This window comes from Dipodomys spectabilis, unplaced genomic scaffold (assembly GCF_019054845.1).
Source record: "Dipodomys spectabilis isolate Male_0828 unplaced genomic scaffold, ASM1905484v1 ptg000490l, whole genome shotgun sequence".
Lineage (NCBI taxonomy): Eukaryota > Metazoa > Chordata > Mammalia > Rodentia > Heteromyidae > Dipodomys > Dipodomys spectabilis.
In genome coordinates this window covers 346,737-418,825 of record NW_024871167.1, presented here as the reverse complement: position 1 = coordinate 418,825, position 72,089 = coordinate 346,737, and the positions used below count along the sequence as shown (strand labels likewise).

Below are 72,089 nucleotides of genomic sequence, written 5' to 3'. Positions count from 1 at the left end.
ACAGGATATAGAAATTCCTGTTACCAATAGGGGAAACAAACTAAATTTTCACTCTCATTTCCTGTATGAATTAGATAGAACACAATGGAACTCACTTGAACAATGGGATTTGGGGAAACTTGTCTCTGTGCAGTCATGTTGGGCATCAATCTGACTTGACAGGTATGCAAATTAATGCAACAAGAAATTAGCTATAAGAGAGTTCAACTGATAGTTCACTAAAAACCATGAAACTCAGGTATAGGCCTTCAGCTAAATTCATGAGTGAATTTATAAATGTTTGAGCATGACGTGAGGGAATAAATATACACAGAGAGAACCTGGTGTGTAAGTAATTGATGCATGCTTAGTTATAGCAAGACTGATAGGAGAATACAACTTCAAGTACAAGTGGCTGGTATCCTGCTGTTGTTTGTAGTTGGGTATAATGGAGTATGGAAAATGACAGCCTATGAACTTAATTTCTTAGAAGAATGTTGTTTATTTCCCAAGGGCGATTTTCTAGCTATTTTTCAGTAACATATTTCTTGTTGCGATCCTTTTTACTCAGAGAATATCTTTTAAATGGTTTAGATTTTCCTAATTTAGTTATGGCTTACTTAGTTATGAGCTAATACAGTATCTGTCTTGGAGAATGGCCCACAGGCACTTAAAGAGTGTAATTTTATTTGCTAGGGAAGTTTAAGCGTTAATTGGACCTAGCTGTTTAGTGTTGTCCGGATCTTTGAAACATTCCTTATTTTGTACTTGTTCTATTGATTACTGAGAAAGAAATGCTTGATTTTCCGTCTACTATATGTTCACTTTGCCTTTCAATGTTTTTAGGTTTTGTCTGAAATGCATTTTTGATGTTATTTTATAAGACAATGATTATATTTTCTTGAAGAAGAGATCTTTTACCATAGCAAAGTAATTCTCTGGTTTTTATTTTTATTATTTTGTTTTGCTCTGAAGTTTACTTTTAAAAGACTAACATATCTATTCCTACTTTACCTTTGATTAGCATGAAGAATCTAAACTGTCAAAACACGTTTTAAGGAATTGAAGAGACTAGTCAGTAATGTATGAGAGTCACTTAAATGCTCATCAGTTTTGTTATTCTTCATTTCTTGCTGGTATTTTAAGTGTTCTTTGGCAAAATGTCCGTTTTCTCTGAAGAACTTTCAAAGCCATTCTGTTACTAATGAATTCTTTAAATTTTCTTTAGTTTAGTTGAAAATCTTCATTTTACTATCATTGCTATGAGATTTTTTTCCTAGTTATGGAATCCTGTTGACAGCTCTTTCTTTGGGGGAATTTATGAAGTGTGTTCTATTTCCTTCTGGTCTCTAAGTTTCTGATGAGAAATTTACAAGTAGTCACACCATTCTTCTTATGGAATAAATGTATTATTCTTCTTAGCTTTCCAAGATTATTTTCTTGGTTTTCCATGGCATTTTTTTCTTTTTTCTTTTTAGCATTGTTGATGTCGTTGTTGTTGATACTATTATCTGGACTATCCTTTTCACAATTTACCAGAAAGATAAGATTTCAACTTTTACTTGCTCTGCTATTTGATTTTTCGTTCCCATCATCACATCTGTCTAATTGAGCCACACCGTGGGAGGACCAAAAGAGACAAAATCATCAGGTGCTCACCTTCTCCAGTGCCACGGTTACTCTTAGCGGAGAGCTGGGTTCTTCCTCAGAGTTACTCAGGACTTAGCTGTGAGTAAATGGAGAAATTATTTGCAAACAGGAAAACTTATTTCACCCCCCTCACTCTAAGCATCAGAAATTCCCTTTCCTCTTCATTATGTAATACCTAGGGAGGCTTTTGTAAACTCTCACTGTGCTAATTCACAATTTCAGAGTCCACATTCTGTCATGACACCAGGCCCGGAGATAGTAGAGAAAGCACAAACGGTAGATTCACTGCTACTCCAGTTTGTCATCAAAATCTGGCATTCTTCTTAAATTGTCAGCTAATATTTGCTCTTCAGAACCCACAAGCAGCGGCTTTGGGCAGTTTACTTAGTTGTTGCTGTGGAGTATAGTGGGAGATGTGTTCTTCGTTAGCATTGGAATTCAAATTGGTTTGAAAACTATGAGAGATTTAATCATTCCCCACTTAGTGCAAAACAAAACAAAATTACATTTTTCCTTGGAATTTTATCTTGTGCTTGTAATTCCTATGGGTTGCAACTGACATCCTAACTAACCTCTGATTTTCTCTGGAATCACCTATTTCTCACACCATTCCAGATGGGAATAAAAGGGGTCAGGGAGCACTCTTTCTTTTGGGAATATTTCTAGAGGGAATTCCTTAAAAATTTCCTAGATGGGATTTGTGAGAAATATACTCTTCTTTTTTCCTCGTTTTATTGTACCATGCTAAACAAAATGAGGGGAACAATCTCAATCTTTCATGACATTTTCCTCTGTAAAATAGTGATTATCTGATTTATTTTGATTAGACTTTAGTTGTAAAGAGGACACCTGTAGCTCAGTGGGCATTATGACATAGCACATAAAACATTTCCTCAGTTAATTTGCTGAAACAATATTAGAGTTTTTATTAGTAGACCTTAACTTTTCACATGGGCTTTTCAAGGACGAATGCTTATTCCTGCTATAGTTCCACTGCCATGGTTTCTCATAGCACATGATAAAATGATTGCCTTCTAGTCAGAAAATTCAGTTTAATTGGATACACATTTGTAGTTGGGAAAAGTAAGAAAATTTAAACTGGTGGTTTCTCTTAAACACTACAAATGTCAACAATTATTTATCAGCTCAGTGCTGAACAGTTATGTGATGAGTCCATGAAGTTGCTTTACAAATTGTCATGGTGAAGACAGCCTGGATAATTGTGAAAGGAGCACTGTTTTGGGGTCAGGGTAGAAGCAGAGAGATAGGTTAAAAAGAAAGAGTGTTGTAGAGTTTCTTTTCCTTTTCTTTCCTTTTCTTGTTTTCTTTCTTTCCTTCCTGCCTGCCTGCCTGCCTGCCTTCCTGCCTTCCTTCCTTCCTTCCTTTCACTCTCTCTCTCTCTCTCTCTCTCTCTCTCTCTCTCTCTCTCTCTCTCTCTCTCTCTCTCTTTCTTGCTTTTGCCAGTTCTGGGGCTTGAACTCAGGGCTTGGGCTCTGTCCCTGAGCTACTTCTCTCTGCTCAAGGCCAGTGCTCTACCACTTGTTCCACAGTGCCAATTCCAGCCTCTTCTGATTAGTTTATTGAACATGAGAGTCTCATGGACTTTCCTGCCTAGGCTGTCTTTGAACCGTGATCCTCAGGTCTCAGTCCCCTGAGTAGCTAGGATTGCAGGCATGAGCCACTGGCACCCAATGCTGTTGTAGACTTCTTATTGAAACAATAAATATGAGTATAGTATGGAAGAGAATGGTCATCCAGTCTTCCTAATTCAAACAGTTTTTAGCAGATTTCTAACTCAACGACATTATTTGGATATCACCATTTTACTTGAGTCTACCAATTTGTACTTTTCTTTTTTAATGAAGTCCCGGGCCTTGAACTTGGGGCGTGGGTGTTGTCCCTGAGCTTTTGGCTAAAGGCTAGCCCTCTATCATGTGAGCTATAGCTGGACTTCTAGCCTTTTTTGGTGGTTAATTGTAGATGAGAGCCTCACTCATTTTCTTACCTGGGCTGCTTTTGAACCACAATCCTGAGGTCTCAATCTCCTGAGTATTAGGATTACAGATGTGACCCACTGTTGCCTGGACAAAGTGTACTTTTACAAAGACCAATCACAATGTTCATATTGGGTTTAATGACAGCCTCCTATTGCACCTACCACACACTTTGTGCTGACAGCAGGAGAAGCGAGGTGTTCCCACCTCACCTGAGGGATAAAAGCATCAAGGTGAGTAAGACTCATCAAGAGCTTTTCAACACGTATCCACAGTGAAGTCTTCAAAGTGGAGCAATTTATCTGCAGTGATTGTGATTGTTGCAAGGACCCTGAAGCTGAAGTTCTGGCCAGCAGCCAAAGCTTCAGTGATGCTTGCCGCTAAAGCATATCTTCACCAATGCATCCTTGAAAGTGTTCAATGTACTCAGGGTTTTGCAATTAGTCTGATGAGTCACCCTAGATTTGGCTACTCCTTGAATAGCTCCCAGTTTAATGCAACAGGGAGTAAGGAATGTTCTGACAAAGGCAAATCTGCTGAGGCCCACATGACATTGACATGGAAAGTTATATTAAATAGGGCTTACAAACTTAGCTGTAAACATTATATATAATAAGCATATAATACACTATATATTATATACATATACAAACATGTATGTGTGTGTGTGTGTGTGTGTGTGTGTGTGTGTGTGTGTGTGTGTGTGTGTGTGTATGTGTGTGTGTAAAATATTTGCTGGTCTTCTGACATTAATTCAGGGTTTTGGTGCTGTGCCTGAGTTTTTGTACTCAAAGCTAGTGTTCTAGCACTTGGGCCACGGATCCATTTCTGGCCTTTTGTGCTTAATTAGAGAGAAGTGTCTCATGGACTTCCCTGCCCAGGAATCTCCCTGAACTCCGCTTCTGAGATCTCAACCCTCTGCGTAGCTAAGATTATAGGTGTGAGCCTTGGACACCTGGCAACTATGACATTGTTAACATTAAAAATCCTCGCTTAGCAAACTCCCCAAAAATTCCCTCAGAGAGGGTGGACCCTCTCTGGTCCTTTACCTCTCTCAAGAGGAATAAGGAGCAGGAGATGAGGGGAAAGGCTCAGTGGTAACTCAAGCCTACACATGTGCTCAGTCAGTACAGGTTCCATTTGAACTTTTTTTTTTTTTTTTTTGTCGGTCGTGGGGCTTGAACTCTGGGCCTGGGCGCTGTCCTTCAGCTCTTCAGCTCAAGGCGAGCGCTCTACCACTTGAGCTACAGCGCCACTTCCGGTTTTCTGGTGGTTTATTGGAGATAGGAGTCTCACGGTCTCTCCTGCCCGGGCTGGCTTTGAACCACGATCCTCAGATCTCAGCCTCCTGAGTAGCTAGGATTACAGGCGTGAGCCACCAGCGCCCGGCTTCCATTTGAACTTCAATAGAAGATGTGACCGTAGAGGCTCACCAGGGCTACATAAATCAGCATGTTTTGAATGTTCCCCAGTTGCATCAAGGAGGAGTGAATGGGACACTTGCCATGAGGACATGGGAGAAGGGTTCTACAAGCGGGCCCCAGCATGGAGTAGTGGGGTTTTTCTCCAAACTAAATAGGTTTCCTGGACCTTTCACTTAAGCATTCAAAGTGTTCTGGAAACCCAATCTCACACTTCTTCTGTTCCCCTGACCCTCTGAAGAACAGTTCAACCTATGCTTTCAATAAAACAAAACAACAAAAAACAAATAAAACATGTATCAGGTAGTTAGCTTTATCACTAGCCCTGTTTAGGTACTTTGGGAGATAATGGATTAGAAGGTTGAGCGGTTCTCAGAGCCCTCACCACAAGGCTCCCTGTATTCCGTTTCTTATGCTGGAGCTGTTAGGGGCTCTGGGTTGTCTGGACCTCAGTAGTTCTTGAGGAGTTAAGGACACTGTGTCTTAAGCCAGCTAGTCTACACAGAGGTGTGGATTCAGGTATATTCTTTGGAGAGTGGTGTGAGGGTAGTTCCTTCACCTCTCCCCATGTCTGAAGTTAACTTGGGAAATTCTCACATCCGCTTTGTCAGTCAGGGTAAAGCAGGAAGTGGAATGGGGGAATATTGGACTAAGCTACTGTTTTAGCACCCACAATAGAAACACAAAACCGACAGACAGAGGGATGGACAGACAGATAGACAGACAGACCGACCGACGGACTTCTGGCAGAAACCACTGGCAGCCACGCCCTCTACTCTATGACCACAGACAGACAGACCGACCTCTGGCAGAAACCTCTGGCAGCCACGCCCTCTACTCTGACCACACCTCACAGGACCTAGTGTCTCATAAATGAGTGGCTCATGTGCCCCCAGAAGATGCAGCCCACTTCCTACAGTACAGCTAAACCTTGTGAGGACTTTGGACTTCAGAACTTCCAGGCCCGATGTAGCGCCGGCCCCAGACCCCAGAAAAGAAGTGGCAGTTAGGAGCTGGGGAGGTGCACACCTTGGAAGGCATCACGATATGGACCTTCCCCAGGGAAGCAGCTACCAGAGCCAGGAAGCTTATGGGCTCCAGGAAGAGGTTCAGGGTAAGTGAACAGACGATTTGGGGTGAATTCCCAGAAACTAACCTGAGGACGGTTGAGCGGAGGGGTCGCTCCACTGTCGCCATTTCCATGTGTGGCCCTCACTTCGAAGTCCCTAATGTCGAGGTAGGCGATGGCCTCCACCACCACGTGATGGCTCATCTGGCTCTTGCTCCTCACCTCTAGATCTCCCCCATCTTCTGATCTCTGGGAACTTCTCTCTCCTTCCTCCTTTTCAGATGTGAAATCCACAGTGGCTTTGGTAACTGGAGGTGAAGGAGACGAGGCCGGAGACAAAATATGGTGTCAAGATGAGCAGGGAGTGGAGGGAGACGGGAGCTGCCTGGTCTTAGGAGCTCAGGACACCATGGAAGACTATGACGACCAGAATGGCAGCAAAGGCAGTGGTGTGGGGAAACCCATGCAGTGGGAATGGGAAGAGCCAGCCTGGGAGGAGCCTAAAGGGGAGGAATTTGCCCAGGAGAGTGCCATGGCATATCAGCCTCTGGATATGGATCGCAGAGGCTACTTCCCCTTCCAATATTTAGAACTGGAAGAGCTGGAGAACATTTTCTTACGCATTAACCACCCTGAATTGTTCGCTGGGTAAGTAGCTTCCTCTGTTTATTTGTGCTTTTCCCCCTCAACTTGCTCTGTTTTGTTCCTGATTGTGTTTGCCTTGTTCCCAGTCTCCTTCCCTTCCCTCCTCTCGTTAGGGGGCCTAAGGCCACTGACTGTGTGCATCAGGGTGGACAGGTGGACATCAAGGTAAATACATGCGGTATAGAAATAACACAAGTCAGGAAACTTTGTCCTCCTACTATTATTAATAACATTTCATTGGAGTCAGGATCGACGTTCGGGTGAAAATGAGGGACAGATCTTTTATATATTTAAAACTCAAGCTGGGGGTTTGGCTCTACAGAGAGAGCTTGTCCAGAATGAGCAAGGCCCTGGTTTTCATCTTCAGCACCACATGGAAACACAAGCAATCCCAGAACAATGGTAAAATAAAACTTTGATGATTTGACCATCACAGTCATCTTCACTAGTGTAGAATTTTACATGCTATATTGAAACATCATTCATTAGTCTCAGATGGTTTTTCAGTATCTCCTTAGTTTATCAACTCAAGAAAAACTGTCCATGAAGGAAACCTGGAAGTAGGTAGAATGAGCTGTGGTTTGGATGGACAGACTTTTTTTGTAATGAGCATAAAAACGTGTGTTCTTACATTTAATTTCATTTCATTGGCAACTCCAGATATAGACCATTTGCTGTTTTCTCCCTTCAGAGAGGAGCTTGCTATAGACTTGAGTGCTACTGAGACCCAGTTCAGGGCAGTGAACCTGAAAACACATGATCTGCCTGGGCAGACATCCTAAAGCCTGCTTCAAGAGTTCAACCCGCCTCCTACATATGTTCAGGTGTGTGTGTGGCTTTCGTACTTCTTCTATGCTTGTGGGACAAAGTTTGAATGATTTTCTAATCAGAAATTAGATAAATAAACCAGAGTATTTAAAGAAATGTCTGTTACTGGTATAAAGGACAAATGACTCTTGCACTAAAATAGATAAAATAAAGTTGAATTCACTTGAACAATGGAATTTTGGGAAACTCATCTGCGTGTAGACATGTTGGGCATCAATCTGACTTGGGAAGTATGCAAATTAATGCAACAAGCAACTAGCTTAGGAGCGGTTTCAACTGACACTTCAGTAAAAACTATGAAGCCTAGGTGTAGACCTTTAACCAAATTCATGAGTGAATTTGCAAGTGTTTCGACATCAGGGTAAGGGAATAAATATACACACAGAGATCCCGGTACATGCGTAATTGCTGTGTGCTTAATTATGGCAGGACTGATGGGAGGATACAACTTTGAAGTACAAGTGGCTAGTTATCCAGCTGTTGTTTTTAGTCAGGAGTAAGGAGAATAGAAAATGGCAGCCGAAGGATCATTGTGTCACCCTGAAAAGGTTGCTAAAATATTTGAATTATCATACTTCATGTTGAAAAATACCTAAAAACTGTATTTTTAAAAGATTGGTACAAACAAGAACAATCTAGAACAACACTTCGACAAAGATATAAATTCCCTACACTTTAATAGGTACCTTGAGAATATGCCACAAAGTGGGCTTAATGAATGCATATTTGCTTGAGAAACTTCTAACATCTCAGAATTTTTCATGTATTACTGTACTATTTTTAGATAGTAAGTTTTGTGAAATCTGTTCATGGAGGAGCGTGTGGACGCTCTCAGTTCACACTAGGTTCTTACCTATATGAATTTGATACTTTTTTGGTTTGGCTGAAGCACTGAAAATCAATCCCTAGGTCATGGAATCAAACGTTACTATTTAAGACCATGGAGAGGTGTCAGGTGTATCAAGGGACTTTCTGTTCAAAACCAAAAATAAGGTATGCAGCTGGTATGGTAACTGCTTCATAGCTTATGAGTACCAGGAAAGGACCTGCAGGCCTAGATCTGGGAAGTGTTGATGAGTTTGGACCATTTAGGGTGACACTCTCATATTCCACAGACGGAAATATGAATATGAATCCAGGTGGTCAGTAAGTGCCCTGTTAAATCTGGACACACTAGTCTCTGGTTCAGCCATGACTGACCTTTCCTTTTGAGAATACATTTTAGACTAAAGAACTTTCAGAGGAGAAAGGCTCCTTAGTCAATCTTAATAACTGCTGTTTTTAAATCCTGCCTGCAAGCCAGGCACCAGAGTCTTATGCCTGTAATCCTACTACTCAGGAGGCTGATATAGAAGATTATGGTTTGAAGCTAGCCAAGTCAGAAAAGTCAGAGATTCTATTTCTCACTTAACTGTCAAAAAGCCATGTTGTTGCTATGGCTCAAGTGGTATACCACAAGTTGAGTTAGGCAGGCAAGGAAATGGGGGTGCTCTGAGCTCAAACACTAGCAGCTTCCCCCCAAATTCTGCCGGAAGTACCTACCTATACCTAAAAATAGAGTGTACATGACTGTAAAAGAGGGACTGTTTGTAGAGAGAAACAATAGGAATCAGAGTTGCCAAACAGTTAAAGAGGGAGCTAAGTATGTTCAAAATGCCTCCTATGCATGTATGGGAGTATCTCAATGATGCACTAATGTGCAGTTAGTATATGCTAAGTTTTAAAAGTTGAAAAAAGCATAGATCAAACATGATCTCAACTCATAGATGTCACATATTTTTATAGGAAGACTGGCCATGTAAACATTCTACGAAAAGGTAGGGAAATACAGTAAGAAGAAATTGATTGAATTTGCCATTCTGTTTTACAGATTAAAAAATAAACCAAAAACATCTGAGGTGTTCTAAGAAGGTGACTCAGTGGTAGAGTGCTTGCCTTGCGTGCATGAGGCCCTGGGTTTGATTCCTCAGCATCACGTAAGCAAAATAAGCCAGAAATGGCATTGTGGCTTAAGTGGTAGAGTGTTACTCTTGAGCTGAAGATCTGAGGAACAGCACCCAGGCCCAGAGTTCAGGCACCACGACTGGCAAAAACACAAAAAACAAACAACAAAACCCTGTGATGTTTCCAACTCTTTCAAGATCACACAATCAAAGTGGTGATTGAACCAATACCAGAAGTGGGACTGTAGTGCTTTGTAAATTTATATCAAGTTCCGTTAACTTAAATCTCAGCATTTCTAGGAAAGACTAGACAAATGATTGAAGTTTCTCTTAGGGATATTTCATGAGGATACTCTTTTGAAGCTCCCACAGTTCAGATAGAGTTTAGGTGGTTTTATTCATTTTTGTTTTGGTTGGTCATGGGGCTTGAAATCTGGGCTTGGGTGCTGTCCCTGCACTCTTCAGCTCAAGGCGAGTGCTCTACCGCTTGAACCACAGTCCCACTTCCTCAGATAGAGTTTAGAAGGAAGATAATTTACTATAGGACTTAGATATGTATTCTAAACAGTTTGTTTCCGTGTTTGATTTGAATCATGTAAAACTGGTCATCAGCATGTATTTCTGCTGATTGATGAGAGGCTCTAAGAAAGTGACAAAGGGCAAACGAAGCAGGGATGAGGATAGTCAAGATGAGTCCCAGGAAAGATAAATGGCCTGGTGAGAATATACATGGAATAATCCTTTTCCTTGATAACTTTCTCAACTCTCCACATTCTCAGTCTCACTCTCCATATTAATTATTCAGATATTTAATTTCCTTCATGTTTTTCTCACTACATTAAGACACATGCAGATAAATCTACCGATGATAATGATTCATTTTTTTTTTGTGGCAAACCGGTATTGTTAAATACTACCTAGTGAAATTTCAAAAACATTTAAAATACTAACCATCCGAGGTCCGGGCTCATAGCTCAAATATGTACAGCTGTTGACTGGGCTCAATTTCCAGTTCTGCAAAAAACTAAAATGAAATCCACATTTTTTTATGCCAGTGTGTTATAGGGAATAATTAGTTTTATGAAAATTGGAGAAATAGGGCTGGGAAGGTGGCTCAGTAATAGAGCGCTTACCTTGCATGCTTGAGGCCCTGGGTTCAATTCCTCAGCACCACATAAGCAAAAAGAAAAAAGCCGGAAGTGGCACTGTGGCTCAAGTGGTAGAGCGCTAGCCTTGAGCTGAAGAGCTGAGGGACAGTGCCCAGGCCCAGAGTTCAGGCCCCATGATCGGATTCTCTGCCCCCCAAAATTGAGAAAAAAATTGTTTATGTAAATTTAATTTTAATTGACTGTTTGAGAGCAGTAATAGGAGATGGAGCCACAGGGGAGGTTAAAAGAGCCCTCTATCAGTCTGCCATAAGTGACTTGAGTATGGAGGGCCTTTGGCCCAAGAATGTAGTTGTCTGAATACTGCTCCACTAACTTGTAATTGATGGTGCATGCGATGAGGATTATATAGTAGTAACAGTGTACATAGATAATTCCTAGGAGGTATGGTAAGGACTAACTGCGTTGACATTTTGAAGACTTTACAAGTAACTTCAGCATGTAGCCTCACCTTTCTTCACTTTTATTCACAAGGGCCCAAGAGAGGAGAAAGATAAGGCTTCTCTATAGTAGCACATGAGTAACATGAAGTATTTTCCTTTGAGGACATCACAGACCATGTGGTTTTAGACCAAAGTGGCTCCAGTGATTAAGCCTCTTCTGGCTACTGCTGTGTGAGATCTAGATATATGGCAGAAAGTGTGCCAGGAAATGTGGATTCTCCTCAGTGTCCTATTGTGTCTCTTTGCATTGTGTATACTTTTCTAACTTGGCGTTAAAAAAAAAAGATCATGTCCTCCTGGGGTGTCCAAGAATTCCATGAAGAGTCTGTACTCAACACAAGGAAGAAGACTTGTAACATGGTAAATAGTTATATGGCAGGGCTTACCTCAGGTCTCCATCTTCTAGGGTATATATAATGAGGTGGAAGCAGGAAGATAGGAGGCTCCTGCAGTCTCTATTTTGAGACTACTGGTGTGTTGTTGGAAAGTGAAAGGATTAGAAGGATCAGAGATGCCCTTTTCAGTTCCAGGATTGGCTGAGGAATTTGGAATGGGCATTTGAAAATAAAGGCCCCATTAATCCTTTCATGAAATCCCTAGAATATGCATCCTATTATGCACCTGATCTTTTTAATGTAGTTTTATTTTATTGTAAGGGTGATGTACAGATGGGTTACAGTTACATAAGTAGGGTAAGCAGTATATTTCTTGTCGAGCATTGTTACCCCTCTCTCTTGTTTTCTCTCGCTTCCCCTCCACCCCCCCCCCCAATTTGTAAAGTTCATTTCCAACAAAGTGTCTTGTGAGACTCGCTATTGCATTGATTCACCTTTTGTCCTTTGTCTCACTGTCTTGTTATTCCACTTCCCTTCTCCAAATCAGCTAAACGTATATATAATATTCAGGGTCCCAAAATCAAATACAGTGACAACGGGGGTTAAACCAAAGGGGGAAAAAAGAAAGAAAAAACAATAACTTCCTGTAGGGCTATCTAAAAAAAATACAAAACACATCCGTCTTGCATCATGCACTGACCGCCACTGAGAGTTGGCACCACTGAACTCATGTGCTGTAGCCCCCATGACCGCATGGGGACCCCCACTGAGAGCCCACCGCCACTGCCACCAGACATAGAGACCCATCAATAAGTCTCTGCTTTCCAGCTCAACACCAGCTCCAGAACCTGTGAGTAACCCATTCCCTTGGGGAACCAGCTCTCCCTGGTGACCCAAACTTCTCTGAACCCAAGTCCAGCCTGAAAGAGAGGGATCTTATCTGAAGAGAGCAAAGACCTAAACTTTTTTCCTCAACCTTCCATGGCTACGTGGGAAAGACTCCTGGGACACAGCTCTGCTCCACTCCTGCACCAACAAACCACAAATCCCAACTCTATGCAAAGCTCCCACAACCAGATCGGAGAATTGCATTCTAGATAGGATCCATATTCCCATGTCAAGTGCATGTCTGAATCCAACGATGCCACAAGGAAAGCTGACCACTGCAAGGCAATTAAATCTCCATCAAGAGACAGAATAGAGGACATCAAGGAGATTCAAGATCCCCAAACAAACTGGAAACCTCTCGTTTATTATTTTTGCTATTTTTTAGTGTTTTTAATTTTGTAATTTTCAAAAAACTTTTGGTACCCTGCTCTTGTATGTACATTTATTTGAATTAGATAAGAGAAGGGGAACAGCAGAATGGTGAGACAAAGGACAAGGGGAGAACCAATGGAACAGTGGCATACACAAGAAGATATGTTGGAAATTATCTGTACAGCTTAGGGGTGGCTTTGGGGGAGGGAATGTAGGGGGAAAATGAGGGAAGGGGTAACAAGTTTTACAAGAAATGTACTTATTAACTTACTTATGTAACTGTAAGCCTCTCTACGTCACCTTGACAATAAAAACGAGAAAAAAATTAACTCCATAAGCATTTATTCTAATTCAGATTAATAAAAACAATTTTCCCTCATTCTTCCTCAGTGATATTCTGTTTGGTTTTACATATAGAGTAAGGTGATTACTAGGCTTTTGTTCCTGTTTACATGCACAATTAATACAGGCTATATTTGTGATTATTCAAATTTCTATTTTTCTATCAGTCTTAGTATGTATGTACATATTGTATAAGTATGCATGTATTTAATGTATGGATGTATGCATGTATTTTTGCCAGTCTTGGGGCTTGAACTCAGCACCTGTTTGCTCAAGGATAGTGCCATACCACTTGAGCCACTTCAGGATTTTTCTGTTTATGCGGTACTGAGGAATTGAACCCAGGGCTTCATGCATGCTAGGAAAGAACTCTACCACTAAGCCACATTCCCTGCCCGGTAGTTTTAATTTTGCATTACTTGTACAAATAATTTGTTTTTTAAAATTTTATCCTCATTTTTACTCTTTAAATTTATTTTATTTTTATTTTTCCTCTTTTCCTCTGAAATTAGGTCTGAGTTCCCTTCCTTCTGTTTCTTTCCTTCTATATATTCCTCTACTCTTATCTGTACCTCCCTCTATTTTTCATTATATCCCTCAATTTTTCTCTTCACTTCCCGTTTAATCCAATTCCCTTCATTCCTAGCCCTTCTCTCCTCCATCATTTTCTTTAGTCTGTTGATCCCGAATTGTTTGTATCTGTGTTAGACAGCCTTTGGTTCCATTTTGACTGAGCCTAAGCGGCTCATCTTGTTATTCTTTCTGTTCAGACTATTTTTATCACTCATCAGATCTGTTCACTGGGTACAACTGTATGTAATCCCCACTGCTGAACCACAACATGCCTCCACATACAAAGAAAAGGAGAGGTAAATAGGGATAGGGGAATACCTATGTATGCTTTTGAACCGCTAACGTCTATACAACTACAGGGTACCAGGTTGGTTCCTGTCCTAAAATCGTGTTCTCTTGTCGTATTGGAGTGGGTTTTGTTTCCAAATGGGCAGAAAAAACCATAGAAAGACAAGAAACATGGCAAGTCAATGAACCTCAACTCCCACTCAGAAGATACAGGCAATAGGGCAGTCACTGAAAGACCTGGAAGATAGTTCTCAAAATGCTTTGAGAACACTGCTGGTAAATATGCTGAATGAAAAGATCGAAATCTTGCCCACTGCTCTGCATGAAAGTGATAAGATTGAGCAAAGATTAATAGAAGCAGTCATGGAATCCACAAAAAGAAATAAGAATGGATTCCAACCGAAGGAAAGGGAGTCCAGTGAAATATGGCCCCTCAACTAAAGGATTTGAGAGAGAAACTGAAAACCAATTAAAGGAAATAAAAAGTCTATACAAGATCTAAAATGAAAGCTTCAATAAAGAGATTGAAGCCATCAATAATGACCAACTAGAAGGAAGGGAGATAAAAAACAAAGTAGAAAGTCTTGACAGCAGATTAGGTGATGCCGTAGGTAGATTGTCTGGCATTGAAGTTAGTCTAGACTTTCTAGAGAAAGGACAAGTATTCAAAAACAAATCTAAGAAACCAGATAGAACCCTATAGGAGATACCAGACATAATCAGAAGGCCTAAACTGAAGCCTGATAGGATTTGAGGAAGGCCTAGAGAAAGAAAGAAGGTAATGGAATAGGAACTATATTTAACAGAATCCTAGCAGAGATAGGCCCATCCAGATACAAGCAGCTTTTAGAACCCCAAACAGCCCAGACCAGAACAGGGCACCCTGCCACCGTATTATAATCCCCACAAGATCAATAGAGACCAAGGAAAGGGTCCTTAAAGCTGAGAAGGAAACGAGAGCAATCACCTATAAAGGAAAACCAACCGAATAAATACAGTTTTCACAGCAGAGACCACAAAATCAAGGAGAGCCTGGAATGAGGAATGCCACACCCTTAGGGCAAACAGCTATCAAGCAGGAATAGTATACCCAGCTGAGCTCTCATTCGTAACTGAGAGACAAATAAAAACCTTCCACAGCAAGGAAAAATTGAACCAATAAATATATGGCCACCAAACCAACATTACAGAAAATACTCAAACACATTCTACACACAGAAAACCAACAAGAACATGATACTGGCAGAGAAATGGCCCCTAAACAGAGAACCAGGTAATTATAGTAAGAATTTTGACAAGGCACAGCCCATAGAAAGGTGGAGAATATGGCCAGAACTAACAAACACTTCTCAATCCTGTCAATATGAATGGACTTAACTCTCCAATTAAATGACATACACTGACTAGTTGGATCAGAAAGCAAGATCCATCTTTCTGATGTCTTCAAGAGACACGTTCTGCCCCCAAAGAACAATCATACTCGAAAGGGGAAAGTTAGAATAAAATCTATCAAGCAAATGGCACCCATAAACAGGCTGGGGTTGCAATCCTAGTACCAGAAAAAATCGACTTCAAATTAAAATTTGTGAGAAGAGACAAAGAAGATCAGTACATACTAATAAAGGAATCTCTCCTACGAGAGGATATAACAATCATAAATATCTGTACACCAAGTGCCAGAGCACCCAACTACATACACTACTTAGACTAAAAACAATCATAGATGCAAACAAATTAATCATTGGTGACTTTAGCACACCACTGACACCTCTAGGTAGATCAACATGGCAGAAGCTGGACAGAGAATTTTCAGAACTAAACAACTGCATACACCAACTAGACTTAAGAGACATTCACAGGATATTCCACCCAGCAACACCAGTAAACACATTCTTCTTGGCAGCACAAGGATCATTCTCCAAAAGAGATGACATTTTAGGGCACAAAGCAAATTCAGAAATATTGAAATTAGTCCCAGCATTCTCTCCAGCCACAATGGAATACAATTAGAGCTCAACACCAAAAGCCACCACAGAAAATCCTGTCATGCATGGAGACTGAACAACACACTTTTTTTAAAAATATATCTTTTTTTATTATTTTGTGTGTGTGTGTGTGTGAACACACTGTACAGAGGGGTTACAATTACACGGGCAGGATAATGCGTACATTTCTTATCAAGCATTGCAGCCTCCTCCTTTGTTTACCCTTCACATCCCTTCCCAGCCTCCCCCCCACCCCTTCCATGCTCCCCCCCTCCCCCCTCCTCCCCCACCAACGTTGTAAAGCTTGTTTTCGACATGACAACTTGTACTTCTCATTGTTGCAACAGGTCCACCTGTATCCTTAAACGACTTGTTTTTTCCCATGTCCTCTACAAGTTATACTGACATCAAATATAGTGAAAGCAGGGGTTATACTGTGGGGGAGGGACATACAAAGCAACAAAGAGATAATCTTATAAATGCGTTAGAAACAAATGCATGAAAGAAAAAAACATTAAAATACATATCTAAGGGTTCATTTTCCTAACATCACATTATCTGACCTTTTCCGCTTGACTCATACATATACTAGATATTGCAAATAAGGGAAACCATGGGACCTATGTTTCTTTGGGCCTGGCTTACTTCACTTAATATAACTTTTTCCAAGTTTTTCCATTTCCTAACAAATGGGGCAATGACATTGCCCCAACAACACACTTTGGAATCAACAGTGCGTCATTGAAGAGATCAGAATGGAAATTCAAATGTTTATGTTATGTACAAAATAGCACACAAAACACCAGTTCCTCTGAGACACAGAAAAGGCAGTAAGTACTCAGAGGAAAATTTGTAGCTCTGAGTTATTACATCTCAAGCCAACAGTTCTTTTTCTCCTTCTGAATTCCACCTTGCCAAGGGTTAGATTCTGTGGATCGGAAGCTCTGCAACGTTATACAAGCTACCAAGAGGTGTATGGAGTCAAGCATCAGTGGCTTATGGGTACAAAACTAGCTACTCAAGAGTCTGGAATCTGGGCATGGAAATGTTGGGACAAAAGATGAACCAATTCAGCAGTGAAACGCACTAAACAGTATTTTCAAAATGAACTACAGGATTTGGGGAGGACAGAAGTTGGGAGGGAAAACACTGGGAAAGAAAGAGGGAGGTGGTCCCACTCTTCGAAGGAAATGTACTCATTACCTGACTTGTGTAACTTTTACCCCTGTTAAAATAAGAGTTTGGACGGGCTGGGAAGATGGCTCAGTGGTAGAGCGCTTGCCTTGTCCTGGGTTCGATTCCTCAGCACCACATAAGAAAAAAGCTGGAAGTGGCACTGTGGCTCAAGTGGTAGAGCGCTAGCCTTGAGCTGAAGAGTTCAGGCCCCATGACCGGACCAAAACAAACAACAAAAAAAAGAGTCTGGAATCCAAGAGTTGCAGTTCACATCCAACTGGGCAGGAATGTTGGTGAGAGACTTATGTATTGTGACAAACACATTCAGAAAAAGTGAAAATTATATAACTGTAATAAAATCCCACTAAAGATTCCTGGGTTACCCATTCCAAGAGTGAGCCTCCATATCATGCTACCTGACAGATTATTTAGAGGGCTTCCCTTTTCCTTCTGCTTTTTTTTTTTTTTTAATTACTGAGGCTTGAACTCTGGGGTCAAGGAAGACATTGAGTTTACTTCGTAATGGGCATCTCTGGCTAGAATACCATGTAGAGCCCAAAACATATAGGACAATGCCCGGAAGTGGAGGTGTGACTCAAGTGATCCAGCATCAGACTTGGGCCAAAAAAACTAAGAACCAGTGTAAGGTCCTGAGTTCAAGCCTCAGTACTGGCACAAAAAAAGAAATTTTAAGAATAAAGAAGACAATACCCATTATGTTTTTAGTGTGCTTTCCAAAGTCTGGAGCAAGCGATCACCCAGCTGATCATGTCAACCTAATTCCCTGCCCAGGTTCTGTTCAGGCTGAAAACGATGTCCAAGTTCTCAGTTTATTCCCGCAAGAGCTCTTGACTTTCTCATGTCGGCCACCAGGACACCATGTTTTCTCTCAAAAGACCAGCATAGTTCCTTCCTTAGTCGCCTCACTGGGCTCCAGGTGTAACAGTAGTAGTCAGCTCACAGCCAAGTTATGTACCATTTTGTGATCATCCCCTAGATGGGACATCCTATTCCACCTGTGCTTAGTAGTCCCTCCCTGATTTGGCACCTTTATTTCCTCTCAGACCGTCTTCCAAGTTACGTTTGTGTGTAAGGAATTCCTCCTCCCCCACTGCCAAAGTTGATTTAGAAAGGCCCTAGTGTTCACCAGAAGGATAGCCTGTATATGCGGGACTTATAAAACACAGGAGTGCTACCACGCCCCCTGTGCCTGAGTGACATAGGAGAGGCATTGTGCCCCCTGTGCTTCCTGTAACACAAGGAAGGTACCTCAGCACCTGTGCCCTGCGCGGCCCCGGAGAGATAGTGCGCCCCCTGCGACGCAGGGGAGTTGTCGCGCCCCTTGCGCCTTGCGCACGGCTGGAGAGCTACGGGGTTTCCTGGCCAATCCTGGTGTGGCTTTAGTGCACTTGTGGACGGACTCCAGACAGGTTCGTCAGACTCCCCGAGGAGTCAACAGAAAGAACATGATGGCTGAGCCCTACCCATGGGGAGCAGAGGGCCGCCACTTTCGAGAAGAAGCTCTGAGCTTCAATGACTACATGAAGCTCATAGCTGCCCTGGATGATGAAGGTGACGTGAACCATGTAGGTGTGGTGAACAAGGACGGCGGCACTGGCGGCTCCGTCACCTGTGAGGGCCCTTGCGGGCACCAGGCGCCTCCACAGCCGCAAGCCCAGCAGGCTCTGCAGCCGGTGCAGACGGGTGCCACCGTGACTCCGCAGCGCCAGCGCAGGGAAATTCGCAAGTTCTTGCCTTGGCAGCTGGAGGAAATGGAAAAACTTTTCCAAGAGAGTCACTATCCTGATGCCTCCACAAGGTCAGTGGTTGCTCAGGGTGGTACTGGACCTCCATTGCTCTCGGCCATTGCCCATCTCTTTTCCCCGATTTTCCCGCGTTTATCCCAACCCACTAGCGGTTTTGCCTTCCTTGGTCCTGGGCCTGGGAGGAATGCCTTGGGTGCTAAATTAGTATGGACATACGGTATAGACTGGTAACACGCCTAGGAGATGACTAGCAGGCATTGCTTTGGGTTTCTTTTGCTTGTGAGAGCTGGTAAATCCAACTGTGCGTGGGGTTTGGGGGGGCACTGTTGGGTTAGTGATTTGGGAACCCCTTATCTGTTGTAGGACTAGCAGTTTATATACTTACCTGTTACTTATTCTTTTAGGTTGTATGTATGTATTTTGCTGGGACTTGTCAGATCTCACTAAGATTTTTTTTTTTCTCTTGTGCCTAATGCTCTGCCACTTCAATCACACTTCCAGACTAGCATTTTGCTGGTTAATTAGAGATGTTCTCAGTGCTGTTTTGCCCAGGACTTTTCCATCCAGGTTAGCTTTAAACTGAATCCTTCAGGTCTCAGCCTCTTGTGTGTCTACAACTACAACCATGACCCCCTAGTATCTAGCTGATTTGAAAAGAATATCACTAATTGTATGCTTCCCTTAATATCTTTGGTAGAAGTTTTCACTTTTGATGCATTCTAATTTTTGTTTCACTTTTATTGCCTCTGTGTGTAAGATCCAGTCACATAGCTACAGTCTTGAGCATTCCTGTAGAGTTTAAATTTCATTCAATTTGTTCACCTTAGCTTTTTGCCCTTTTTACTGTGGAGTTGTGCTGGTGATGGGGGCACATGCCCCTATCTGAGACGATGGTGTAACACATTCTAGGCCATCTTGGTCTATGGCTCATGGTTTTTGTTTTGTTGTGTTTTGTTTGAAAGTGATGGGGCTTGAACTCTAGGCCTGGGCACTGTCCCTCAGCTCTTCAGCTCAAGGCTGGCACTCTACCACTTGAGCTACAGCGCCACTTTCGGCTTTTTCTGCTTATGTGGTGCTGAGGAATCGAACGCAGGGCCTCATGCATGCAAGGCAAGCACTCTACTACTGAGCCTCCTTCCCAGCCCTATGGCTCATGTTTGGGGATAGCCTGGGACAACTCAGAAACAAAATGCAAAAATAAGTAGAAAACAAGGAAATAAATAGAAAGGTAATATTTTAGCAATTCCAATCCTGACTCTCCAGGTTTAAAGCTACCAGCAGTTTTGTGACGAATTGAAATCATTTCTCAAGAAGTATGAGTTCTCAGAATTACAGCAAACTACACTTGGGACTTGCCAAGATGTGCCATGCCTATAAACAATGCATAGGATGGACAGTTTAGATGTCATTTCATCAATAACAGGGGCCATGAACATTTTTGGTTTTGTCTCCACAGGAACCAGCTTGCAAAATACATCAACGAGTCTGATGAGAGAGTGAAGGTCAGTACATGTGAAGCGAACATTTTAAAGTCAGTCAACAGAAATCTGGTTCAGAACCGAAGCAGCTTTTTCCTAGGCAGTTTCAAGTTGATATAGTTTAACAGTTCTTTCTTTTCTTTTCTCTTTATGGGAGGGAGCCAGAATGTAAAATTCCTGAGAGTCTGGCTGGGTGTGGCAGCACATGTCTGTGTTCCAGCTATTTCAGAAGCAGAGGCAGAAAATTACATGAGCCACATCTCCAGCCTTGCTTTTTCTGGATATTTTGGAGATGAAGTCTCACACCTTTTTCTGTGTAGTCTAGCTTTTTCTGTTGTTGGGATTTCAGCCTCCTAACAGTCTTTGCTTGCTTGCTTGCTCACTTGCCTGATTTCTGAGACCTTTCACTTGCATTTATTTGTATAGATTTTCTTTTTTAATTTTGCCGGTCCTGTGTTTTCAACTCAGGGCCTGGGCACTGTCCCTGAGCCTTTGTTGTTGTTGTTATTGATGATGATGATGATGATGATGATGATGGCAAGCAATGTACCATTTGAGCCACAGCAGCACTTCCCTAACAGTATTTTCTTCTGGCAAAAAGTTACTGGATTTTAGAATGCTTTGATGGACAGAGGACTCTGCAAACTCCAGCCTCTCATTCTTTTCTAAGTGGAGCACATGTGATTACCCAATGAAAAGGCCAAATGACAAAGGACAAATCCCCAAAGTTAGAGTGGAAGAGGACGATGGCAGCAGGGGCAGGTGGGATACTGCCAAAAAAGGAGTGCGTCATAGTGTGATGTCCCCCCAAAAGGGAGCTGGTTTGCCCTGTCTGTGGGAGTTAGTTCGGGCTGCTAGCTGCTGCTCCTCAGCCTCTCACCCTCTGGCTCATCGTGGTCCTGGGAAAAAGGCATGGCAGTGGAGAGTTCCACATGTGAAACTGGTTTTGACCATATTGCTGCCACACCACCTCCACTAGAACCTAGCACTGCTTGGTTTCTTCCTGCCGCTGAAGCCAAGAGCTGGAACCACTGTCATCACTGGTATTTGTGGGAGTTTTAGACTTTTCTCAAATGAAATGATGGAATAAAATCGCATGCATAAATAACAAACAGTAAATGCGCCATATATTCCTATATAAAAGTAAATAAAAATTATTTAACTTGACATGTTCTTTTTTGTGACAGAGCAGCACCAGTACTGTTATTTTAAACATGAGTGAGTTTTTGACAGTTTAGTTTTTTTCCATCACTGCCATTACCTGCACAGAAATAATTCTTGCTATTTGATGGACAGTGCTCAGAAACTCTCCTTAAGAAACATACAGAAGTTAGGAATACTTTGCGTGGATTCATTCAAATAAGTCTCAAAATCTGAAAGCTGGCAGTGAAACTGCATCTGGAAAGCACTGACTTTCAAATTGTAAACCTATGAAGAGAGTGGGTGAACTCTGGATTTCAAAACATAAGTTACCATTTTTTAAATATACTTTAAATATAAATGAGTAAATTTTGGTCCAGTGACAATTTGTACTTCATAGATGATTCTACAGCTGTGCTTTGAAATCTCAATATATTTCAAAATGTTATGTCAGACTACAGCTTATGTAAATTTATCAGCGAATTTATTCACTTCCCTCACCCAACGTAAGCATGTTCCCACACATGGCACAAAGTGGGTGCTCACTTTGTATGACCTGAAGAAGGGGGTGTGTTGATCTTTACAGAGTTTTTGCTGTTGTTTATGGTGTTGGGGATTTACCCTTTGGCTCTACATATACTAGCCATGTGTCCCAGCACTGAGCTACCCTTGTTCCCCAGCGAGAGATTAAAGCATTGACAGAAGAGTTACCTTGAGCAAGTTCAACTCTCAGGGCCTGATAAAGTTGCATGATAGGCTTTCTCCTTTATTATATTCACTGCTCATTATAGTAAACCTATGATTCTTCACTCTACTTGCAGATTTGGTTTCGAAATAGGAGAGTCAAACATAGAAAAACTGTGACAAGAATGACCAGAAGCCGTGAGAAGAGTAGTGACAGTGACAACTGAGGCATTATCTTCCCCATGTGGCTGGAAGAGCCCTAGAGTGCCATCTTCTCCAGGAATCAGAGGCAGATGGGTTCTTCTAGTGCCTTCTACACTTGGCCTACATGCTGACACTACAACCGTTTTATCCTCTCTACTCATAATAGCAATAAAGAGGCATATCCACAATGTGTGTGTGTGTGTGTGTGTGTGTGTGTGTGTGTGTGTCTTCTTATGTTAGGAGAATATGGGTGTAAATTGTTATGGGAATACCATTCAAATTCATATGCCCTAGAGTCTTTAGACTCTCTGTGGCTGCATAGCAAGCTTTCCCAGCACAGGAGCCTCCAGAATGCTTATGTGCTTTCTATTGGGCTTCTTCCAGCAGAACAAGTTTACTACTCTGTGAAGCAGTGACTGGGATGTTGGTCCCCAGTTGAAAACCCATGCCATTGGCCTATGTAGCGTTGAGCTGTGTACTCACCATTTCTGCATTTGGTGCTGATCTCAAGGCTGATGTTCCCAAAGCCTGTCAGAGGCACACAATGTGCTATGAGCTCCCAGAAGCTGTGTTGATAGAGCTAGAGTCATGGGCTTTTGGGAGACACTTGGTTTTAATCAGTGAAACGAGGCTAGAAACTGCCTTGAGTATCTCTAGGTACCATTGTGATATTTTTCTTCTCTTTTTTCTTTCCTCTTCTTTCTCTTGTTCTTCTTTTCTTTGCATTTTTATCCTGGTCCTGGGGCTTGAACTCAAGGCCTGCATTGTGTTTTACCTCAAGGTTAGTGCTCTACCACCTGAGCCACAGCTTCTCTTCTAGAACGTTTGTTAATTTAGTCAAGGTAAGAGTCTCAAAGGCTTTTGTTCCTGGTGTGGCTTTGAACCACAATTCTCAGATTTCAGCCTCCTGAGTAGCTAGGATTACAGGTGTGCTTTACCAGACACAGGCTTACTTTGATTTTTTGACCTCAGGGCTCAGTTTTGCTGTCCCTTAGCTTATTTTGCTGAAACCTCGCTGTCTACCACTTGAGCCACAGGGGCACTTCTGGATTTACTAGTTAATTAGAGATAGGACTATCATGGACTTTCTTGACCAGTATGGCTTTGAACCATAACCCTCTGATCTCAGCCTCCTGAGTAGCTAGGATTATAGACATAATCCACTAGCACCTACCTGGCTTCACAGGGGCTTTCTTACATTTGGACCTGCAAAACAGGCACTCTGTGTTAAGTGCCTGCCTCAGACTCACCAAAAAATACTTAATTTTGGATTTAGGGTTGTATCTCAGTTGTAAAGTTCTTGCTTGTCATACAGAAGGGTTCGTGTTTGATCCTTAATAAGCTCAAAGGAATTAACTAGATTTCAATCCTTATTCTCTTTTATGATTGTTGTTAGCTGGTATAAACTGCCTTATGTATTGAAAACTTTGGTATTGCAGGCTGGAAAGCAATTACTAACCCCAAAGGGCAAAAGGATGTGAATGCCATATTGAAGAATGCTAATACACAATTTTCATGAAGAACCTAATATAGGTTCTTGGTAACTATCATCTCTTTTCTTACAATGATTGAAGGTAGAGGCACTTTGTTTGCTGTTGGTCCTGGGGCTTGAACATAGGGCCTGGATGCCTGGTGCTTGAGCTTTAATTATCAAGCCTGGCAATCTACCACTAAAGCAACAGCTTTACTTTTGCCGCTTTGGTGATTAACTCTAGTCACCATTCTAACAGCCTTTGTTGCCCTGGCCGGCTTTATTCTGTGAACCTCAGATCTCAGCCTCCTGAGTAGGTAAGAACCACAGGCACCCTGCTTCCAGCATTTTTATTACCGTCATTTTCATTACACCAGTGAGATAAGCTGAGGCTCAAGGAAATTAAAACTTTCTCCTGGGACCTCAATCTAATTACAGGGAAGTGAGAATACTATGTCACAAGGATGCTAGGAAATGTGGCAAGGATGGTGAGTTTGTAAGGCAGTGCCCTGTCCTTGCCTTGCTTCAATAGACGGATCCTGGTCTGTTTCGAGAGGATAAGTATGTCTCTCCAGCTTTACAGTAGAACCCGGGTGCCCAAGGCCCTGCCTCCTGATGCCTTACCGTCCCTTGGGTTGCCCGACCCCTTCCCCGTGCTCCCATTTCCCCACCCCGCCGTGCCCCCACCCATCGACATCATGTTCGCCCCCTCTTCCTGCTGCCCTTCCCAATCCCCAGGGTGCCCCGCCCCTTCCACATGCTGCCCTTCCCCTTCCCCATAGTGCCCTACCCCTTTCCTGTGCTACTCTGCCCCTTTCCGGGTGCTGTCTTTCCCCATGGCGCCTCACCCCCTCCTTCTGCTGCCCTTTCCACCCCGTGCTTTCCCTTTGTCATGGTGCTTCACTCACTCCATGTGCTGCCCTTCCTCCACTCCATGTTTCTCGGTGCAGCTGATGCCTGCCCCTTCCTTGTGCTGCCCTTCCCACCTCCCCATGGTGCTGCTCCCACTGCCATGCGGCCTGACCCTGCAAGCGTTGCCCGCCCCGTGCACCAAATGCCGGCCTCTCTCGGTGCTGACCTTCCCCCTCCCCTTGGTCTCCACCCCCTGTACGTTATGGATGCCCGCCCCCTGGTCGTGGTGCCTTTCCCAGTCCCCACAGTGCATCGCCTCCTCACTGTGGTGCCCACCCCCTGTAGGTGCTGCCCGCCCCCTTCCCATGGTACCCCACGGGTCCACACCACACCACTCCCCCCACGTTAGTCTCGTTATAAAATCTCGCCCTGCACAGATTGTCCTTCCTGGCGGGGACTTGGCTGGCTGCAGTGGCGTCTCTTCCTTAGCACTCCTCCTGAGATCCGGTGTGGAATGTAGGCCTCATGGGTGCAAGGGGAAGGGGTCTTGGTCGGGTGGGAGCGCAACCCACCTTCCCACCCGCCACAAGTCTTCAGGCTACCTAGCTAGCTACCACCGGCTGGCGGGGGCGGGGAGGGGCTTGGTGGTGGGGACTTTGCCGCCCGCACCCCCACCGGTGGCAGAGACACCACTGGTGGCCTTCATGCTAGCAGAGGGTGGGGGGTACCGGGTTTGGTGATGCGGACTTTGCTGCCCACCCTCCCATGCACTGGAGGTCTTCAGGGTAGCAGAAGGATGATGGGGGTTGGGGTAGGCTTTGGTGGAAGGGAGTGGCGCCAACCTTCCCTCACACTTTTTCCGGGGTTCAGCCTACGGGATGGGGGAGGTGCGCTTGGTAGGGGAAGGGAGCAGAGCGGCGCCCACCTTCCCACCCACTGGAGGTCTTCAGACTAGGGTAGAAGGGATGTGGAATGGGTCGGGGAGGGGAGCGGTGCCCACCTTCCCATCCATGGCAGGACTTCAGGCTAAGGGAGAGGAGGTGGACTCGATGGGGGTGGGGAGTTCCGCTCTCCTTCCCGCCACCGCGTGTGTGCATGCTAGTGGAGGGGGCATGTGCATGGAGTGGGGGAAGGGAGCAGCACGCGCCTTTTCCCCACTGCAGGTGTTCAGGCTAGGGTTGGGGGCACATGTACCTAGAGGGGGAGGGGGGCGGTATCCACCTGCCCCCCCCTACACTGTGGGTCTTTAAGCTAGCGGCGCTGAAAGGTGCGGCGCTGAAAGGTGCACCTGGTGGGGGAGTGGAGTTGCACCCTCATTCTAAATATGGTTCTCTCCTTTTCACAAGAAAATAGTTTTTGCTGGGCTCTGGAGGCTCACCCCTGTAACCCTAGCTACTCAGGAGGCTGAGAAGCTGAGATGGGAGGATCACAGTTCAAAGCCAGCCCGGGCTGGAAAGTCGGTGACACTCTTACTGCCAACAAACCACCAGAAAACCGGAAGTGGGGCTGAGGCTCAAGTGGTAGAGTGCTGACCTCAAGAGCTCAGAGCCAGAGCCCAGGGCCAGAGTTCAAGGCCCACGACCCCAAAAATTGTATTTTTTTCGTTGAACAATATTTTAAAGTAGGCGATTATACTCTATGATTACTGGTGTTTCTGCTTGTATCAGAATACCACTACAAACTCTAGTTGTGAACTTTTAAGCATTGTTTTCTGTTTTCTCCACTTCCTTAAATATATGACTAAAGGCAACATGTTCTATGCCCATGCACTTTTGAGTAAGCGGGCGCCATTGGCCAAAGTATGGCTGGCAGCTCACTGGGAGAAGAAGCTCACCAAGGATCAAGTATTCAAATGTAATATACAGAAAGCCATTGGAAAAATTATTTCACAGAAGGTATGTAACTGATGTAACTTATGAGAAATGTTAGTATATGTTCATTCAGCCTGAGTACTCAAAGAGGCAAGCCATTACAATTCGTTTGTATCAGGAAGTATATTTCTGAGACAGTTTTACTTTTCAAATGATTGCTTTTATTTCCTTACCATCTTTTGTGTGAACATGAACAAATGATAATTAACTTTAGTGCACAATTGTTTTATATACTTAGCAAGAATAAACTTGACTCTGAGGAACAAAGACTATGCTCTATGTTTTGTATTGCTTTATATACTTCCCTAATAAAATAAGTTGTGCATAGCCAGTACCTGATAATGATTTCTTATGAAAAATGGTTGTGTAGAATAGAAAAGCATCTATTAGGAGCAAAATGACGTGAAGCTATTGTATAAAAAGTAAAATACTTTTTTCATTAAAATCATTTTTTTTCAAATTCTGTATTGTGTTTAAGCGATGGCATAATTTCCCATATTTCACTGTATTGTGGGATAGTGATGCTTAGTTAAAGTCACAAACACATTCTAGCTTTAATGGGTCAAATTTTCTGTCATGGTCTATAACTTTGATGATTTCTATGAGCTTTGACAATACAGTTATTTCTTCTACATTGGGTGATATGTACATTTCTTTTGTTTTGCCTTGTGTTAGCTGTTCCTTCTTTTACTCTTGTTCTTTTTACTTTTTCATCATTAAAAATTTAAAAGTATCTAATAGAATTCCCTTTAAGCATACTAACATCTTCCAAGTTAACTATATGACATACATTTTCAATTAGAGTTGAGAGGCTATTTGTTGGTCACAGTGCTAGACTTTATATTGGTTAGTTTTGTGTGTGTGTGTGTGCGTGTGTGTGTGTGTGTGTGTGTGTGTGTGTGTGTGTGTCTTTGTGTATGTGTGTATGTTTAATCTGCACAGTAAGCCTTAAGCTAAACTCAGTTAAGTTTGGTGATTAACAAGATGAACATATGTGTTGTTCAAATTGATATTTAGCTTATACATTATTTCTAAGATGTATGAGCCTAGGTTTCTCTCCTGTGAATAGACGTTATTACAATTACATTAATGTATGGAAAGCTGTTGGGTCATTATCCGGCACAATGTAAATATATAATACTTGTAGCCATTTTTGTTGAACTGAATTTGAATAAGGCGTAGTGACTCACCTTTTGCAATTTACCCAGGTTTCTTATTGCAGAGTTGATGTTCTTTCCTTAATATTAATAATAGCATACTTCCCTTAGATGCAATGTCTTACTAAGTTTGTTGACTAAAATAAAGAATGTTCACGTTGTTATTTTTACAACTTTAGGTAAAAGCTAAGCTAAGTGGTTTTAGATTTTTTTCAAAAACCCGCAAGGTGCTTTTTAGAGTAGGATTTATGAACCTAATTTTTATTCTTCTAATATGTTGTATATTATCAAAAGGTGAAGTTTGCACTTCGAACTTCGGGACATCTTCTTTTGGGAGTTGTTCGAATCTATAAGAGGAAAGTGAAGTATCTTTTGGAAGATTGCAGTGAAGCAATTGTTAAAATGAATAAGACATTTTCCCCAGGTAAACATGCTGTTTCAATTTGTCTCATTCTTCCTGGTTTCTTTTGCATTTTGCAGGTCTGTGCTCTTATAATTGACAGGGTGGTGTAGTTTCAGATGAGTTAAGTAGATGTGAGCTTCATTTTGATGGAGTTTCAGTATCGATGGTTAAGGACAAATTACATTCTCTCCCTTCTTCCTTTCCTGTATGTATGAGAAAGGTGATGCTGTCCAAAACTTGTTTTATCTGTGTGCATGTTGCAAGTATACTTAAGCACACTGCATGCTTGTAAGGATCAAATACTCTGCTTTTACTGATGCCTTTAACTTTTCATTTGTTCTTGCTTTTACGGGACCTGTTAGAAATAGTGTGATTGACAGTCTTTTCAGAATTGTCCCTTTTCTAAGTTTTCTGCTATTTTTGAAATGTTCTTATCAGAATTCCTAAGCCTTCCAAAGTACTATGTTCATGTGTTTCAACTATAGTGCTTTCAGATTTTAATATACATAGATATCATCTATTCCACTTTGTGGATATTTATCATTTTTCTTCCATTTATTGTGGTGATTTAGACATCAGTCTTTTCCTATCACCAGACTTCAAGTATCTTTGTAATACTCATTTGCTGAACCTCTGTTTTGTTGGCACCACTGCGGTTTGAACCCTTAGGCTTTGCTAGGCCGGTACTTGAGAACTCATCCATGCTATCAGCCCTTTGTCCAGCACTGCTCATGCTGGGATAGGATCTCATTCCCTGCCTCGGCATAGACGTGGACTACAATCTGTATGTTTTAGGATCCTCATTATAGCTGAAATGACATGTGTGCACTACCAAGACAAGTTTCCTTCCTTTGACAAATTCAGTTTACATATAACTGCTGGGAAATCCTTTCTGAGGGGAAGATACCATTTTAGCTCACTCAGCATCGCAGATGTAAAAATATCCAGGCACCAAAATAGTCCCTGAAATAACAGCATAAGAGGCCGATGTAACTTTGGAACAAAGTGCTTATATGACAAACTTGGCAGTCTGAGGGACCCAAATGGCCAGTAGACTTAGAATGGAACAAGGAGGAGAGGGTCTCCAATAGCTCGTGATAGGTTTGTGGGACTAAAGAGGCCCAGGTTGGAAATTTTGATTTAATTTACATGAGGGAAGTTGCTAAACCCAGGCCCAGGTTGGAAATTTTGATTTAATTTACATGGGGGAAGTTGCTAAACCCAGAGTTTGTCAGCTGTTTGCCCTGGAAAACTGATATGCTCATTGCTGTGTCATGGACTGCAGAAGGGCAGGAGTGGATACAGGGAAACCAGATAAAGAGAGAAATCAATTGTCTAGTGGGAGACAACAAGGATTTAATGGGATTGTCTTATTTTATACAATATATTTGCCTATTGATTGTTTTCTGTTATGCTTTTCAGGACTGATTGACCTCTCAAAGGGGGAATTAGAAGCATCTTACACTGCTATCACACTTGAAGAAGAATTTTATGATTTTGACACTGATAACATAAAGTAAATGATGTCCCTTCAGTTAGATTTTCATGACATGTTGCTGTTTTCATGTTCAGGTTGCATGTAGGCAAGTAGAACACAAGAACATATGTAGTTGTCAGAGATTAAAAATTACCATAAAATTACAATACGTGACCACAAAATTACATCATTGTATTTATTGCATGTAGCTTGCAACACTGATGATAGATTGATTCACTGATTTTAAGAGTTCCTTGTGTGCCTTTCCTATGCCAGGCACTGTTTCAAGCATTGAAGAGATAGCCATGAATAAAACTCAGCTCCTGGCCTTGTAGACTTTACATTTTAATTGCAGAAGACTGGAAAAACCAAACAAGTGCATGTACATTCCACCAGGGGGATGACCAGATACTTGATGTGAGGGGAAGTAAGATGCTATGATGGCCAAGGAAGGATTTTCTGCTAATGTAATTATAGAAGCCTGAAGGAGCTAAAGGGACACATGAGTCATGTGGAGCATAGGTGTTCCAGGTAGAACCAAGTAGAGAGGTCCTCAGGCAAGAACGCAAGTAAGATTATAGTGGAGAGAATAAGCAACTGAGTGGTAGAAAAATGAGATCATAGAGGTAGCAAGAGGTCCAGGTAATGTGTGGTCCATTACAGGTATGGTGGCACTTTTTTTTTTTTACTAAGTAAGGAAGCACAGGCAGGTTTTGAATAGAGAACAGAGGTGTGGCCAGATCTGACGAGTTCACCATGATAAAGAAGCAGAGAAACCGTGAGAACATTATTGTAAAAAGATATTATCAGCTAGGAGAATATAGACTTTCTGAGCAATTCTCAGCATTCATCTTAGGAAGGTTGTAGCAGTCAAACCATGGAAGTGTGTGAAAGGCAGAGCCATCAGTATTTGATCATGAATATGGCTATGAGGGTAAGAAGTAAAGGATCACTCTTATTAGGGGACATGAAGATTGAGTTACCTCCTCATAAAATTTTAAAAGGAGAGGCAAGGAAGAGTGGTCTTGGACCATGAATGGTTTTGACCTGAACATCTGTGTTCCCTCCAATTCAGATGTGGAAACCGAGTCTGTAAGGCAATAGTATTTTTTTAAAAAAATTGTGGATTTTGATAATGATTAGATGGTAATGGTTCTCATAAATGGGATCAATGCCCTCTGAAGAGAGGCTTGAGGTTGTTTTTGTACCTTTTCTGTAGCCTGAGTATATAACAAGAAGGTCCCTTCTATGAGGAACAGGCTCTTACAAGACAGTGAACCTGCGGGCACACTAATCTTGGGCTTCCTAAACTCCAGTCTCTATGCATAACAATTGTTCTATTGCTTATAAATTGCCCAGTAAAGTGTACTTGCTTTACAGCATCCCTAAAGCCTTGGTATACAAAACTAAATGCCCAGTGATTCAGTGTCTGGTGAACCTGTGTTTACCGGGTCATAGATGGCAGCGTTGTCTTTGTGTCCTCACAAGGAGAAAGTCATCCTAAGGGTACTAATGCCATTCATGACTGCAGAGCCCTTATGACCTTGTCATGTGGAAAAGGCCGAATACTATCTCCTTGGTGATGATGTTTAGCATACAGATTTGGAGGACGCATGCCTTCAGTCCATAGCCAGTGTGCGCATCTCCCCCGAATGGGGTTGGTGAACACAAGTGTGAGAACGACTGAAAACCAGCACTGGCTTTGGCAGTGTGGAAACTATTTGTGCATATCATATACTAAAATCATATGTTCACAAAAGATACTGTTGAGAAAGCAAAACTCTCCTGTATTTTTAAGCAATGAACCTGGTTTTGTTATACATGTTTTCAATATGTGGCAAAATAACTGTTCTTTTCCTATTGCTTGCTCAAACGTTCATTTCTTTATAGTACTATCGATGCATCTGAACACTTTACTCCAAACCAAAGTAGACCGGAGGAAATTACACTTAAAGAAGATTATGGTAAGGTTCTACCTTTGGAAGCACAGAATTTTGGTGATCATATATAAGAAATCAAAATTACCAGTCATAAGTCATTGTAGTTGTATTTTACGTGGTAAAACAATGCAATAGTAATACCTAACAAATCTAGAAGCAGGTGCCTCACGTCTAATCCTAGCCACTGAAAGGCTGAAAGGCTGAAGGTTCAAAGGCAGCCTAGGGAGGAAAGGCTTGAAGACTTTTAGCTCAAACTAACTAGAAGTTGAAATGCGGCTCAAGTGCTAGAGTGTCCTATATGAGTGAAAATGCCAAGCAAGTATGTAAGACCCTGAGTCCAAGTCTCAATACAGCCCAAACTATCAAATGAATGGACATTTTTCTGTATAAATATTATCACATATTAAACTTTGCTTTTGCATGAAAGTTCCAGATATTACCATCTGCTTCATTTCCCAGTGTACTTACCTTTCTTGAATGCCTACTCTATGCCAGGTGCTATCAAGGACGTGCATTACCAGTTGAAAGAGGTAGTTTGTGTCTTCCAGAAGCTTCAGGCTAGGTAGACACAAACAGATGCTATGTGAACATATATACCAGGGTTCGCATGTATCTGCATAAACTGAAGCTACAGCTGATATTTGTTGCCCAGGAATATCAGTATAATGTTTTTAGTAGGAGAAAAAAATGAGTTGAAATCCTGGATATGACATTTATTAAGGTGGTAACTGTATGAAATAAAAAACCCTTTCAGTGATGTGTGCCCTTATTTGCGTGATGAGGGATAGAACAGTACAGAATAGTACCTTCTGTTGCACAATCCCATATGCAAAGAAGTTATTATTGAATGAATGTTGTAAGCCCATTCTTTAAAATGTCACTTGAATTTTGTTTGTTTCCGTCTAAATATTTTATTTTGCTCTTATTATCATTTTTCTTTTAAAGTAATGTTTCATTTTCCATAGATCTATTGTTATATGTAATTATATGTATACATTACCAAAAACGTATAAATTTTCTTCTGAATTTATTAACAGTTGTCAGCTATTAATAGTTAAAGGTGTTCCAACTCTTAAAGTATAAAGGTTTCTACAACACACTTAGCCTTAATGATATGTATGTATATATTTATTTAGGGGAAGGATCTCAGATTCACAGAGGACAGAGCTTTGTGGAAGGGAATACATTGCTGAGCTGCAGTGTCCCTTTATCAGAACATAGTACTGGAAACCTCACTGGAGAAAAGTCTTTGATGTGTAACAATAGGGATGGATTTGGAGATGAAGGAGCTTCTGAAACAATGACAGGTAGGCTGTTTGGTTGTACAGAAATACAATAATTCAGTGTGAACACGATGATGAATTAGTGGGCTGAGTACATCAAAATAGAATTTGGAGGCAACTCTGTGTCTTGTACACCTTAATAAAGTACACAGTTTTCTATACATCCACTAAAGCTTCACACAACTCTCCAAAGAAGACAGTGATATGTTTGGGCCTAAAGAAAGTCATCCACTGAAACAAATTTTTCATAGAATTTGGGAACTACTGCCTAATAGTTTTTTTGTTTTTCATTTTATGTGTTTTGTTTTCTGTTTTTCATAAATTCATTATTGTTGGAGAGGAGTGAGTTCAGTGTATCCTATAAACATAAGCTTCTTTAACACAAATTGTGGAACACCTGTACAAGATTACCTGTCTAGCACTCTATATTTGCTCTTGTATTATATTACTATAGTATTATATAACTATAGAAATTGGTTAAACATAGCTGGGCGCTGGTGGCTCATTCCTGTACTCTTAGCTACACGGGAGGCTGAGATCTGAGGATTGCAATTCAAAGCCAGCCGGGCAGGAAAGTCTGTGAGGCTCTTAACTCCAATAAACCACACAGAAAACAGGAAGTGGCGCTATGGCTCAAGTGGTAGAGCACTAACCTTCATCTAAGAGCTGAGGGCCAGCACCCAGAACCAGAGTTCAAGCCCCAGATCCAACAAGAAAGAAAGATAGACAGACCGACAGACAGACCGGCAGACAGACCAACAGAAAGAAAGAAAGGAAGAAAGAAAGAAAGAAAGAAAGAAAGAAAGAAAGAAAGAAAGAAAGAAAGAAAGAAAGAAAGAAAGAAAGAAAATGAAAGAAAGAGAAGGAAAGGGTCAAACAAAATCTGAGAAATTTGTCTGTATTTGAAAGACAGTGGGTAAAATGTTTCCATTTAATATACTGTTAAAATTTTCCACTATTAAAATCTGGCTATCCCTTCACAGTGCCCTTTATAAAGTAATGTTAATGTTTTGTATACCAATGGAAAGTTCAAGTCTGTATGGCAAAAATTTCTGTTTTTCAAGACTTTCTATGGAAGGAAAATGAGAATTGCCTGCCAGAAGACATGCCTTTGGAGGGAAAACTCTCACTGACCCCTGAATCTCACCACAGTACATTGAGTATGTTGAAGTCTCTTTCTTTGTGTAAAGTTGAAAAATACCAGTATTCTGGTTAAACCTGAGAACATCCAAATCTAAACAGCAGAGTAGGATAGTGAGAGGTAAAAATAGAAGATAAGGCTTCATACTCAATCAGTCTAACTCTAGACGATGTAGAAAAGGATGTTGGGTGCTGAGACTGACACTGACACTGAAGAATATGTAACCAGGATGGAGTTTGAGAGCATGTTCAAATACTCTGCCCAGAATACTGGGCTTTCAAATCCTGAACGCATATGGTACACATTTAAAAATTATAAGATATGGTTTGAAAGTATACATTTTGAGAGAAATTGCAAATGGGATATTTCTTGGAGCCTGAAATTGTAAGAAGTTCCTCAGATAAGTTGAGGTCCTCTGGGTTTATTTAAAAGTATAAGTTGATCCATTGTGATTCTTCACAACGTTGATGGCCTGTTTGCATTCTAAGACAAGAATAGAAATGGACAACATGCTAGGATGGGTGGCTGATGTCTGTAATGTTAGCTACAGAGGTGGCTGAGATCGGGAAGTCATGGTTCGAAGCTAGCCCAGGCAGGGAAATCCGTGAGACTCTTACCTCCAATTAATCACAGAAAAAACTGGAAATGGCTCTATGGCTCAAGTAGTAGGGCACTAGCCTGGAGCGAAAAATCTCAGGGACAGCGACCAAGCTCTGAGATCAAGCCTCAGGACTGGCCAACAATGACAACCACAATAATAGGAAACATAAGAAGACTTAGCACATATTTCATCATGGATCTTTATGGTCAATTTCTAAGCGATTCAACAGAATATAAATTCTCCAAGAGACATATCAAGTTCATATCAGTCATATACTGGAGTTGCTACCACTGTGTTCCCTGCTCTTAGGAGGGTGAGCCCCCTCTTAGATGTCGCAGGTGCAAAGAGGACAATAAGAGTTGACTCAGCCAAATACTGCAGTTCCCAGGCTATAATTTGAGCCTTGTTTTCTCTCTTAAACACGGGACACTTAAACACTGAGATATGACCTCAACAGTATAAACCTTTAGTTCATTTTTACATTAATTTACTGCACATGTAATTGTCTACCTTGCAGCATAACTTCTGTGTTTTTCTACTCTTTTTATGACGGCATTCATTAGCAAAACCAGATTATTCAGATGGAGCGTGTTTCAATTCAGATGACATATGCTTCCCAGAGATTGAAAAGAAGGATGCAACAACCTTAACAACTAAGCAGGAACATTTCATTCTTCATCCAATTGGTATTTCAGGTCAGTGGCATTTCCGTGTTTTGATTTTGTCTTTGATATCTTTATTTACATACTGAGATACATAAATACTTTAGTAAGTGTTAAAGAAGGCAGAATAGCAGTAACATTTGTCAGGTAAAGGGTATGAAATGACTTTGAGGTGACTCATGATATTCAGTCCTGCTCAAATTACAGATTGACTTTGGGGAACTGGAAAATTAAATCTGACTTTAGTTGAAGGAAGTTACTGAGGCATTGCTGTGTGTTAGACACAGGAATGAAGAAAGGCTTCCGTCTTTGAGAAGAGCATGGAGGTACATCCAGAGAATTTCAGCCTTTGGGCAGCTCAGTTAGCAGGATTTAGAGTTCAATGTCAGCATGTTGTACATAGTCTGAGGCCAGTCTCCAAAAGTGGATAGTGGGGCCACAAAGGAAAAGCTCCAATCTGATTGAGATAAGCAGATACTGAAGCGAATATAACCCAAGGCAGGATGAGAGAGGTCAGTAGAGCGAATCCCAAACATTTCACCTGGAATTTTAATGTGTTTCCAGGAGTAAACAGGAAATATGGACTTAATGTGATTTAGATACTTTAGCAACATTCTAGTTTTATTAGTTAATTGATGAGTCATGCATCTTTAATAAGCTCGGGTGTAAAAGACTGAAAGCAGTCCAATAGCTCTCCTGAATAAAACTCTTGAGGCTTTATTCCACAGGGTTGGCAGAAAGTCAATGTACTTGGCTTCCCTGTCTGTCCTGAGCCATGTTAGAATTAATGTGTAAGGAATGAGAGAAGAGGTGCAAGAGAATTCTACCTGTCATCAGCTACATCAGTTTGCAGTTGTACCTACTGTCCTAACTACATAGTTAGCCATTTGACTCATGTTTCCAGGATCTCACTAAAGCATCTCTAGCAAGCAGGCTCCCTTTCCCACTGGCTCTGTATGATTAACAGGTCTGCATCTGAAATAGCTAATTCCCTGCATTTTCAGCTTGACTAACGAAATCTTGACTTTTTGTAATCCTAGGTACTCAGTAGTCTGAGATCTGAGGATTGTGTTCAAACCCAGCATGGGTAGGAAAGGCCTTGATACTCTTATCTCCAATTAACCACCAGAAAACTGGATGTAGCACAACCTAGTGGAGCACTAGCCTTGAGCAAAGAGAGCTCAGGTCCAGCATCCTGGACTGAGTTCAAACCCCATGACTGACAAAAAAAAAAGTTAATCTCTTAGGCACTATAGAGCTACCTCTGAATGGGCTCATTTCCCTCTAAGTGTAGCCTCTGCTCTACATGGGCCCAGGGGTCCACTTAGTAGGTCAACAAATCCCTCTGAAGCATTTCCAAACAACATCTTAGAATGTAACAACTCTTGGGTGGTCAGCACTCTATCTTACAAAAAATCATGCAAAGGAGATATTCCTGAAAGACTAGAAGGATTTACTTTCCAATGCAACTCTACAGTTATATATGTTGTGTGTACGTTTGTGTGTGTTACATAAACTTATATATGTGGTGTCTAGAGTATCATTTTGCAAGGCTATGCAACCAATCACACAGAAGTTTATTTTTTTATATTTAGGCACTTCTGAGAAAAGGAAAAGAAAAAAGAGGAGATTGCTCATAGATCCAGTTAAGGAGCTCAGTAACCAGAGTATGTTTGAACAGCTTATTTCCATTGAAGACACTCTCAAGCCTATAGAATTTGCACCACCCACACGAAAATTAATGTTGTTGAAGGAGAGGGACCAAGCCAGTACACTTTTATCGACACCAAGCCAGTATTTGGTTTCTGATAAGTTGAAGAAGGTAACAGAACAGACTTATGGCCACTCTTTGCTGTGATTGCAATATATGCTTATGAAGTTTTCCATCTTTGCAACAGAATTAGATCTTGTGTAACCACGTTTCATTTTAAGTTAAATTTTGAGTATGGGTATAGGAGTTATCTTTTTTTGTTTAACTTAGAGCATCTATGCTTGTGTTTAAAGTACAGAGAGAACACATAAAAATGTCTGTTTTTACAGTTGTTTCCAAATTGCCTTTTGCCTTCTGGCTTGAAATCTCAAAGATTAGTGAAGAGGAAGTTACAGGAAGAAGAAAATTGCTACAAAGATGGTGAGATTCACTTAATATAATTATTTCCAAGTCTTTCCATTTCCTAACAAATGGGGCAATGTCATTCTTTCTGATGGAGGCATAGAATTCCATTGTGTATATATACCACATTTTGTTGAGCCATTCATCTACTGAGGGGCATCTGGGTTGGTTCCATATCTTAGCTATGGTAAATACAAGAAACATAGTTGTGCTGGTAGCTTTAATATGGACTTGTTTGTGATCATTTGGGTAAATGCCCAAAAGTGGGATTGCTGGGTCATAGGGGAGCTCTATGTGCAGTCTTGAGGAATCTCCATACTACTTTCCAAATTGGTTGAACAAGTTTACACTCCCACCAGCAATGCAGTAAGAAACATAGGTCCCATGGTTTCCCTTATTTGCAATAACTAGTATATGTCTGAGACAAACAGAAAAGGTCTGATAAGTTGATGTTAGGTGAAATAACCCCAAGATAAGTATTCAAATGTTTTTTTTCTTTCATGCGATTGATTCTAACATATTTATAAGATGATTTCTTTGTTGCTTTGTATGTCCCTCCCCCAGGGTATAAGTCCTTCTTTCACTGTATTTGATGTTGGTATAATTTATGGAGGGGAAAGTAAAAAACAAATTGTTTAAATAGAGATACAAGTGGACCCATTGCAACAATGAGATGTACAAGTCCTTATGTGGAAAAACGAACTTTACAACTTTGTGGGGGGGGAGGGTGGCGCAGAGGTTGGGTGGGAGATGTGAAGGGGAAACAAAAGAGGAGGCAACAATGCTTGATAAGAAATTTACTCATTATCTTGCCCATGAAATTGTAACCCCTCTCTACGGTATTTTTACAATAAAAAAAGAAAGAAAGATGGTCAGACTTCAATGGGGAGGAGAGACTCCTGGAAACAAAAATCTCATTTCACACGTCCCAATGGGATAGATCCAGTTCCTTTTTTCAATAATAAATGATAGCTTGAGAATAGAAATTTTGAACTTCGTATAGTTACTCCAGTCTGTCATTTTTCTTCTTATTGGCTTCACATTTGAACAGGTTGGAATAGCGAGGCATGCTTGTGGTGGCACATGCCTATAATCCTAGCTATTTGGAAGTGATTGAATGAGTACCAGAAGTTTAGGATTAGCCCAACAAACAAGCTTTATGCCTGTAATCCCTGTTATACGGGAGGCATGGCTGAAGTGAGACTAGGCACGAAGCCAAAGACCCTATCTGACAATTAGCTAAAGGAAAAAAGGCTGGAGGTGAGACAGCAGGGATAAAATCTTTACTTTGCAAGTGCAAGGTAATGAGTTCAAAGCCCAGTACCTCACCTTCCACAAGATGAATGTGTTTATTATGTATCCTGTTCTGATTCTTATTCATCCTTATCCCCCCATCTTCCTCAAAGGCAATACACACAAACATACAATAACAAAATACTTACATCTAACACCATGTGTCCTTTAAACAATGAAATGAAAATCGGTTAGTCTTTTCTAGAGTTCTTTTTAATTACTTATACTTTTTCTTGTAAAAATACTGTACAGAGTGGTTAAAGTTATATGAGTATGGTAATGAGTACATTTCCTATCAAGCATTGTTACCTCCTCCTTTGTTTTTCCCCTACCATCCCTTCCCTCCACACCTTCCCTACTCCTCCCTCTGTCCCCCCCCACCCAACTTTCTAAACTTTGTTTTCAACATAGTGTCCTGTACATCTAGTTGTCACAATGGTCAACCTGAAGCCCCATTTAAGCATTCTGCTGTATCCCTTCCCCTCCCCAAATTACAAAATGTATATACAAGATGCAGAATACTGGAATAAAATACAGTGAAAACAGGGGTTATACCGTGCTGGAAGAACATACAAAAGAATCACATAGTGCATTATAAGTACATTAAAAACAATAGCAAGAAAGCAAAAGCCAAGATGTACAAGACACTATGTTGAAAATGAACTTTACAACTTTGTGGGAGAGAGGGAGGAGAGGAGTTGGGGAGGTGGGGAGGAAAGGGATGGTAGGGAAAAACAAAGGAGAGGGTAACAATGCAATGCTCGATGGAAATGGACTCATTACCTTGCTCATGTAACTGTAACCCCTCTGTAGAGTATCTTTACAATAAAAATGTAATTTAAAAAAAGAAAGCAAAAGCCATTTGTGTCCTTGTCTTGGGGTACATTTCGCTTAACATCATCCGTTATATGGTTATATGCACAGTCTTTGACCTTGAAACTGCTTTTCCTAGACATGACATGTCTTAGACATTGCAGACAAGGGAAACTATGGGATCTATGTTTCTTTGGGCCTGGCTTAATTCACAATATAATTTTCACAACTCTGTATTTCGATGTCATTCTTTCTGATGGAGGCATAGAATTCCATTGTATATATACCACAATGTCTTTTTTATTATTTTATTTTTTTATTGTAAAGATACTATACAGAGGGTTACAGTTACATGAGTGAGATAATGAGTACACTTCTTATTGAACATTGTTACCCCCTCCATTGTTTTCCCCCTACCATCCCTTCCCTCCCCACCTTCCCCGAGGTTCTATTTTTTTTTTTTTGATTGTGATTAAGTGATTACATAATTTCCCGAATTTCACAGTATTGTGGAATAATGATGCTCATTTAAAGTCACAAGTTCATTCTAACTTTCCTGGAGCAAATTGTCTATCACAGTCTATAACATATAACGGTGTTCACATGTTATACACCATACATGTGATCAGCAGCATGGGGATATTTAGTAGTGGTTTGACCAGATGAGTGGGAGTTCTTTGTTTCTTAAGTCCTGTTAGTTTTGTCGTATCACCTAACATTTTGGATTTAGCATCCACTTATCAGGGAGACCATGTACCGTTTATCTCTTTCCTCTTGGCTTACCTCGCTCAACATGATTCCTTCTAGCTCCATCCATTTCCTTGCAAATGCTGTTATTTTGTCATTTCTAATGGCTGCATAATATTCCATTGTGGATAGATACCACAATTTTTGGATCCATTCATCTGTGGTGGGGCATCTGGGTTGTTTCCATATCCTAGCTATTGTGAACAGTGTTGCAATAAACATGGAGGTGCACGTGTCCTTGTATATTGGTTCCTGTTGTTCAGGGTAGATTCCTAGAAGTGATATGACTGGGTCGTAAGGGAGGTCAATCTTTAGCTTTCTAAGGACCCTCCAGACTGCTTTCCAAAGTGGTTGTATAAGTGTACATTCCCACCAGCAGTGTAATAGGGTTCCTCTTTCTCCATATCCCCTCCAAGCATTTGTCGTTGGCTGATTTGTGGATGTGGGACATTCTGACTGGGGTAAGGTGGTATCTCAGGGTTGTCTTTATTTGCATTTCCTTCACCACCAGGGATGATGAACATTTCCTCATGTGTTTCTTTGCCATTTTTATTTCTTCATTTGAGAAGTCCTTCTTTAGTTCCCTTGCCCATTTAGTAATTGGTTTGTTAGGTTTGGGAGGGATTAGTTTCTTGAGTTCCCTGTATATACAGGATGTTAACCCCTTGTCTGATATATTGCTGGTAAATATTTTTTCCCAATTAGTTGGTTGTCTTTCTAGCTTGATTGCAATAGATTTAGCTGTGCAGAAGCTTTTTATTTTAAGGTAGTCCCATTTGTCGAGTCTCTCTCCAACTTGTTGTGACCCTGGGACTCTGTTCAGGAAGTTCCTTCCTGTGCCTATTAGTTCAAGTGTCTCTCCTACTCTGTCCTGCAGTAGTTTCAGAGATTCAGGTTTAATGTTAAGGTCTTTAATCCATTTTGAGTTGATGTTGGTGCATGGTGATAGGCTGGGGTCCACTTTTAGTTTTCTGCATGTGGCCGCGAGTTTTCCCAGCACCAGCGGTTGAAGAGGCTGTGTTTCTTCCATTGTATGTCTTTGGCTCCTTTGTCAAATATCAGCTGGCTGTAAGCCTGTGGATTTATTTCTGGATCTTCTATTCTGTTCCATTGGTCTTCGGGTCTGTTTTTGTGCCAGTACCATGCTGTCTTTGTTATTATAGCTCTGTAGTAGAGTTTGAAGTTCCGCATGGATAGCCCTCCCATATTGTCTTTATCCCCTAGAATTGTTTTGGCTATTCTAGGTCTTTTGTTTTTCCATATTAATTTTTGGACTGTTTTCTGTATTTCAGTGATGCACGTCATTGGGATTTTAATAGGAATTGCATTGAATTTGTATATTAGTTTTGGAAGTATTACCATCTTTATTAAGTCTGCCTATCCAAGAGCATGGGAGGTCTTTCCATTTCCTAGTGTCTTCTGCAATTTCTTTCTTTAATCTTTTATAGTTTTCATTAAATAGTTCTTTTACATCTTTGGTTTGGTTAATTCCTAAATATTTTATTTTTGGGGAGGTTATTGTGAATGGAGTTGCTCCCTTTATTTCCTTCTCTTCTTGTGCATTGTCAGTGTACAGGAAGGCAACTGATTTTTGTGGGTTGATTTTGTATCCTGCTATTTTGCTGAAGTGATTTATGATTTCTAAGAGTTTGGGGATGGAGTTTTGGGGATCGTGATGGTATAGTATCATGTGGTCTGCAAAAAGGGATAGTTTAACTTCTTCTTTCCCTATGCGGATCCCTTTAATGTCTTTTTCTTGCCTTATTGCCCTGGCTAAGGGTTCCAGGACTATATTGAAGAGGAGTGGACACAGTGGGCATCCTTGCCTTGTTCCTGATTTTAGGAGAATTGGTTGTAGCTTTTCCCCATTAAGTATAATATTGGCTATTGGTCTGTCATAAATGGCTTTTATTGTTTTTAGAAATGTTCCTTCTATTCCTATTTTCTCCAGAGCTTTTAGCATGAATGAATGTTGAATTTTATCAAAGGCCTTTTCTGCATCTGTGGCGATAATCATGTGATTCTTGACCTTGGCTCTGTTGATGTGTTGGATTACATTTATTGACTTACGTATGTTAAACCATCCCTGCGTCTCTGGGATGAAGCCTACCTGGTCATAGTGTATAATTTTTTTATGTGTTTCTGGATTCTGTTAGCTAGAATTTTGTTAAGGATCTTTGCATCTATGTTCATCAAGGAAATTGGCCTGTAATTCTCCTTTTTGGTTGGGTCTTTGCCTGGTTTGGGGATGAGTGTGATATTGGCTTCGTAGAATGAGTTTGGGATAGCTCCTTCCTTCTCTGTTTCTCTGAAGAGCTTGAGGAGTATGGGTATTATTTCTTCTTTAAAGGTCTTATAGAATTCTGCTGTGAATCCATCTGGTCCTGGGCGGAAGACTTTTGATAGCTTCCTGTATCTCGTTGTAGGATATTGGCTTATTTAATTGAGTTACTTCTTCTTTGCTCAGTTTGGGCAACTTGTATTTCTCTAAAAATGCAACCATTTATGCCAGATTTTCTTCCTTTAGAGAGTATAACTTTTGAAAGTAGTCCGTTAGAATTGTTTGGATATCTTGGGTACGTGTTGTGATTTTTCCCGTGGCATCCCTAATCTTATTTTTTTTTTAAATTTAATTTAATTTTATTTGTGAACATACTGTACAGAGGAGTTACAGTTACATGGGCAGGATAATGCGTACATTTCTTACCAAGCATTGCAGACTCCTCCTTTGTTTACCCTTCACATCCCTTCCCAGCCTCCCCCCTCCCCCCCTAATCCCAATCCTTCTCCTTCCCCCCCTTTCCCCCCCTTCTACCCCCCCCCTCCCCGCACTAACGTTGTAAAGCTCGTTCTGGACATGACAACTTGTACTTCTCATTGTTGCAACAGGTCCACCTGTATCCTTAAACAACTGGTTTTTCCCCATCTCCTCCACAAGTTATACTGACATCAAATATAGTGAAAGCAGGGGTTATACTGTGGGGGAGGGACATACAAAGCAACAAAGAGATAATCTTATAAATGTGTTAGAAACACATGCATGAAAGAAAAAAGGGTTTCCTCTCTTCTTTTTTTAATTAATCTTGCCAACGGGCCATCAATTTTGTTTATTTTTTCAAAGAACTAGCTTTTTGTTTGGTTTATTTTGGTTATAATTTTCTGCTTTTCTAATTGGTTAATCTCTGCTCTTAATTTGGTTATCTGGCTTCGTCTAGTAGCTTTAGGTTCCATTTTTTCTTGTTTTCATAGCTGTTTTAATTGCAACATGAGATTATTTACTTGGTCTGTCTCCATTCTCTTGATGTGGGCACTGAGGGCAATAAATTTGCCCCTCAGGACTGCTTTTACTGTGTCCCAGAAGTTTCTTTGTGAGGTGTTTTCATTTTCATTGAGTTGTAGGAAATGTTTTATTTCTTCTCTGATCTCTTCCATTACCCAGGCATTGCTAAGGAGTGTGCTTTTCAATTTCCATGTATTAGAGAAATTTCTGCGGTATGCTTTGTTATTGAGAACTAGCTTGATTCCACTGTGGTCAGATAGGATAACAGGGGATTATGTCGATCCCTTTGTATTTGCTTAAGTTCCTTGCATGAACTATGATATGGTCTATTTTGGAGAAAGTTCCATGAGCTGCTGAGAAGAATGTGTATTGTGTTGTTTTAGGGTGAAATACTCGGTAGATGTCAGTTAATTCCGCTTGAAGTATGGCCTCACTTAATTCGGTAGCTTCTTTGCCAATCCTCTGGTTGGTAGACCTGTCCTTTTGTGAGAGTGGTGTGTTAAAGTCTCCTAGTATTATCATATTGGGATCTATTTTATTCTGTAAGTTTGAGAGTGTTTGTTTAACATATCTGGCTGCACCAATATTTGGGACATATAAGTTGATGATGGTAATATCCTCCTCTTGGATTGTTCCCTGTATTAATATGTAGTGTCCGTCCTTGTCTTTCTGTACTGATTTTAATGAAAAGTTTATTTTGTCAGATATCAGGATAGCTATACCTGCTTTCTTACTGGGTGAATTTGATTGGTAGACCCTTTTCCAACCCTTCACTCTGAGTTTGTTTGTATGTTTGGCTGAGAGGTGGGTCTCCTGCAGGCAACAGATGGATGGGTCTTGTTTTCTGATCCAGTCCTCAGTTTGTTTTCTTTTAATTGGCGAATTCAGCCCATTAATATTAAGAGAAAGTATAGAGAGATGCATTGTTGTCCCTGCCATTCCATTTTCCTAAGTTTTTCTTCTTTCCTTTCCTCCTGTGCTTGCTCAGTTAGACTTTGAGTAATGTCTGTCTGGGGCAGGTCCCAGTTCCTGGTTGCTTTCTTCAGGTTGTGTCCCCCCTCTTAGAATTCTTTGTAATGCTGGCTTAATGTTTATGTATTCATTTAGTTTTTCTTTGCTATTAAAAATTTTCAGTTCTCCATCGAATGTGAATGCTAGCTTTGCCGGGTATATCAGTCTGGGTTGGCAGTTATTGGCTCTCAGGGCTCATATGGTGCTTTCCCAGGCTTTTCTTGCGTTCATTGTTTGTGTGGAGAGATCTGCAGTGATTCTAATTTTTTTCCCATTGTAGTATAGCTCCTTCATTTTTGCTGCATGCAAGATTGTTGCTTTATTATTCAGATCTATCATTTTTACTATAATGTGTCTAGAAGTGTTTCTCCTGGGATCTTGCTTGTTGGGTGTTCTATACGCTTCTGTTATGTAGGTAAGATGCTCCTTTTTGAGGTGGGGAAAATTTTCACCGATTATCTTGTTGAATAGGTGTTGCGTTCCCTTGCTCTGAAATTCCTCACCTTTGTCCACTCCAATTATACGAAGGTTAAATTTCTTGGCATTATCTGCTTGCTCTTGAATTTCCCTTTGGTTTAATTTGAGTGATTTTTCCATATCTGTCACTTTTTGTTCCAGTTAGTGTATTCTGTCTTATGTATCTGACACTCTACCTTCCATTTCATTCACTCTGTGAACCGTGGCTTCTATTGTGGTTTGCTTGGAGGAAATTTATCCCTTTATGGATTCGATGTTGGTTCTCATAGTACTGGATCCCTTTATGGATTCGATGTTGGTTCTCATAGTACTGATCTCACCTCTTAATGAGGTGAGATCAGTATGCATACAGATCTCATCTCTTAATGAGGTAAGATAAAGAGGTGAAATCAGTATGCATTACCTCTAATTTGGCGTTTATCTCACTTCTTACTGAGGTTTGTGCAGCTTCTATTTTTGCATCCAACTCTTGTTTGATATCCTGTATCTCTTTTGATAGTTCATCCTTGTGCTCTTTCAATTTCTGATCAATTTCTCGCTTTATTTCTTGAGTCATTGCCTCCAGCAACCCTTGGATGTAGCTTTTGTCTTCCATTCCTGCTTTGCTCCCACTGGGGCTCTCCCCTGCGTGGTTGCTGGCTATTGAGGATAGCTTGCTGTCCTGGGTGGTGGTAAACCTTGTAATTTTTCTCTGTGATTTTCGCATGGGGGTTCAGGAGACTAATCTGCAATTTTGTTTTGGTGTGTCTGTCTTTGCTTGGTTGCTGATTCTGTATTGGTAGAGAGAGTCTGTGCCTGATCTGGGTTCTGTTGGGAGCCTATTTCCAGCTGCTGGTCTGACCTACTTAGGATTCTCGGCTCTCTGCTGTAGATCACTGGCAATTCCTGCCTTTGGAAGGGTTGAGCAGCCTAGACTGCTTGTGTTTGCTCCTACGGGTGCTCTTGGGAAGATCAGATGCTCTGGATGCACTCTCCCAGATGCTGGAGTCTGCTATGGGCTCCTGATGTGTTTTTGTTTGTTTGTTTTGGGCTGGTTGTGGGCTTGAACTCTAGGTTTGGATGCTGTCCTTCAGCTCTTCAGCTCAAGGCTGGCACCCTACCATTTGAGCCACAGCACCACTTCTGACCCTTTTTGCTTTTGTGATGCTGAGGAATCAGATCCAGGGCCTCATACATCCAAGACTATCACTCTACTGCTGAGCCGCCTTATCAGCCTGAGCTCCTGCTTACTATCAGGTGCTGGCAGCCTGTGTTGCCCAATTCCCAGCCTAGGGTATATGGGTGGGGTTTTGGTGGGGTTTGGGCTTCTCTTATCCAGAGCCTCCAGGTCTTTTGTTGTCACAGGCGTGCTTCCCGGGGAGTGCTGTTCCCTGTTTTTCTCCCCTCTGCTGAGGCGTATGCTCAGCTTTTGACTTCAGTTGGGAGGAGTTGGTTGTGTTGTTCAGGCGCCAGATCCCCAGGCCTGGTTCCGGCCCCCACCTGGAGCGCGCTCATTAGGCCTGTGCTGCTGTGTATACCACCTAGGTTATGCAGCCTGGGGTACACAGTTCAAATTTCTTCTACTGTTGGTTATCTTGACCTGGGGGCGCTGTTCCTGGCTTGGGCATTTAAGCTCCCTTCCAGAGGTGCTCTTGCTCTAGCCTGGCCAGTGGAGTGTGCTCCACGGGCTGGTGGAGCTCTCGAACAGTTCCCAGTTTTAGTGGGTCCTGTGGTCCGGGTGTTGGGGTAGGTAGTCTGGGTCAGGGTCTGGGGATTCCCTCCAGCTCTGGTCTCCCTTGAGGGATACACTGTCCCCTGTGGGGTACTCACCCTGGAGCTAGTTGATTCTGTGTGGTGTAGGTCGTCAGTTGCTGTTGCAATCTGAGTTCAGTTGGGGTGGCTGCGGGCTGGGCTGGGCGGTGGTGGCTCTGTGTGATTCTTTTCTGTCTCTGCCTCTGTCGAAGCTGTCTGGTCCACAGTGTCCACGCTCAGGCGGCTTCTGCGCGGGTGATCTGCAGGCAGCCCCCTGTGTCTCTGGGACCCGGGCGGTCCCTGCCAAGTCATCACGATCGGGCAGGTCTGGTGCCTCAGGCGGCTTCTGCACAGGTAGTCTGCAGGCAGCCCCTGCCGGGTCGTAGTGATCGGGGGTCTGGTGCCTCAGGCGGCTTCTGCGTGGGTGGTCTGCAGACAGCTCCCTTTGTCGTGCTGCTGGTGCCGGGCGGCTTTGGCGGGATGGAGCCTCTCTGCTCTGGTGGAGAGTGAGGGGTGGGGGTGGGATCTTCGTGGAGACTCCCGGCTGGTAGGTTTCTCTGTTCGTGGAGATCAGCTGGTCTGCAAACCGGTACCTCAGGCGGCTTCTGGGCAGGTGATCTGCAGGCAGCCCCTTGTGTCTCTGGGGCTCCAGCAGCCCCCGCCAGGCCGGCTGGCCGCGGCTTGGTGCACTGCCGCATAGCCAGTAAAGGTTGGGGGACAGGTCTTCTCTCTTCTCTGTTCTGAAATTCTTCTTTTCCTCTCTTTCTTTTTTTTTTATTTTCCACCTCCTGTTTTTCTCTGAGTGTTCATCTTTTTGTTGTTGTCTGTCTCTTGGGGAGATTAAGCGTTGGAACTCGAACTCTTTTTGGTTGGGGAAAGCTGTGGCGTTTCCCTACTGCCCCGTCGCCATCTTGGTCCCCCCTCCACAATTTGTTTTTTATAATGTGTTTTTTATTGTAAAAATACGGTACAGAGGGTTACTGTTCCATGAGCACAAGGTAATGAGTACATTTCTTATCAAGCATTGTTGCTTCCTCCTTTCTTTGTCCCCTACCATCCCTTCCCTCCCAACCTCTACAACTACACTCCCACCATTGCCTAAATTGTAAAATTCATTTTTCAACATAATGTCTTGTACATCTCATTGTTATAATGGGTCAACCTGTATCCCTATTTAAGCATTTTGTTTATTTCCTTTCCATCCCCAAATTAGAGAAGAGTATATACAAGATGCAGGGTACCGCCATCAAATATAGTGAACACTGTGGTTATACAGTGGGGGAAGAACATACAAAGAAACAAAAAAATCACGTGGTACAATATAAATACTTTAGTAACAAAAGCAAGAAAGAAAAAACTACTGTGTCCCTATTTTGGGGTTCATTTTGCTTAGCATTATCTTTTTTAAATTATTTTATTTTCTTTTATTTTTTTAATTGTGAAAATACCGTACAGAGGGGTTACAATTACATGAGCAAGGTAATGAGTATATTTCTTTCTTTTTTTATTTTAATTTTTTTTATTTTGAAAATACCATACAGAGCCGTTACAATTACATGGGCAAGATAATGAGTACTTTTTTTTTATTCTGATAATACTGTACAGAGGGGTTACAATTACATGGGCAAGATGAGTACATTTCTTATCAAGCATTGTAGCCTCCTCTTTTGTTTCCCCTTCCCATCCCTTCCCATACTCTCTCCCCCCAACCCCCGCAGTCCCCTACCCAATCCTCCCCCTGCCCACCAAAGTTTTAAATTCCTTTTTTGACATAACAACTTGTACCTCTCGTTGTTGCAATGGGTCTACCTGTATCCCTATTTAAACTATTTGCTTTTTCCCCTCCCCTCCACAAATTATACCAACATCAAATACAGTGAAATCAGGGGCTCTTCCGTGGGGGAGGAACATACAAAGCAACAAAGAAATAATCTTTTAAACATGTTAGTAACAATCTCATGAAAGAATAAAATATTTGAATGCATATCTTGGGGTTCATTTCCCTAAAATCAACTTATCTGACTTTTTCTGCTTGACTCAGATATATACTAGTTATTGCAAATAAGGGACACCATGGGACCTATGTTTCTTTGGGCCTGGGTTACTTCACTTAATAGAATTTTTTCCAAGCTTTTTCATTTCCTAACAAATGGGGCAATGTCATTCTTTCTGATGGAGGCATAAAATTCCATTGTGTATGTGTGTGTGTGTGTGTGTGTGTGTGTGTGTGTGTATACATATATACCACATATTGTTGATCCATTCATCTACGGAGGGGCATCTGGGTTGGTTCTGTAATATCTTAGCTATGGTAAATAATGCTGCAATAAACATAGTTGTGCTGGTAGCTTTAGTGTGGCCTTGTTTGTGATCATTTGGGTAAATGCCCAAAAGTGGGATTGCTGGGTCATTGGGGAGCTCTATGTGGAGTCTTTTGAGGAACCTCCATACTGCTTTCCAAAGTGGTTGAACAAGTTTACATTCCCACCAACAATGCAGTAAGGTTCCCTTCTGTCCACATCCCCTCCAGCATCTGTTGTTATTAGAGTTCTTGATTATAGCCATTCTAACTGAGGTGAGGTGGTATCTCAATGTTGTTTTGATTTGCATTTCTGTTATGGCTAGAGAGGTTGAGCATTTCTTCATGTGTCTATTGGTCATCCTTCTTTCCTCTTCAGAGAAGTTTCTCTATAAGTCTTTAGCCCACTTATTGGGCAGTTGTTTATTTGAAGATGTGTTTTTGGTGGATTTGATTTTTTGAGTTCCAGGTATATTTTATATATGAGATCCTTGTCCATTGTATGGCTAGTGAAGATCTTCTCCCAATCCGTGGGCTTTCTATTGATCTTGCTAGCTATGTCCTTTGCCATGGAGAAGCTCTGCAATTTCATGCAATCCCATTTGTCCAACCTTTCTTTGATTTGTTGTATTTCTGGGTCTCTACTAAGAAAATGTCGGCCTGTGCCAAGGAGACCTAGGGTTTCTCCTATTCCATCCTGTAATGTCTTCAGAGTGTCTGCTTTGACTCTGAGGTCTTTGATCCATTTGGAGTTGATTCTGGTGCAGAGTGATGTATAAGGATCAAGCTTTAGTTTTCTACAAGTAGTTAACCAATTTTGCCAGCACCATTTACTGAAGAGGATGTCTTTCTTCCATTCTATTCTTTTAGTTCCCTTATCAAAGATTAGATGGCTATAGGTCTGTAGGTTCATTTCTGGGTTTTCAGTTCTATTCCATTGATCCTGAGGTCTGTTCTTGTGCCAGTACCAAGCTATTTTGATTACTATGGCATTGTAGTAGAGTTTGAAATTTGGAATTGGTATTCCTCCAGCACTGTTCTTTCTGTTGAGGATCGTTTTTGCTATTCGGGGTCTTTTATTGTTCCATATGAATTTTTGGATTGCCTCTTCTATTTCCTTGAAGAATGAGGATGGAATATTGATAGGTATCACATTGAACTTGTAGATAGCCTTGGGAAGTATTGCCATTTTCATGATATTGATCTTTCCAATCCAGGAGCATGGGAGGTTTTGCCACTTTCTAAGTTGTGTTTTGATTTCTTTTTTTAAATTTTTCCTCATAGAGGTCCTTCACTTCTTTAGTTAATTCCTAGGTATTTTATTTTTTGTGGGGCTATTACGAATGGAGTTGCTTTCTTAATTTCAGCTACACTTTTCTCATTGTTGGCATACAGAAAAGCCATTGATTTTTGAGGGTTAATTTTGTACCCTGCTAGTTTGCCAAAAATTTGAATCAGCTTGAGTAATTTGGGAGTGGAGTCCGTGGGATTCTTTAAATACAAGATCATGTCATCTGCAAAGACGGATAGTTTTACTTCTTCTTTCCCTATTCTCATCCCCTTTATGTTTGCATCTTTTCTTAATGAGAACATTTCTTATCAAGCATTGTAGCCTCCTCCTTTGTTTCCCTTTACCATCCCTTCCCATCACCCCGCCCCCAGCACCAAAGTTGTAAATTTGTTTTTCGACATAATGACTTCTACATCTCATTGTTGCAATGGATCCACCTGTATCCCTATTTAAACAATTTGTTTTTTCCCTTCCCCTCCACAAATTATACCAACATCAAATACAGTGAGAACAGGAATTATACCGTGGTTGAGCAACATAGAAAGCAACAAAGAAATCATCTTATAAATATGTTAGAAACAATAGCAAGAAAAAAAAAACATTTGAGCTCTTATCTTAGGGTTCATTTCACCTAACGTCAACTTACCTGAACGTTTCTGCTTGTCTCAGACATATATTAGTTATTGCAAATAAGGGAAACCATGGGATCTATGGTCTTTGGGCCTGGCTTACTTCACTTAATATAATTATTTCCAAATCTTCCATTTCCTAACAAATGGAGTGGTGTCATTTTTTCTGAGGGAGGCATAGAATTTCATTATATAAGTATACCACATTTTGTTGATCCATTCATCTACTGAGGGGCATCTGGGTTGGTTCCATATCTTAGAAATAATGTTGCGATAAACATAGTTGTGCTGTTTGCTTTAGTATGGTATTTTGTCATCATTCGAGTAAATGCCCAAAAGTGGGACTGCTGGGTCATAGGGGAGCTCTATGTGGAGTTTTTTGAGGAACCTCCATACTACTTTCCAAAGTGGTTGAACAAGTTTACACTCTCACCAACAATGCAGTAGTGTTCCCTTCTGTCCTTTTCCCCTCCAGCATCTGTGGTTAATAGGGTTCTTGATTATAGCCATTCTAACTGGGGTGAGGTGATATCTCAATGTTGTTTTGATTTGCATTTCTTTTATGGCTAGAGAGGTTGAGCATTTCCCCTTTGATTCATTTGGAATTGACTCTGGTGCAGCGTGATATTTAAGGATCTAGCTTTAATTTTCTACAGGTGTTTAACCAATTTTGCAATACCATTTATTGAAAAGGCTGTCTTTCTTCCATTCTGTTTCTTTAGCTCCCTTGTCAAAGATTAGGTGGCTAAGGCCCAAAGAAACATAGGTCCTATGGTTTCCCTTATTTGCAATATCTAGTATATGTCTGAGTCAAGCAGAAAAGGTCAGATAAGTTGATGTTAGGGAAATGAACCCTAAGATATGTATTCAAATGTTTTTTCTTTCATGCGCTTGTTTCTAACACATTTATAAGATTATTTCTTTGTTGCTTTATATGTCCCTCCCCCACAGTATAACCCCTGCTTTCACTGTATTTGATGTTGTTATAATTTGTGGAGGGGAAGGGAAAGAACAAATCATTTAAATAAGGATACAGGTGGACCAATTGCAACAATGAGATGTACAAGTCATTATGTCCAAAACGAACTTTACGACTTGTTGGGGGGGAGAGGATTGGGTGGGGGGTGGGGGAGGATGGGAAGGGATTGGAAGGGGAAACAAAGGAGGAGGCTACAATGCTTGATAAGAAATGTACTCATTATCTTGCCCATGTAATTTTAACCCCTCTGTACAATATTTTCACAATAATAAATAAATAAATAAGAGAAATAAAGCTTGAAAAGATCAAAAAAAGATTAGGTGGCTATAGGTCTGTGGGTTCATTTCTGGGTCTTCAGTTCTATTCCATTGGTCCTCAGGTCTGTTCTTGTGCCAGAACCAAGCTGTTTTTATTATTATGGGTTTGTAGTAGAGTTTGAAATTCGGAATTGATATTCCTCCAATGTTGTTCTTTCTGCTAAGAAATTTTTTTTTGCTATGTGGGGTCTTCTATTGTTTCATATAAATTTTTGGATTGCTTCTTCTATTTCCTTGAAGAATGAGGTGGGGATATTGATAGGTAACCCATTGAATTTATAGATAGCCTTGGGAAATATTGTCATTTTCATGATGTATATTTCCCAATCCAGGACCATGGGAAGTTTACCCATTTGCTTAGTTCTCCTTTAATTTCATTTTTCAGGTCTTTAAAGTTTTTGTCATACAGGTCCTTCATCTTTTTAGTTAACTCCTAAGTATTTTATTTTTTGTGGGGCTATTATTAAAGAAGTTGCTTTCGTGATTTCAGCAGCGCTCTTCCTGTAATTGGCATACAGGAAAGCCATTGATTTCTGAGGGTTAATTTTACACCCTGCTACTTTGCCAAAGTTTCTGAACAGGTCGAGAAACTTGGGAGTGGCATCCATGGGGTTCTTTAAATACAAGATCATGTCATCCGTAAAGAGAGACAATTTTACTTCATCTTTTCCAATTTGGATCCCCTTTATGTTTGCATCTTGTCTTAATGCCCTAGCTAGGCATTCTAATACTAAGTTGAAGAGGAGTGGAGAGGGTGGACATCCTTGTCTTGTTCCTGAATTTAGAGGAAATGGCTTTAACTTTCGCCATTAAGTATAATGCTGGCTGTAGGTTTGTCATACACTGTCTTTATTCTATTGAGAAATGTTCCATGGATTCCTAGATTTTCCAATGCTTTCACCTTAAAGGAGAGTTGGATCTTAACAAATGCTCATTCTTCAACAATTGAGATAATCATGTAGTTCTTATCCTTGATCTTGTTGATGTGATGAATTGTATTAATTGATGTGCCTAGGTTGGTCCAGGTTTGCGTCCCTGAAATGAATCCTGTTTGATTGTGGTTTATGATTTTTTGATGAGTTGTTGAATTCAATTTGCCAAAATTTTGTTGAGAAGTTTTGCATTGATGTTCTTGAAAGAAATGGGTCTATATTTCTCTTTCTTTGATGAGTTCCTGCCTGGTTTGGGGATGAGGTTTATGATGGCTTCATAGAAAGTTTGGTAGTGAAGTTTCGCTTTCCATTTCATTGAAGAATTGGAGGAATATTGGTGTGAGTTCTGCTTTGAAGGCCTTGTAGAATTCAGCTGTAAATGCATTCAGTCCTGGGCTTTTCTTGGGTGGGAGTTCTTTTATTGCAGTTTCTATTTCGATGCTTGATATGGGTCTGTTAAGTTGGTTTAAATCATCTTGGTTTAGTTGGGGCATGTCAGTATTTGGTAGAAATTTGGTAGAAATTCATCCTTATCTTTCAGATTCTCAAACTTATTAGCATAAAGGTTTGAGACGTATCCCCTTATTATATTTTTAATCTTGTTTGTTTCTTAGTGATGTTTCTATTCTCATTGCTGAGTTGTTTATTTGTGCGTGTTCTCTTTTTTGCTGATAAGATTTGCTAAGGGCCTGTCAATTTTATTAATTTTTTTGAGGAACCAACTCTTTGTTTTGTTGATTCTTTCTATAGTTTATTGGACTCTTAATTCATTTAATTCTGATTTAATTTTAATTATTTGTTTCCATCTACTGGATTGGAGTTTCACTTGTTGTTATTTCTCAAGGAGTTTTAGGTGCCTCATTGAATTGTTGGCTTCAGATCTCTCAAATTTGTCAATGTAGGAACTCAGAGCTATAAACTTGCCTCTGAGTACTGCCTATACTGTGTCCCAGAGGAACTGATAGTTTGTGTGTTCCTTTTTGTTAACTATCATGAACATTTGAATTTCCTTTCTAATCTCTTCCATGACCCAGTGGAGGGTCAACAGTGTGTTGTTCACCCTCCATGTGTTACAAGATTTCCTTTGGTGGTTTTAGGTGTTGAATTCTAATTTTATTCCCTTGTGGTCTGAGAGAATGCAGTCTGTAATTTTAAAGTTTCTGAATTTGGACAAATTTGTTTTGTGGCCTAGAATGTGTTCAGTTTTGGAGAATGTTCATTGTGCTGCTGAGAAGAAGGTGTAATCTGATGCTGCTGGGTGAAATATTCGGTAAATGTCTGTTAAGTCTATTTGATCTATGCTGATTTTAAGATCCAAGGTTTCTCTGTTCAGTTTTTGCTGGGTTGATCTATCTAGCGGGGATAGTGGTGTGTTAAAATCCCCAACAATAATTGTTTTAGGATCTATGTGTGATTTGAGGGAAAATAGTGTTTATTGGATAAATTTGGGTGCTCCGTTATTTGGTGAGTAGATACTTAATATTGTAATATCCTCCTGAAGGAAAGATCCCTTAATTAGTGTGTAGTGACCTTCTTTATCTCTTCTCATTGATTTTAATTTGAAGTCTGTTTTATCTGATATTAGGATTGCAACTCCCTCTTGTTCATGGAGGCCATTTGCTTGGTAGATTTCATTACAGACTTTTACTTTCAGAATATGTTTAGTTTTGTGGGTGAGTTGTGTCTCTTGAAGACAGCAAATAGAAGGATCTTGCTTTTTGATCAAACTGGCAATCTATGTTGCTTAATTGGAGAGTTAAGTCCATTAACATTGAGAGTTAGAATTGAGAGGTTGTTTGCCTATCCCTGCCTTTTTATCCATTTTTTGTGGGGTGCAGGAGCTGTGCCATGGCTGTTCTTGTTGTGATTACATATTTCTCTGTTTGTGGACCATTTCATTGCCTGTATTCTGTTCTTATTGGTTTTCTATGTGCAGAACATCTTTGAGGATTTTTGTAGAGCTGGCTTGGTAGCAATATATTGCTTCAGTTTTTCCTTGCTGTGGAAGGTTTTTATTTGTCCTTCTGCTATGAATGAGAGGTTAGCTGGTAGATCATTCTTGGTTGGTAGTTATTTGTCTTTAGTGCTTGGCATACCTCCTTCCAGGCCATCCTTGCTTTTATGGTGTCTGCTGAGAAGTCTGAGGTAATTCTGATTGGGTTACCTTTATATGTGATTGTTCTCTTCTCCCTGGCAACTTTCAGAATTCTTTCTTTAGTGGCTTTTGATCCAGTGTGGATTATAATGTGGTGGTGGGATGACCTGTTCTGGTCTGGTCTATTTGGGGTTCTAAAAGCTTCTTGTATCTGGATGGGCCTGTCCTTTTGTATATTTGGGAAGTTCTCTGCTAGGATTCTGCTGAATGTATTTGCTAATCCATTGGCTTCCCTCTCCAGGCCCTCTTGTCTACCTATTTTTCTCAAATTAGGCTTTCTGAATGTATCCTGTATTTCCTGCAGTGATCTGTCATACTTCTTGGTTTTGTTATGAATATCTGTGTGCTCTTTCTCTATGGAGTCTAAACTGTCTTCTGCCTCCGAGATTCTTTCTTCTGCTTTCTCCATTCTGTTTTCAAGGCTTTTTACTTTGCCACGTACCTCATTTCCTTCTTGTTGGTCTTTCTTAATGGTGGCCAACTCATTATCAAAGTTTTCTTTTAAGTCTTGAATAGATTGCCTTATCTCTTGGAGTTGGTTTTTTGACTTCTCTTTCCACTCCTTTATCTGGGTTTCTATCTTTTCATTAGATTCTTTCTTCCTCTGTTGGATTTCCTTTATCCTTTTATTTGTGGAGGCCATGAAGTCATCTATTAGCTTCTGGTTGACCTTATCATGTTCTCTTATAGCCCTATGCAGGGTGTCCCAAATTTTTGTTCAGCAGATTTACCAGCCATGCCTTAATACTATCTTGAGCATTATCCTCTAGGTCATTTTGGGACTGCTTTATAGCTTGTTCATGTGGAGATAGTGTTGGGGTTTGTTGATTGTCCATGTTTCTTGTGTTTCTGTGGTTAGTTCTACCCATTTGGAGACAAGAACCACACAGGTATGACAATAGGACAGTCTTTTAGGGCCGGAGCCAACCCTGTGTCATGTAGATGTATAGATCTTAGAGTTTCAGAATTATGGGTAGGTGTTTCCTTATTTAGCTCTCTTTTTCTTTGCTTGGAGAGGGATGTTGTGGCTCTGACATAGAGATTATGTATAGTTGTAACATTTGAGATGATCTGGGTTTGGCTAATAAGTAGTCTTCTCCTTAGAGTTAACAGGTTGGGCACCTTGTACTCATTCAAAATAGAACCAACTGTAAGTTGGATCAGATATAAGCCATTAGGGATCAATGGACTGGAGTGGATGGAGAAGAGAAGGGTTAGGATTGGATATACATAAATTTAAGTTCAGAAGACAAATTGGGTATAATGATAGTAGAGGGGTAAGAATAGCTTAGGGGAGAAGTATATGTAGTAGTAGGAGAACAGAGACTTTGTTTCCAAGTATAAGAGACAGAAAATTCAAAGAAATGTAATTTAGGGAATAGCTTAGAGATCTAGATGAAGAAAAAAAAGAAGTTATATAAGTGTATATAAGTATATTTGGGAGACTTGCTGAGATTAGAAAAAGTTTTATTCAAAGAGTGAGAGGGAAAAAAATAAAAATTAGGAAATTCAAAAACAAAGTAATAATGAAAAATAGAAGATTTAAGTGAAATAACAAATCCTAAAAAAAATACACAAAAGTAACACATCAGAATAAAAACAAACAGCAAACCATCAGACATAAAAACAAACAAATCCCCTAAAGAGTGGGTTTTTCGGGTTGTTTGAGGTAGCTTGACTCTCTATGTAGTCCTCAAGGCCAGTTCCTGATAAAACCTTGTATGACTTGCAGTAGTCCATTTTCCTTGTGGCTTGGTCGGGAACAGATGGCCTTTTGATGAGGGAGGGTGACCAATATCTAGAGTCCCACTCTCAGGCCTGGTGTCAGGGAGTTTGGGGGTTTCAGGTTTGTAGACTGCTCTCATGGGCCTGGAGCTGTGTTCTCAGGCCTTCCCAGGTAGCCACAGGATCTTTAGGAACAGAGCTTATGTCTTTGTTCTGCTCTGATGTGATCCCTCTCTTTTGGAAGGAGTTTGGATCAGAGGGCTTTGGGATCCCACAGAGTTTCTACCCCTTGGGAGTGGACCCAGCTGGGTTACTCACAGGGTCTGTAGCTGGTGGTGTACTTGACCACAGAGCCTGTGCTGTGGCAGCCATGATGGAGCTAGCGGGTTATCAGTTGGAGGGTCTGGGTGTTGGCAGGTATAGGTGCGGGGTGGTATTGCTGCAGCTGAAGGGTCTCTTCTGCAGCGTGGGGAGTCCTGGCACTGGGAGGACCAGGTGGAGCCTGGTTAGGTGGGCTGTTGTGGGCAGCGTGTGCTGGTCTCCAACAGAGGTGGTAGGAGGCTGTGGGGAGCCTTGGGGGGGGGCTGTCTGCAGCATTGAGCTGTGCCAGTGGCGGTGCCTGCAGCAGCTTGATGCTGCTGTGGCTGAATCCAGTCGTGACAGGGAGGGAGCAGGTCCCAGTAGAGTGCCCAGTCAGCAGGCCAGTCAGACAGGGGAGCAAGGGATTGGCTGCAGCTGTGGTTTCTGGGATTCATTTCCTGCAGGGTTGGCGAGCCCCCACAGGGATCCCACCGGAGCTGCAAGGACGGGCTAACTTTGGGAGCGCACCCTGTTGTGCAGACTTCTGGCAAATGTAATGGCAGGATTGCTGGATTCACTCCTTCTCTATGGGGGGAGGCGGTTGGAGCAGGGTCTGGAGTAGGGTCCCTCTGCAGACTCCGTGGTCTTCACCAGATTCCCTCCTAACTTTCCCCACATCTGGTGTTGAGTGCTTTCTTCAGTTTTTGGGTGCTCCTCTGCTTAATGTCTGCAGAAAGTCTGGGCACAGCAGGCAGAGCTGCATGGTGCAGCTGCTCTGCTCCGCAGGGGTCCTGCTCACTGTTTCTTTTTGCTTTCCTTGTTTGCCTGCTAGGAAAAGTCTTTAGATATTTAGAGTTTGATTGGAGTGGATCTCTTGAGGTAAAGTGTGGCTGTGACCTTAGATTTTTTGGTCAGAGACATGTAGTGGGACTACCTGTGAGATCGCTGCCATCTTCCCCACTTCAGTTAGAGTCTTAAACAGTACAATTAATCTAAACCTTAGCATTTGCCAACCTCACAAAAGGTTTATGGAATAATAATGATACTGATTATTGTTGGGACATTTGCAAAGTAATACACCCAGTTTGTGTGGTGAGTGAGTCTCCTGTTCCTCTCGCGTTTTGTGAAGACATTAGAATCTACTGACAACCCACGTCATTGAGCTTGACCTACCCATGCTGTTCTGTGAGTACCTGTGTGAGTGAGTATGGAGGGGATGGTGGGCAGAGGATAAGGAGTGAAGTGATCAGATTCAGAGAAAGGAAAGGGAAGATGAACATCTGAGACTTCTAGGGCCCACAGAACGTTTGAGCACACATTGCCTGTATTCTTGGACTCCAAGTTTGTCTGTCTGAAGTCTTCTGAATAACAAGCATATCTCAAATCCAATCTGAAAAGTATTTATGGTGAAATAATCTTTACTCCATTGACTATTCAGATACCTCTGTGATGGAAGAACCAAATCCCCAGGAACACTTAAATCAACCAGGAATTTGGAAGCATGTGACTACTGTACCAAAGGGTCTCTCTCCTAAGAATACCAAGGTAAATATGAACCCCTGATGTAGGGTAACCAGAGAGAATCAGAGCGATATTTTTCCAGCACTGCTCTAGTAGAATAATGGGTGCATTTTGATGTTTCTTATTACATTAAGCAAAAATATCACTACTGCAGGATTTTATACGAATTTCACTTGCAAAGCATTCTTCCCTAGGAGTTTAGACAGAGCAGTTTTATACTGAAATAGTAGTTTTTCCTGAGACATTCATGGAGTGATTTCTGTATCAGAATCAGTCTACAGAGAATTCAGTAGGTTCCCCCCATTCAGTATGTCACAGAATCATTTCAGACTCTAGTCAGTGAGCTTGTTTTAAGTTTCATTTCTTGCTATCTTTAAGTAGTTGTACCAAGACATTTCAGTTGAACATGTATGCAGTGGATCTTGATCAGTGTGATCTCATCCCTCACTCTCCTGCCCACACCATGTATTTCCTTTAAACCTATATTTTGTCTCTCATTATAAATTCATACCTCACCCTAAGGTAATATGGGGTTCAACCTACCAAACATGTTGACCTGTAATCTGAAACACGATCTCAAATCCTTGAGCAAAGAAAAAAAGTTTTGCTTTTATTTAGAAAACAGTTATTTGAGAATACCATTGGTAACAATGCAGTTTAAATTCTTTTTCTCAATAGCCACTTTTCTGGTTGTAAGGCAAGAGCTTTTCTGGTTTTTTCTGTCCTCACTGTATTGAGATAGCCACCGAGGAAGCTCAAGGCCACCCCCGACTGGAACTGAATGCCTGGGGAGGAAAGACACTTTGACAGTGCCTAAAAAGATGTTTTTCACCCAACATAAAGGACTGGATACTGATGCAGTGTGTGGTTGGTCCTGTCTTTTTTATTTTCACTCAGACAGTTCTTACCAAATTCCTATTGCGATTAGGATTATGGAATCTTGTCATTTGGCAGGGAGGGAACTATGAGAGCAGTTACCAAAGCAGCCATATGAACAAGATTGATTATTTTCTCCTTCATCCTGTGCTTTATTTTCACCTTTCTTTCCTTTTGTATTTTCCTTCCAAATTGGTGGGCAGATGTGATATGAAGTGATGGATGAGAACACACTCGGTTTGAAGCATAGGAAAATGTTAATTCTAATTCATCCTTTTTAAATATTAATGAAACAGAAGTTTTATATATATATACACTATCTCAAAAGTGAGAATTCACAAAATGTTGAAAATTCACAGAGGTCAAATGTTAATAGATGAAGCTCTGTAAAGATGTGAACACTAAAGTACACTTGTATTCACTAAACTTTCAATAAGCTTCCGTGAATATTCTAGGGAACATGGAGGGGAAAGCTCTTAATGAAGGCCAGGGATGGTAACTGGGGAAGGGAGCTTGGCCCTTTTAGGCATTCTAGCAATGCAGAGGAGGGTTATGATACATGTAGAATTTCTGACTTTTTCTTTCTTCCTTTGTGTCTTTCCACCCTGTGAGAAGACACAATCTTTTCTTAAGTGGTGTCAGTGACAGCTCCAGCAGCAGTGGCAGCAATCGTGTCCTGGAATTAGGAAGGAAAGGGATAGCAAGTCATGAGAGAAGTTTGAAAGGCGTAGCCAACAAAGGGCTATTTAAATTAGGTACTGCCTCTCTGGGGTGTCTCAAAGAATTCCTTGAACAAATGGATCATACTTTTCAAACTGATGTTGGTTTCAAGCAGCAGTTTCTGGGAGAACAGATAAAGAACTATCCATACAGACTACCTCATGTTTAATAATTAAATATCAAATGGAGTGAGGAGTAGGTTAACGGACAGATACGATTAAACTTGAGGTATCTCCACAACCTCTGATTTTATAGGCCAAGATTGTCCCAGGCTAGCTTAAGGGAATTATGGGAAAATCAACGAAAGGATACTTTTCAAGAAGTAAGTATCAAGAACTCAACAGAGACAGGCTAGGATAGGTCCCGGATGTCAGGAATCATTGAGATAAGTAAATATAGAGACTCATCCTATGGACAGGAGACTGTAGAAAGTCACACACACACACACACACACACACACACACACACACACACACACAAAGTTTTCCACTTTTATCATTCAAATGTCAGTCAGCTCTATTGCAGCCAGCCATAGTCCTCACAGGGCTCTAGGATTCCCAAACACTGAGACTGAAAAACTAGCATTTTGTGATAAAAAGCCATTTAATAAAATTAGATTGTCCCTGTTATAACCACCAGCAGATTGACTTCTCCTTTTCAATTTGCCTTAGCAGGATGTTTTAAAATGCTTTTTCCATGTTCTGCAAAATTATCTTTTTTTTTTTTTTGGTCCATTCGTGGGGCTTGAACTCTGGGCCTGGGCGCTGTCCCTCAGCTCTTCAGCTCAAGGCTAGCGCTCTACCACTTGAGCCACAGCGCCACTTCCGGCTTTTTCTGCTTATGTGGTGCTGAGGAATTGAACCCAGGGCCTCAGGCATGCAAGGCAAGCGCTCTACCACTAAGCCACCTTCCCAGCCCTGCAAAATTATCTTTAATGGGTGCTTCTCGGCCCAAACAACAGTGTCCAATTGAAATGATAGATAGTGTAATCCTGGCAATACAAAAATAAATAAATAAATGTATGTGTATATATATATATATGCTGTCTATAGATTGCTAATACCTTATCTAAAATTGTTGTAAGTTTTAATTCAAAGCCAAAGCAATTTTTTGTTTATTTCCAGCACTTGGGTGCTAAACTAAGTACCTGGGAGCTGTGTCTAGTTTTTTGCTCAAGGGTGGCACTATACCTCTTGAGGCATTCCACCTCCAGATGAACAGTCAACAAGTTTTAGCCAGATGTGGTGGCAGTTTACTTAAATCCCACAATTCTAAAAGTGGAGGTAGCCTAGCTTGGAATATATTGGGAGACCAGATGTTTTCCCCACCATTCCCACCTTCCTAAAAAGAGGAAGGGAAAAGGTATCTCTGAATAGTTTGATGAAATGTGCAGCATTCTCTGGTATATTAATTTGTTAATTTATGTTGGAACTTCAAATGTACAGGAAAGCATGGGTTTTTATGCTTATCACAGAAAGTGATTGATAAGGTCAAACATGTTGATCTGTGGTTTTCATGATACTTAATTCTCCAGAAACAACGCTATCTTAGCGTCATAGCCTGGGATATTTAAAATTGAATTTTATGTCAAAATAGCAATTGGGCATGGTGGAGCATGACTGTAACCGGAGCATGCAGTACAGTGAAGCAGGAGGATAGAGTACTTGAGACCTATCCGGGCCACATGTCAAGAATTACTCTCAAACTGAAAAAGGTTGCCCTCCCAAAACTCATACACTAAGTATCCTGGAAAATTTTCCCCTGACTTTATAAGGCTGAAGTCTTATTTCCTTACAAGACTTCTAAAATCAGAGATAACCAAAAAGTAAAATCTGACTTCCTGCATATCGACTAATGCCTTGTTTCTCTGATCCTTGTCCCACAGTAATGAAAACATTTAAAAACTGTAAGGAAATTTAGCTCAAAGCTACCATTCTAGCACTTGAGCCACAGCGCCACTTCCGGCTTTTTTTTCTGCTTATGTGGTGCTGATGAATCAAACCCAAGGCCTCAAGCATGCAGGGCAAGTGCTCTACCACTGAGCCACCTTCCCAGCTGGACCTTGACTTTCTTTGATATCAGTTTACTACTACTGAAGTCACCCTTCAAATATAGGAGCTGTACTTTCTCTTCTCCATGCTGTAGCATGTTTAGTGCTTGAGTAAGAGAAGATATGGCCAGGGTTTATAATTGGCATGTAAAAAGAAGGAACAAAGTTGATTCTACCAAGAGAAAAGAATAATGCTGACAAGAAATGTGAGTCAGTTTTCCAAACATGTTGTTTTAAATATACATGTTTTTCATTTAATGGTTGACATTAGTTTTATTTTTTAACAAGAATGATTAAAATTTAAAATAAACACCCACTTTATTTATTTATAAACAAAATATATTTCAAATAGTACAGAAAATTATTTCATACTTCCCAACAAAATGAATGCTGTTTTATATATATATATATATATATATGTATATATATATATATATATATATATATATATATATATATATATATACTTTTTTTTTTTTTTTTGGTGTATCAAAAAACAACTCAACTGAAATGGCCAGAACTGTGAAGTATGCTATGGATGGCTGAATGCTAGGCACTAGCAGTTTACTTTTTCTTTATTAATTGATGTTACTTTTATTTGATATGGTTAACTATTTTAGAGTTAGGAACTACGGTTTCATTATTTGTAAACTTGTTTTTCTTTAATACTTTTAGGACACTAAAGTGCTTTCTGTTGTATTGTCAATTCTATAAATGGGATTTCATCAGTTACCACCTAACCAATAACAACGCTTTTAACCCCACATAAGCGCATAATGTGTTTGTGATGCCAATATAAGGGAGATCTTGGCCAATGGATGATATTACACATTTAAAATGCATAGCTGATTGTATATTTTTTAAAAAGAACAGTTCTCCAGAGCATCTTGAACAGGAATATTTGGATAAATGTAAATCTTAAATGGTTAAAAAGAATTCTGAGTTTTTTCATTTATAAATCTGCATAGGAATAAAAAAATCTGTGGAAAGCCTTTTGTACTGTGGCAAAAATATTGGATGATATCAATTCTGGTAAAAACACAAATGTGTTATTCCATCTCCATGTAATAAAAAGTATACTAGCATAATATTTTTGTACTTGTATTTCCTGTTATTAAAGCAACGGTATTGGAAAAAACAAAAGATAGGGCCTCTTCAGAACCAGGAAGCCAGCACAGCTTGTGAGAATGGGGTTCAGCAATTCCTAGAACTCCTGAAAGGATCCTTGTAGCCACAAGAGATTTCTCATGTAAGGCAGAGTGTTCATGAACTCTCTGAAACCATGTTGAAATCAATAAAGCTAAGAGCACTTTGACGAAAGAGCTGTGCTCCAGAGTTTGGTTTGAAGCTAGACAAACAATGGGCATGGGATGAGGGTGACACAGATGCTTCTGGGTGGTGTGGTCAGAGCCAGCTTACAAAACTTGGCCAAAAAACCCAAGGGTCTAATCGCTGCCATTTCTGTGCCCCAAGCCTTGATAGCCTGTGTTGTGGGTTTTTTTTTGTTTTTTTTGTTTTTTTAATATCAGATGGATCAACACATTTCCTATGCCCTTTCCCTTTTCTGCTCGTAAGGTGCTAGTTTGTAAGGGATTGGAATAGTTTTCTGTAGAGAGATTTCAACTTTCTACACCTCATTTTTGAGGTTCTTCTCAAAGTGGTTAAAGTTTAAAGACTGAAAAAATGAACCTATTCAGATAGCTCACAGGGCAGATAGTGAGTTAGTTACCCATTTTGGGATAAGGAGAGGCCTTGAAATATGAAAGATTTCCTACCTTGGTAATTGTCACAAACTCTAGCAGTTACTTTTAGAACTTCTATACCATCAGTTAAGTTTAAATTAACAATCCAATTTTTCTGTTGGTTGTATTTACTCCTGTCAGTTGAGTTAGATTAACCAAGAGTAGGAAAATGCTAACTGAAAGTGGGTATCTGCTGAGTTTACATTTCAAGGTAGAGAAAGGCCAGAGTGCATTGAGTTGTATTATCAATAAAGATGACAGAATCTCTTGTTTGGTGTCCCCTCTATAGTAGGACAAGTAGCAATGCAAATCAGCACATGTCAATGTTTATTTGTATTATTTTCATCATCTTCATGATCAGAGTGTAAACTCTTTAATTTGAGCAGCAAATGTTTGTTATGAATCACTTAAAATGTTTAATGTTTATGAATTATCCCAACAGGAGTTATGGAACAGCAAAGAAAACCCTGAGACAGTGCAAAGGAGTGGAAGTGTGTGTCATGTGTTAACTACTTTACAGGTAGGATTTATCAACTGTGTTTTGAAAACTAAATGAAGCAATGACCACAAGCACTGATATTTATGAAAACAAAGTCATTTCTTTTTTCTGGTACCGGTCCTGAAGCTGAGTTCTCTACCCGTTGAGCAGCAGCTCCACTTCTGACTTTTTGGTGCTTATTCAGAGATCAGAATCTTAGAGACTTTCCTGCCTGGGCTGGCTTCACACAATAATCCTCAGCTTTCAGCCTCCTGAGTAGCTAGGATTACAGACATCTTTTCAAAATGTTTCTGCTTGAAAAAAAAAATGTTTCTGCTTGAAGCAAACTACTGTTGAGTACAGAAGTTGGGGACTGATGCCAGAAAGTTGTCCCCAGATATCTATTCTGTGCTCCATTCTTATTTTAGCAAACTGTCAAATAATTCTAAATATGACACTGATTTTAGTAACTAAAGACTGATAACTCAGTTCTTAAATTTAATTCCTATTCAACATGTTCCACAGTGCTGTGCTAAAAGGCTGCAAAGCAATGATAGCAGTCCTTTGTTCACCCTTCTTTATCTCTAATCCCTCATCATCAGACATCACTGTATGAGGGAGGCTCTTCTGTTTAGAAGTCCATGTTTCTAAGTGAGAACAGGATTTCTGTTCTTTCTTGATATCCAAGGCTTCAGTTTTCTCTATTGTCTTTGTTAAGGCAATCCTAACTTGTTAAATTCCTCATCCTAACATACCTTTAGCAGAGCTTTTAGTGTTACCAGGTGATAATTTTAACAGTCGTGAATGCAGGCTTGATTGTGACAGAGAGCCAAAATATCTTCCTTAACAAAGACAGCAAGGGGGCTGGGAAGGTGGCTCAGTGGTAGAGCTCTTGCCTTGCATGCATGAGGCCCTGGGTGCGATTCCAGCACCACATAAGCAAAAAAAAAGGAAAAAACTGGAAGTGGCACTGTGTCTCAAGTGGTAGAGCACTAGCCTTGAGCTGAAGAGCTGTGGGACAGCGCCCAGACCCAGAGTTAAGGCCCCATGACCGGATCCAAAAAAAAAGAGCAGAAAGTGTATTTCTCTCTCAGCTAATCATGCAATCTGGCATGGGTTCATGCTGGAAAAGTTGTCAGAGCTATGTTTCTTTTTCCTTATTTCTCATTGTCAAAATCCATAAGTTCTGAATACACTATGTTTCTATTTCAATCAGCAGCATCTTTCTTAAAGGGAAAAATCTACAATGTGTGTGTATGTGTGTGTGCACATGTATGTGTGTGTGTGTGTGTGTGTGGTATGTAACCGTTTGACTCTTCTCAGTTCATCCACCAGCACTTAGGCACCTTACTCTGTCTAGCTGGGCAATGTAGCTTGGTTTTAGTCACCTTAGACCCAGCTGTTAATAGTGTTTCTATTGAAGAAGAGATGTTAAGGAACAGCTAGCAGCTTCTGCCACCAAGGTCATGTGAAACCCACATGCCAATTTCATAGTGTCACTGCATTCTTTCCTTGCAAATGTTATGCTTCTATTATCTGAGTTAATCATTCCATCATGCTGACACTATTTGTCCATATGCCCAGCTTAATTATTTTTCCAAATACACTGGTGATAAAAGAAAATATCTTCTATAAGAAATGTACTCATTATCTTGCCCATGTAATTGTAACACCTCTATACAGTATTTTCACAATAAAAAGTAAATAAAAATTAAAAAAAAGAAAATATCTTCTAATACTGTCAGCTATGCCAGTTGATCAGTTCTACGTTTTTTTCTTCAAGGAATCCCTCTTGGAACCCAACATCGGTTTGTTCTAATTTAAACTAGGTTTTTGTGTGTGTCTTCTCCACTGCTTTTGTCTTAGGAAAGTCTTTATCACAAATACAGCAATTTCTTGCTAGCTCTTTTTTCCTCTGCAGGCAATCCTTATTTTCACTCTGGAAGGATGGGGGATTTTTCTTTATATCTACTGTTATGACAGTTCATTACAAGATTTTTTTTCTTGAATTTTGTTGTGCTAAGCATATACTGGGTATTTTGGTCAACATTAACATTCTTACATTCTAAGATTTGTTTAGTATTTTGGGAACTTCATCTTTATTGTTTCCTTCTCTTACTTGAAGGGGGTGTAGGGTCTGCTTATGGGTTATCTTCATCATTCATCTGAATTTTTAAAAAATCATTATGTACTTTATTAACTTCTTCTGACTTTATATTTTTAAGGGTCTACTTTACTTTTTCTTTACTGAAAGTTTGTTGGTGTTGTTTTGTTTTAAAAGGGATAAATAAGCGGGGTGCCAGTGGCTGAAGCTTGTGGTTCTAATTACTCAGCAGGCTGAGATCTGAGGATTGCTGCTCAAAGCTAGCCTCAGCAGGAAAGTCTGTGAGACTCATCTCCAATTAATCACCAAAATAAAGACAGTCTAGAAAAAGTATACAAGTAAAAAGAATTAATAAAATCATAATTAATTGGGATGTTTGTTTTCAAGTGTTTATTAGACCGTACCATTAACACATCCTACACCCCCCCCTAAAGATTCCTGTGTCCCGGACCCTGTCCTAGTCCACACATGTTTACCCACACCCCTACCAATTTCCTTAGAAATAGACTTCTACATTTATCAATGAAGTGGTTTAATAGCCCCCCCCCCACACCCCAAACATCTAGCTCCTTTTAACAAGAGGTAGGTATCCTTTTGTGGGGGGAAGGGAAAAAACAAATTGCTTAAATAGGGATACAGGTTGACCCATTGCAACAATGAGATGTACAAGACGTTATGTCGAAAAACTTTACAACTTTGCGGGGGGGGGGGTTGGAGGGGGCAGTGGGAGGGCAGGTATGGTAAGGGGAAACAAAGGAGGAGGCAACAATGCTTGATAAGAAATGTACTCATTACCTTGCTGATGTAATTGTAACCCCTCTGTACAGTATTTTCACAATAAAAAAAACATTAATTAAATAAAAAAAGAAGAGGAATCCTCCTAAGGTGATGATTCTCTTTGGAGTTGAAGTGCCCTAAAGCACTGTGGATTTTTCTTCCATCTGTAGCCAAGACTAATTGCTCTTTCCATATGAGGCATTTTTATTAACATGCATTTATAAATGAGCTAACATTTGTGTATCACACCATACATTGATGTAACATTTTGGAATTCTTTTCTATGTATTTCCTCTGTGAGCTATTTTTGTGCTCAGTGACCAGTGATATTTATTCTAAGCATATTGTACTGTTTTGCTCCTTTGAAGGATATTATGGTCACCAATGAAAATTTCAATATTTTGTTGGTTATTGTTTAACCATATCCTGTGTTCCTTTAATGATTTTGTTTCCCTTTACTTTTCTCTGTTTGAATTACTTTCCCAGGAACACAACAAGATGGGAATATGGTCCTTTAGTCTGAAGGAGCTGTGCAAAAACTGCAACCCAAAACAAGTCGCTGCCACGTTTAATAGCTTGTTGTTCCTCAAAAAGAAACAGGTGGGTGAGCTGAGCCAGAGTGCTCCCTATGCCAATATTACAGTTACAGTGGGACCCAGGTTCCATGATGTGTGAAGGAAATCCAGATGCTGTGGGCGGTGTGGCCAGTGGCTTTCTGTAGAGGTTGTTTAGTGTGCTAACAAAGCCATGTGGAAGCAGCTGAAGGTCTGAGCCATTTCATAGTCAGGCTGATTTCCTATTCCTTCTTTGTAAATGTATAATAATCAGACCTAGATTTGGAAGCTTGTATCTGTATAGTAGAAATACATAATTACAGCTAAGTCATTGTTTCTTAACTTAGCTATTTTGAATGTATTTCACCTACCATTTTCTTTATTTGTGGTTTGTTTAGGATATATTTCTGACATGGGAGTATTTTTAAAGACAATTTTACATTAAAATTCTGAGTACATTTAAAAAGTTTTTGTTGGCATATTGTTACTGTTTTGTTGAATATTTATCTATAGGTCGAATTGGAGAGTCACACCACGAACCTATGTTTAATCTTCTGATGCGCTGCCAGCTCTTTTCTGTAGAGCTACATCATTTCACAGCTCCACCAACAGTGTGTCAGAGTTCCAACTTCACATAATCTTGCCAGCGATTCCTATTGTACTTTTTTTTGAGGGTGGTGCCAGGTCTGGGGCTTGAATTCATGGCTTAAGTGCTGTCCCTGAGCATTTTTGCTCAAGGCTAGTACTCTACCAGTTGAGCCATAGCTCCACTTTCAGTTTCCTGGTAGTTAATTGGAGATAAGGGTCTCACAGAATTCCTGCTTGGACTGGCTCCAAACCATAATCCTTAGATCTGAGTTGCTAGGATTATTCGTGTAAGCCACCAGTACCCTGCTGGTCACTCCTTTTATTTTTTGAAACCAGTGACATCCTAGTGAGAATGAAGTGTTATCTCAAGTTTCTCTTTGGCATTGCCCTCTTGATAAGGAAATAAGTATGTGTTTATGTTGATTTAATAGTGGTTTGGTAAAGGCCCTGTTTAACAAGAAATATTAGTCCTTGGTTTCCTTGTACTTGGTAATTTTCTAGCTTTCTCTTAGTATATTTTAGCTTTTGAATCAGAGTTGATGCTAACCTCATAAAGGAACTTGGGAAATATTTTCCATTCTAGTTCTCTGGAGAAGTCTATGTTCCTGTGAAATTAGTTTAAATTCATATTATACAACCCTCTCATTGGAGACATAATTTGGAGAGATTTACAGTGTGAAATAAATTTTTTCACTATGAAACAAATTTTAAAAATAGTTGTAAGACTATCAGTAATAGTCCATTGTATATTGGGCAAGTTTGGTTGTTTCTCAAGTCAGGGAATCTGTTTTTTCTTGAGTTTATGTGTGCAGAGTTGTTTCAGTGTTTGCTTAGTGCGACTTAACATTGGTGAAATCCAGAAAAACACCCTTATTTCATTTCCATTATAATAAAATTGTGTCTTTCTTCTTCAGTTTTTCTAGGAGCTAGAAATTTTATTGCTGCATTCAAAGAACCATACTGGCATTACTGGATTTCTTGTGTGTTTTCCTACTTCCAATTTCATCAATTTCTGATCCTATATTAATTTCCTTTGGCTTGCTTTGAGTGATCATGCTCTTAACTCTCTGGTTTTACTAACAGGAATGCATGCTTAGATCATTGACTTGTGATCTTTCTCTTTTCCTAGTGTAAGCACAATGTCACTTATTTCCCTTCATGTGCTGCCTTAGGTATATGACACCTTTATATGCTCTGTTTATCCTTCCTGTGACTTATCTTAAATATCTTCATCCATCCATCAGTTGCCCTGTGCCACTTCATTACAGCCCCTGATAAATCAGCAGATATGTACTGACGACCAGTTTTTCTTGGTTCAAATTAAACCCTGTAACAATTTGAAAGCAGTTTAAATTCTGTAGTCAACTATTATGCTTTCCAAACTATACTTGAACTGTCAAAAGTTTAACAAAACCTCTTCTTCTAGTAGGCCTAAGGAGACTGTAACATTATTTTTACTTTTTTTCAAATGGTGAATTAAATTAATTTCATTTGAGAGTAAGTTCATAAATATTAGAGGCTCATTTGTAGTGCTGGTTCAGGCACTAATTTGGTTGTGTACCTTTGAGCAAATTACTAACCTCTCACAATCTCAGGGGTTTTTTTAACTGTAAAAGATTGGCAAAATTAAGAAATTTTAAAACATGATTCTGAGTATTTGACCTGCCTTTTCCACAGGATCTTTAAGATCTCCTACTCATAGGGTAAAATACATATTACATGTATATATTGGAGTTTTGTCAGATTTAACCCATCTACTTTTAAAAATTAGCATGTACTAATGGCATAAAAGTATTTTGTTGAGCTATTCTCCTTTATGCCTAATGTGTATTTTGTTCATATTCACCCCCTTTACTATGGTTTGTCTTGGTCTCCGCTCTCCCCTGGTTTGCTTTTACAATTTTAATGGATTTTGTTATGGCATTTTCACTCATACATATAATTTCCTTTTATTATATTCACCCTAACACCATCTACTCCTTTCCTTCTCCCACCACTCCTCTATGCAGACAATCATCCTTATATGTTCATGTACATTTTTTGGTTTTGAATTTTTAGCTCAAGTCTGCAAGCATGATTATTACTTCTATTACACTTGTGTGTGTGTTGGTCCTGGGCCTTGAACTTAAGGTTTGACAGTGTCACTGTGCTCTTTTGTTCGAGGCTAGTGCTCCATAAATTGAGCCACAGCTGGCCTTCTGATTTTCTTGTGGTCAACTGGAGGTAAGGGTCTCACGGATTTTCCTGTTGTGGATGACTTAGAAATGTGATCCTCAGTTATCATCCTCTTGAGTGGGTAGGATTACAGGCATATGCTAGCAGTGCCTAGCTAGGAGTATTAAAAAGATTTTCTCAAGGGTGTCTAAGGGGCATTCTTCCTGTGAAAAATCTTGGGAGTTAGATAGTTCTTTAAGAAAAGCTTAGTCAGGCTAGGAAGGTGGCTCAGTGGTAGAGCGCTTGCCTTGCATGCATGAGGCCCTGGGTTCGATTCCTCAGTACCACATAAGCAAAAAGAAAAAAGCCAGAAGTGGCGCTGTGGCTCAAGTGGTAGAGCGTTAGTCTTGAGCTGAAGAGCTGACGGACAGCGCCCAGGCCCAGAGTTCTGGCCCCACGACCGGACCGAAAAAAAAAAAAAAAAGAAAAGCTCAGACACATACATACACACACACACACACACACACACACACACACACACACACACACACACACACGACCGGACCGAAAAAAAAAAAAAAAGAAAAGCTCAGACACATACACACACACACACACACACACACACACACACACACACACACACACAGGGATTGTAGTTTGTCCAGTTGTAAATGGGAATTTTCTGACACCATGTATACTGCTTTCTTATTTCAGCCTATGGAGTTTGGAAAGATTTGACAACACTGGTTCCAAATTCACTACCATTTCTTTCAGGCCTGTAGTTACATTTCATCTCTTCATGCACTGTATTTAATATCATCCACTTAAAAAGTCCAATTGATGACATATGCTCAAGGTGCATTTTTACATGTATACAAGTTCTCGTAAACCTATTTGTCCTTATCCTATGATATTTGGAAGAAAGATGTTTTGCTTTCTTCCAAATTTAAACCATTTTCCAGTTGGCAAGCATTTTTCTCACTCTCCATGATAATCAGAGTATTCTAAGCCTGTCGTCAGTGGCTCATGCCTATAATCCTAGCTACTCAGGAGGCTGAGATCTGAGGATAGCAGTTCAAAGCCAGCCTGGGCAGGAAAATCCATGGGACTCTTATTTCCAGGAAACCAGAAGTAACACTTTGGCTCAAGTGGCAGAGCACTAGCTATGAGCTGAAGAGCTGAGACAGCACCCAGGCCCAGAGTTCA

General features: G+C 40.6%; 1 protein-coding gene across 1 annotated transcript; it reads left to right on the top strand.

Moving 5' to 3' along the window:
* Positions 1 to 26,443: 26,443 nt before the first annotated feature.
* On the top strand, positions 26,444 to 71,621 carry LOC122098742 (double-strand-break repair protein rad21-like protein 1). The gene is made up of 12 exons (XM_042669176.1): positions 26,444 to 26,587; positions 28,015 to 28,144; positions 29,546 to 29,639; positions 31,491 to 31,597; positions 32,677 to 32,847; positions 35,129 to 35,260; positions 36,823 to 37,049; positions 57,264 to 57,436; positions 57,784 to 57,872; positions 58,758 to 58,864; positions 68,074 to 68,187; positions 71,598 to 71,621. Exons 1-12 carry the CDS (start codon positions 26,444 to 26,446, stop codon positions 71,619 to 71,621), a joined length of 1,512 nt encoding a protein of 503 aa, XP_042525110.1.
* Positions 71,622 to 72,089: the final 468 nt, after the last annotated feature.

Coding starts and splice junctions, on each gene's coding strand:
- LOC122098742 (XM_042669176.1), top strand. CDS start 26,444: ATGTTCTATGCCCATGCACTTTTGAGTAAGCGGGCGCCATTGGCCAAA. Junction 37,050..57,263: donor TTTCTGATAAGTTGAAGAAG/GTAACAGAACAG, acceptor CTCTTTTGGAAG/GAGTTTGGATCAGAGGGCTT. Junction 68,188..71,597: donor TGTTCCTCAAAAAGAAACAG/GTGGGTGAGCTG, acceptor TTCTTATTTCAG/CCTATGGAGTTTGGAAAGAT.